We start from the raw sequence: 72,089 nt of genomic DNA on the forward strand, positions 1-72,089 counted from the left end.
CATTCGTCATCATTTTATTAGGGAACTTGTTGAAAACAAAACATTGATTTTAGAATATGTTAAGACTAACAAACAAATTGCAAATATTTTTACTAAAGCTTTAGACAAAGTCAGATTTGATTCCCTCAGGAAGTCCTTGGGGGTTTGTTTTATTTGAAATTGCCAATAAATTGATTATCTTGCCTTGCATATGTGTTTGTGTAATCTGTTGTCCTGTTTGGAAGAAATTTGATGAGCATATTTTTTGTATTTTAGAAAATGATCGTTATAAGTCTTATACTCTATTGGAATAAAAAAAACCATATTTGAAAAATTATAGACCATCCAATTTATATTTGATCAAATCATTATGTTTGTTTGAGCATTCCTTAATCCAATTTCTTTTTCAGGCTCCATTTTGGAAAAGAGCTACCTATACTGATGTGTGAAAGCCGACACTGAGTAAGTTGGTACCAGGTAATTAGCAATTATATTGGAGGATACTCTACCAGTGTAAAGGGCTACCATCAATATAAGAGTTATAGCCTCCATTATGGTTACAATTTGAAAAAGGCTAAAATCGCCAAATATGGGCAATGACCCTAGCGTTAAAAGGCCAAAAAGAAACGCCAAATTGATTACACATGCACACACACATGCCTGTTGACTAGACTGTGTAAGATGGTTGTAAGACTCATACATATAATGAATTGATTCAAATATGTTTTGTTTTTGGTATATTTTTCGAATTATGGTCTCTTAGTATGTGAATTATAACTCATTTATCTAATTTGCGAAAAATATGGTTATCTTGTTTCTTTTGAACAGGACTTGGCATTTACATGGACACATATGGTATGGCAATTTACATTCTATTTTCGGCAATTTTGTAATAAAATAAAATAAAAAATTTGTAAAATAAAATCTGTTTTGTACCGTGTATTTAAAAAAAAGGGTTTGAAAATTAATTGATGCAATTTATTTGTTTTATCTCAATATATTCTAAAACATTAAAAAAGTTTCCAATTTTAAGGTGTGAATGAATTTGTTTTAAAAAGGAGATATTTTGGCATTTATCACATAAAATCCGGTTACCCATTTTCGGTTACGCATTTTTGAACTTGCCTCATTAGTGCACCGAATACTCCATATATTCGGTTTCACTTTGGTTGTTTCATATTCAGTGTTTTCTTGTTGAATCTCTCACTTATAACTTAAGTGTTTTAGGTTTTTTTCTCTGTGTGTTTCACTTGCTTCATTCTTAGCAGCCATGAAGACTCGAGGCCATGGTTCATCTTCTAAATCTGTGAAGTCTCAGCAGGATACAGTTCCTGAGTCAGTTCCCACTGCCACTCCTTCAGTCCCAGCATTAATCCCTGCTGTCTCTCCTACACCAGGCCGTCGACCTAAAACCACAGTAAGAAAGAAGGTTCTTGCTCTTTCGGGTCCTATGGGATCTACTGTTCATGGAGCTTCAAGTAAAGGAGTTACGTTCCCCAACTTGGATCCTGAGCCAATCCTAGCCTCGGCTGTTCCACTCGCCTCTTCCGAAGGTCAAATCAAAGCCAAACCGGCCTTGGCCTCAAGTCATTCCCAATTAATCTCCACTGAAGTTGTGTCTGATCCATCTAATCAAGACTTTGAATCGTCATTATCTCCTGATGTGTTGACCCCTAAGGAAAAAGGCAAACGCAAGACCAAGGTTGTTGGAACGAAGAAAGGGAAGAAGGCCAAAGTGGCTCCAACAAAAGGTACCAGCTCCATCTCTGATTCATCTCCTCTATCCTGATTTAAATTAAAGGCAAAAATCAACCCACCTCCTTGCACCTCATCAGAGGATATTTCTCATGAAATGGAAGACTCTCAACCTGAGTTGGACCCTTCCTTGACCGAGCCAAATCCTGATGTTCCTCTTGATGATTTGGCGGAGGAGACTGAATCTGAAGAAGATCCATCCGAAGCCTCTCCTGTTGCATCTGACCCAAAAGGCACCACACCTTTGGCATTTCCCGAATTGTCTTCCAAACTCACTAAACAAAAAGGTGCTCCTGTCCGTTCCTTAGGTTCTTTCAAAGCCCATTCTCTCACTTTCTGTTTTAATGATAATGAAAAGAACATGCAATTTTATGAGCATCGTCATTTTATTAGTGAGCGAAATTTTCTTTTTGCTCCTCATCGTGTATTTGGGGTCTTACTCACTTTAGAGGAAAGAGGTTGGTTGCGATCTTTGTCTGGGTTTGATGGGTTTGTGCCTCGGGTTGTTAAAGAATTTTATACAAATTTGAATGATGAGTTATTAGACCAATCTTCTTTTATGTTTCATAAAGTGTATGTTAGGGGACATTGGTATAAGTTTAGTCCGTCTGAAATTGCTAAGGTCCTCAATCTATTTTTTGGTACATCGATTATGTTGACTGACCTGCTGTTGTTTCTTATTAACAGGTTTATCTTGTGCTTTGGTTATCTTTCGCAGGGGGAGTCATTTTGTGACTCTTATGATTTTAAGCACTTACTTGTGTTTTGCAGGGATCTTTTAAAAATAGATATTCTTTATCTATAAAATTGCCAAATGGGGAGATTGTAAATCCTATAATCGGCATTTTTATAGAAATATCTTTTTCTTAAAAGATAAATTGGTTGTTTCCCTTTATTATAATTTTCGGAAATCCACTTTCCCATTTTGTGAATTTTAGATAATTATGAGCTTCCCTATTTAGATTATATTGTCCCAATTTGTTTATAAAGGGAAGTTTTATATTACAAATATTCAGTACTTACCCAAAGTCATTTCTGGATTATTTGTTTATATATTTTCGTGCAGCTCAAGAAATAATAAACAGGAAATTGGATCCTTAATATCATTAATTGTTGTTTCCTTTTTTAGCTTGTTTTTTATCCGACACAGGTCTAAGCTGTCCCCACCAAAATCGTATTTGTCGAATCAGCATCTTCTAAAAAAGGCAACTCTTCATCAATCAAGAATATCTTCAATTATTCTTGCCTTTATTAGAAGAATTATTTCTCAGCCTTTGTGAGCACGAAAAATGACTCTATAAATAGGGCTCTAAAGGCAGTGAGAAATGTGAACTCTTTTGTGCATTTTTGTGAGCATTATTGTAATATTTGTGAGAGTTCCTCTTTGTATTCAAGATCATAAGTATTCACGTGATCTTGTAGAAATATGTGTGTTTAGTTTTTAGTGGTGAGTTTATACCATGTTCATGAGTGAATACACATTGTAATTTGAACACAACTTTTATAAGTCTTCGGGAGAGGATTTTTACAAGCCTTGCGTCGGGAGGATGCAAGCACTCGCTGGCCATTGAAGGGAGTTCAAGTGGTTGAGCGTTTCAATCAAAATCAGATTAGTGAAGAGAAGTACAACAAAGTTGCGGCAAATCTCAAGAGGGAGTCTTATTTTGTTTAAGTCAATATTTTGTACTTGTGATTCTTTATTAATTGATTTTATTCTCTGGGCGTGGCCCCAAGGAGTAGGTTATCCGAAAGGGTTTCTGAACCTTGTAAAAATTCGTTGTGCTCTTTATTGTTTTGCATTGTCTTTTTATTGTGTTCAGTTTTTGTTGTGACAAGTTCGGATTCTACCCCGATAGAACTGCAATCTGTTTAAACAGTTAATTACCATTCCGCACTTTAATTAATTCACATTGTTTAATTAATTTGGTAATTACTAAAAACGAAATTTCAAAATTTGTGGTATATAAATTTATTATTAATTCTTTAATTAGTTTTTAATGGATTTTAATCATTTGAAACATCTTTGCATATTAGTGGAGCATAATATGTAAAATGTGAAATGTAGATTGATTAGGAAAAAAAAATTGAAATGATTTGTAAGAATATTACAATATGTTTCTTATTTATATAAAAAAAAACAAATATTTATATAGGTAGCAATTACAACGCATCCATTTTTTTGATAATATCAATGTATTATTTTTCTATTTTTGGCACCTGAATAAATATAATCCAAATTTTTTTATATGACAGTGTACATTGTAGCTATTTAGAACATCCTACAAATTTTCAAGAAATTTCGAATAAATTATGATATCGAAAACATGATATAAACAACTTGTTGCACGCGTGCTTATTTTTTTTATACACTTGTAAAAGTCAATTATTTGAAGCTTGTTTTCAGCACTGTAAATTATTCGAATTTTTTTTAAAATTTGTAAGGTGTCTTAAATGATTACAATGTACACTGTCATATAAAAAAAATTAGAAAAAAAAAATTATTGAGGTGTAGAAAACACCAACTGGCTGTATCAGTATTGTCAAAAAGTAAATACAAGTGTAGTCACTATATATATCTTACCTATTATATAAATGACTATCTAACAGAGTTTAGTATTTAACGGATTTTGGTATGATTTAACAGATTTTAACACTACTTAACAGATTTTAGCACTACTTAACAGTTGGTTATTAAACCTCATCAAACCATAAGACACAACCAATGGCATTTACAGCCATATTTAAAATTTATCTCATCAAACCTCCTCTTTTAATGATATACAGACATTGCGATGGAAAATTGGTTCTCAAGGTCACTGATAATCGAGAGGTACTAAATCATCTTTCTTGGAATATTGTATATATCGATTGAATCTTTTAATGGAACCCATTTGAATTTGTGATTGTTTGTTTTGGAATTAGTGAAGTCGAGCAATGTACATTTAGATTTTTACTCCAATGTCCTACTTTTTAAGGAATTTTTTCAATTTGATAATATATAGACTTTACTGTTTCTTTTGTGCTTTTAGTTGTTTGTGAATTTTTTTTATATGATTGCTTGGGCATCATCCTGCAATTTATTTGTACTTATATATGTGTTTGGTAATAGGTATTTATTAAGAAATTTTCGACCCCAAGAAATACAGTTCTGGAATTAAGTCTCTTGCAAAGTTTCAATTCGATCGAAGCCTTGCCACAGATATCCCCTCGGCTTTGCAGCAAACCTCTCAACCTTTTTTGGTGAAGAAGTCAGAGCACGAAGAAAGCTTCCTGCGTGTGAAAAGGGATTAGATTAAAAAGGTTAGTGAGATTTGTTTTCATATAGTAATAGCATAGTAAAATTAGATGAGTACATATGCAAGTTTCAAATTAGTAATCCTGCAAAAACTGGAAAAAAAAACTACATTAGTTTAAACAAACCGAGAGAAGAAATGTAAGAGTTAACAAGATAAATGTTCCAATAACCAGACCCATTTAAAATCAACTATAAAAAATACGTACCAAGTTTCTAATTTACTGACTCCATAAAACTTCAAGGGTCAATGTGTCAGTTTAGCTTTTAGACATTTTTTCATGCATATTTAAAATAGTAAGGTGCATATTTGACTCCTGGGATATATCATATATAATTGGATCATAACACCGAAATCTCATACCAAAAAGAAAAAATATTTAACCAAATAATTCTGCCACATGTGAAGAATGTGGCACCCATATATCTACTCTCCATAACACAGCGGTCAACAAACTGATAACTCAGTCTTAAGTCCCAATTATTATACAAGGAAGAGTATTTGCAAGCCTAGACATTAATGAGTTCAAACTTGCAACAAGTCTATATAGTAGTACAAACATATCAATTGTTATCTAGAGAATAATGCTCAAAAAACAGTGACAATACCTCATCATTGGTGACATGCTCACTGAGAACAGCATCAAAACAAAACTCATGCTTCTCCACATAAGCAGTCAAGTCGACCTATAATATCATGGCAGAAGTTTATATAGTACAACAGTAAATCAAACAGGATGTAGGATGTAGATAAAGCCAGAAACACTTCAACATTAAATCAAAAAACCATACCTTAACCTTGGGTTCATAGACGGTCAAATAAGCATTATCATACACATTTACAATACAGAATTAAACTGGTACAAATTTAAGATGGCATTAAGTATTAAAAACTTGGTCAAAAACCAAGTATTTAGACGATTCAAAGGAATAGATCTTACCAGGGCTTAGAGATAGGGGCCAGCAGAGGAGATCGGAGACGCCGGCGGAGGCAAGGGTGAGATGCAGAGAGAGACAAAAATGAGATGATATCTCTGTGTAAGGTTCTGTGTAAGGTGCCGCAGTAAGATCTTCATCCCTCAATCTCTAATTTTACTTGTTGAACCATGCCTAAGCCCATGCATTCGACAAGCACTTTGCATTCTTCCCACCATCCACAACATCATGCATTTCAGTTTTGTCATCTACAAGAAAATCCTCGACCTCCATTACTTCATCATCTGTTGCAGGAACAAATCTCCCATCACCTTCAACCTGAATCGCAGAATATTAAATATGGTGGAGGGGAGAGGGGAAAATTAGAAGAAGAAGAAAAAAAAGCAACTCATAGAGCTTCCGCAACAAAAAAAAACAAATCATATACAGCAATTCTTATCCCTAGCCCTGTAAAAAACATTACACATAAATAATGGCTGCCAGTCACATTGTTCAGGTCATTAATATCAACAAAATAAAACCATTATACAAGATAATAGAAATCTGTTTCAAAATATCTAACATCCTATCCTGTCTACACTTCTATTACTCATCTACTGGGTTTGTGCCACATGCAACTCTTTAGAAAAGAAAGGGGGTAAGGTTTCAATACATTTTCATGCCTTCTCAAGAATAGGAAAAACACACTTTGTACATAAGTGAAATGAACAAGATTAATAAGAATATTAAGGAGAAATGTACCCGAACAAGCTTGTATACAACTGGATCGGCAATATACTTGGGCGAAGACAGAGAAGAGGTACTGTTCTAAAAAAACCCACTTTCTTCAAACTTCCATTCATCACTATTCTCAACTCCAACCACTATTTCCATGATAAATCCACCACATGCAACTCAGACACACCAATTGTAGTATCATAAGGATAAACAAAACAAAAACAAAATGACAAACTTTTAAAATACACGCTACTATAATTAATGCAATATATATAATTCACAATAAAGCATATAATAGATTATAGGTTTTTTAAAAAAATCTTATCTTATACAAAGTTTACAAACTAAAACAATAATAATACATGAATCTTTGGCTCATAGTACTAAAATACAAAAAAGTAAACAATAAAAAATCATCAAATTCATATTCCATTAAGAAGAAAAAGGATAAAAGATTTCATATTTAAGGCCAAATATTAAACTTAGGTAAAATCAGCAAGAAAATTAAAGAATCTTAATCGTTCAAAATAAAAAAATTCTAAAAGTTGGAAATAATGACCCGTGACCTATGTACAAATTGGTCATAAACAATTAGAAAGTAAAGGAAGCTATACCAAACCCAGTCTCAAAATGCTGTAATTCACATGCATAAGCGAAAAAAAGCTCAAAATTCTACCCAAAAGAGAAATTAAAGAGATGGGTGGGGGACCTCACCGTAGAAGTGGTGGAGAAGGTGTAGAAGGGACTCGGTCCTTGCGAATAGGAATTCGAAGGAGAAGAAGCGGCTGATTAGAGATGAGTCGGTTTGGTGAAGGAGAAGATCTCTCCATGTGGCTGTGGAGAGATAAGGAATTAGGTTGAGGGAAATGATTTTGGTGAAGGAGAAGAAGCGGCTGATTAGAGATGAGTCGGTTTGGTGAAGAGATAAGGAATTAGGTTTCCTTCTCTTGGGCTCTTGGGCTTGTGCTGGGAACTATATTTAAAAAAATAAAATTGAAAGTAAATTGGTCTCTTGTTAGCTAATTTAAAGTTAGCTAATTAAAGAGATAGAAAAATAATAAGAAAGATAGGTAGAATATTTTTAGGAATTTAAGAAAAATTTAGAAAAAATTTACATAACATAAATTAAAATCTTCATTGGTTGATCAAATTTTTTAATATTATTAAAATTTACTTTATTTTTTTAATAATTAAAATTGTACTACTTAATTAAATTATATTTAGTCAAAATTAGATATTCATAAAATTTAATTGAGCTCAATTAAAAAGTATACACAGTCTCAATTCTACAGTGACTTTTTGGTCTGAGTAGTGAATTAGGAGTAAGAATTTTAAACCAGTTAAGAAACTTTTCAATGCTGGTAAAGAATATGATGTGGCTAAACATTCATATAGTATTAGAGGGGACCACTCTTTATTTTTACCAAACAACCAATTTAAATTAAATAATTGTTAGTTGTGCTTTTTAAAGTTTGTTACTTATAACTATTTTAAAAAAAAAATTATAAATTACTATTATCATTATTATCGAACACAATCTAACTTTTATGCTTTGGCTATTAACCAGAGTCTCGTGACTATTTAAAAAAGAATTTTTAAAGATAGATAGAACTTTGAGACTGTGAGACATACATGGCAATTGAGGATTGGTTTCCATATTGGAGTAATATGGAGATTGTGGATTTGATTCTTATTACTTTCATAGTTGAAGAAGGTAATAAACAGATAGGGCAGACATATCCTGTGTGTTTGGAGGAATTTGAAGTGGGAACGACCTATGCACATATGCCACAATGCTTACATTTGTTTCATGTCGACTGTATTGTTAATTGGATTCGTCGAAATCCTTCTTGCCCAATTTGTCGAGCTCAATTATTTCATTTAAGTTGGTTTTAACCAGTTATAGGTTTAATATATTATATGTTATTGAAGTAATTACTGTTTGAAAATGTGTCTCAAAATAATTCTTCATGTAGACAATAACTTTCTACTTAAATAATATTGTACATTTTAATAATCATGTTATTTATTATCCAATTAATTTTTTGAATATTATATCTTTGTTTATGTATTCGTTTTATAAATATTAATTTTTATCCACCTTTCTTATACCAGTTTAAGTGAAACCAAAATAACAGTGGGCAAATTTATAATCCTCTATAAAAGGTTAGGTTATTACTTTCATAGACTTTATTTTACTATATAGTGAGTGGAATTTCCCAACAACTATTGCATATCATGTTATCATTTCATTATTTTTGTAAATAAATTTAAGTTATATCTGTTATTTATTCATTTTTACTTCCTTATGTACAGATTTCCACATCAAATAAAGCAAATATCACCTCTGTTAACATAATGAGAATTGGTAAAGGTTAGTTTATATAATAATATAATAATAACAATCTATACCAACAACTACATTGATAATAAATTTTAGAATATATTATTAATTATGTATTTGTTTTTCTACAAACCTACATTAACAACTAAAAAAAATTATAATATATCTTTATTTATGTATTCGTTTTATAAAGATTAATTTTTATCAACCCTTTTTTATACCAGTTTAATTCCTACCAAATCGAGAGTGAAACCAAAGTAACAGTAGTAATAATAATAATAATAATAATAATAACATAACTAGAAAATTTTAAAATTTGACGTTATTTTATGTAGACACCGATGAACAAACTCAAAAAAGAAAGCTATATAGAGATTTATCAGAAGAAAAGAAGGAGTCAATTTGCAAAAGATGAAGAGCAAAATATGCGCAACAAAAAGCATCAAGAAACAATGTAATTCATATAAATGAATCCACATCAATTAGCCATGATGATTCTCAAAGATTAGCAGGTGCTTCAAAACAAAAAGCTTCAAGAAACAATCTGATTAGTAATGAAAGAAGAAAACTTTATAAAGATTTATGTCAAGAAAAGAAGGACGAGCTCTGCAAAAGACGGAGAGAAATATATGCCAAAAAAAAAGCTTCAAGAAATAATCTAATTCATATAAATAAATTGACATCAATTGACGATGATTCTCAACGATTTGTGGGTAGTAGTGTTAATATCTTACAGACCAACACATCTATCAACAATGATTCTGAATCTTCAAATCAACTATCAACAATGCTTAGAGGTAACAAATCAATACAGAAATTGTTTAAAATTTATACCATTAACTCAATATGAGGTCTTTTTGTTTGTAACTACCTTTTAACTTTCCAATGAATTAGGTGGGATGCAACAAAATGCTATTGTACAATCTAGAAAACTATTGAAGGTCGTACCATCAAAACCTTATTTGTTAAAATTAATGCCTAGATGTACACATTGCAAAGCAAAGCGATTCCCACATGAGACAACTGGCTTTTGTTGTGGTAATGGAAAGATTTCTTTAACCACAAATGATGTACCTAAACAACTTCTTGATTTGTTTACCAGGAACACAAATCAATCCATACATTTTAGGACATACATTCGCACTTACAACAACAAGTTCGCATTTACCTCATTCGGAGTAAATTTTGATAAAGATCTCTGTCGAAGGAATAAAGGGATTTATACTTTCAGAACTCAGGGACAGATATATCATTACATCAATGATTTGCTACCCTCGAATGGTCGTCCTTCTTATTTGCAGTTGTACTTCTATGATACAGATAATGAACTACAAAATCAAATTTTAGATTCAGATAGAATGGTTCCATCAATTGTCGCTCAACTAATTGATATTCTTCAAATTAATCCATATTCAATTTTTTTCCGTTCGTTGGGTGATTTAGAAGATTTGGAAAACCAAACAATTCTTATAAGGACAGATCCAGGACTCGATCAACGGGTTTTCAATGCACCGACATCGTCACAAGTTGCAGCAATATTGGTTGAAAATAATGAAGGAGAACAACTAAAACCTCGTGACATTTTTGTCCATAACCATTTAGGTGGAAACCATAAAGTTCAATACTATTTTGGTTGTTATGATCCACTACAATATCCGCTATTATTCCCTTTCGGAGATATTGGATGGCATCAAGGAATTAAAAGGGTTAATCGAGGAGACAAATCTATATATAACGAAACAAATCATTCAATACTACCTCAACAATCGATAAATGCTGACGAATTGATAGTAAGGGAAGAACAAGGTTAGATTAAAACTTTAATGTTTACAAAACGCTAATAATATTAATGTTATAAAAATTACTTAAGTATGCACATCCAACTTATAATCACTTAACTTACATTAAAAAATTTCAGGATTAAACAATGTAGACAAGGGTCCGATAGTTTCATGCCGTGAATACTATTGCTACAAATTACAAATTTGAGAAAATGACAACTCAATCTTATTAATTTCTGGAAGACTGTTACAACAATTTGTGGTTGATATGTATGTAAAGATTGAGACGTCAAGATTGGATTATTTTAGAAGCAACCAAAATCATTTTCGCACAGAGATATATCAAGGTATTGTTGATACCATTACTCTTGGAGAAAGGAATGCATCTAATGTTGGGAAGCGAATGATCTTGCCCTCTTCATTTATTGGTGGTCCAAGAGACATGCGAAAAAGATATATGGAAGCAATGACTTTAGTACAACGTTATGGAAAACCAGATATTTTCTTAACAATGACTTGCAATCCAAATTGGCCGGAAATTTCAAACGAACTACTCCAACATGAAGAACCTCAAAATAGACCTGATTTGGTTGCCCGAGTTTTGCATTCGAAATTAGAACAACTGAAAGACGAATTGTTTAAGAAGAAGATATTTGGTCAAGTCTCAGCGTATGTCTATGTCATAGAACACCAAAAAAGAGGTCTTCCACATGCACACTTTTTAATTATCTTGCAAAGGGATTGGAAATTATATACACCGGAATCTTTCGATGAAATTGTTTCAGCAGAAATACCATATCAAAATACAAACATACATTTACATAATGCGGTAGTGAAGCATATGATGCATGGACCCTGTGGAGTCTTAAACCCATCCAATGTTTGCATGAAAAGAAATGGTTGTTGCAAAAGTAATTATCCAAAGAAATATGCACCAAATACAAACGTAGGAAGTGATTGTTTCCCCATTTATAAGCGTTCAGATAATGGGGTAAACGTGAAAGTAAGAGGAAAGAATTTAGACAATCGTTGGGTTGTTCCATATAATCCATATCTACTTGCAACATTTGATTGTCATATTAATGTTGAGATTTGCTCAACAATAAAAGCCGTCAAATATCTTTACAAGTACACTTACAAAGGCCATGATCGTGTTGCTTTCAACTTGATTTCTGAAGAAAATAATCATCAAGTTGATGAAATCCAACAATTTCAATCAGCTCGATGGATCGCTCCCCCAGAAGCTATGTGGAGAATATATGGGCTTGTTATTAATGAAATGTACCCAACAGTGTATAGCTTACATTTACATCTTGAAGATCAACAGTCAATCACTTTCCAGGCAAAAGACGATCTAACCAACATTGTAAATTCAGATCAATCTCGAAAAACTATGTTAACAGAATTCTTTGCCATGAATCAAATAGATGCCAATGCAAGAAGACTACTATACAAAGAATTTCCAGAAAATTATGTATGGAACCATCAACACAAACAATGGACCCCTCGAAAAAAGAAAACAGTTATAGGTCGTATTGTTACAGCAAATCCACTTGAAGGCGAGAGATATTATCTACGACTACTATTAACTCATTTAAAAGGACCAATATCCTTCCAAGATATTAGGTCTATTGATGGAATTGTAGTCCCAACATTTCGCGATGCAGCAACACTGCATGGTTTACTACAAAGAGACAACAACTTAGAAGAATGTTTACAAGAAGCATCGTTATTCCAAATGCCAGCCAGTTTGAGACGGTTATTTGCAACCATATTGGTTTATTGTAATCCAACCAATCCAAGATACCTTTGGGAGCGTTTTGAAAATGAAATGTCAGTTGATTTCAAACCAGCAGACTATCCTACTTCAAATGTAAGAATCCAGGTATTGAGATCAATTGCTTTAGCAATTGACTCATTGGGGAAAGACATCAACTCTTACAATCTCACAAACAATGACATCTCATTTGATGACAAAGAAATTCAATCCAGAGAAATTAATGATGAAATGGGTGTTGAAGTTCCAGAGGAAGATATTACGGCCTCAAAATGTCTAAACAGTGAACAACAACATGTATATGATGCAGTCCTAGAAAAAGTACTCGAGAATAAAAGCGGTTCATTTTTTATAGACGGTCCAGGCGGGACGGGAAAAACATTCTTATACTAGGCAATTTTGGCAACATTACGATCAAGAAATTTAGTAGCACTTGAAACTGCTTCATCAGGGGTTGCTGCATCTATTCTTCCTGGAGGGCGAACAGCACACTCACGTTTTAAACTCCCACTTGGTACTAGCGAAATGAACACATGTTCTGTCAGCAAACAAAGTGGTCTTGCAAGCCTACTTCGTACAACCCGATTAATAATATGGGATGAAGCTCCAATGACACGAAAACAACATATAGAAGCATTGGACAAAATGTTACGTGACATCACTGATGTAGATGTAACATTCGGTGGAAAAGTAGTCATTTTGGGTGGAGATTTTAGACAGGTTTTACCCGTGGTTCGTAAAGGAACGAGAGAAGAACAAGTTCGTTCCAGTTTGGTTTATTCATATTTGTGGCCTTCCTTGACCAAGTTCCACTTAATTGAAAACATGCGAGCACGATTGGATCCTGCATTCTCAGATTATGTTTTAAAAGTTGGCAATGGAATGCCACCAAACACAGTCAATGAAATGATAAAAATACCAACTTGCATGCTTATTCCTTATGTTGATGATAAGTTTTCTTTAGATCGTTTGATTGAAGATGTTTTCCACAACATTCACAATTTTTCACAAAATATTTCCAGTATGATGAAACGAGCCATACTAACACCAAAAAATGATTTTGTTGATGAAATAAACACTTTGTTAATTCATAGATTCCCTGGTGAAGAACAACGATATTATAGTTTTGATGAAACAACAGATTCATCTGAACAATCAGTGATGGAAGATTTCTTAAATAATCTAACCCCAAATGGACTCCCTCCACATGAATTGTTACTTAAGAAAAATTTCCCAATCATGCTTCTCAGAAACATTAATCCTTCAGAAGGCCTATGCAATGGAACACGCTTAATTTGTCGAGCTTTTGATAAAAATATCATAGATGCAGAAATTGCAGTGGGACATTACAATGGGAAAAGAGTGTTCATTCCTAGGATCCCATTTTTACCAAATCTTGATAAAAACAGTGGCTTCCCATTCAAACGAACACAATTCCCTATAAGATTGAGTTTTGCAATGACTATAAATAAGTCACAAGGACAAACATTGGATTATGTTGGAATTTATTTGCCTCAACCAGTTTTTTCACATGGTCAATTATATATGGCTTTATCAAGGGCGAAAACATCATCTACAGTAAGAATTCTAATACGACCAGTGTCCACTGAACAACGAGGAAAAAACTACACAAAAAACATTGTATTTACATAATTACTAACACTAGCAAGATTAAATTAATTTACTGCATGTATCTATATTCTATTACAATCATTTAATTAAATTTAATTCTTCAATGTCCTTAAATTTCTTCAATTTAAATTAATTCTTCAATATCCAATTATCTTAAAAAGTTAAAAAAAAATTACTATATGAAACTATTCTCAAATTATTTTTCAATATATTATATCCTCCATACAAAATAAAAATACAAAATAAAAAAAAATAACGTGCATATTAGTTTCCAAAATATTATATATTCCAGTGTGTTTAACATCCAAGTACCTTAAAAAATTAAAAAAAGAATACTATATGAAAATATTATCAAATTAGTTTCCAAATATTATGTTGTCCATACAAATTTTTTTTACAAAATATAACATGCAAAATAGTTTTCAAAATATTATATATTTCAATTGGTTTATTCATATCTGTAGTATTTATATATTTAAAAATTACATAATTTGTATAAACTATATTAAATGATGTGAAATAACTAAAATATATAACATGGTTTTAAAAGAAATTACTATGAAACAATATTTTTTATGGTTTAATAGAATTTTGTATGCTTTAACAAAATTTAGTATGCTATAACAATAAATACAACAAGATGCTTTCGAATTTAGTAATATTTTCGTCTTTGTTCAAACTTCAAAGTCAAGCTATAGCTTAATAGTAGCTTCCAGAAAACTTATGGAAAAATGCATGTGGTAAGTAGTGAAGGCTCTTACCTCACATTTGACTACTCAAAATATTTATGTTGAACATTTAATTAAAGTTAATAAAACAATCTATACACATACTATTGATATTATGGAATTCAACACGATAAAAAGTACACAAGTATAATTGAGTAAGAGATGTGCAATGTTGACTCCCTTGACCGTAAGCCAAAGACTCATATATACATCACAAATTACAACTACATAATACATATAGAACTGTTATCATACATTTATAATTTGTCTAATTTATCTAATTATGTATATTTATAAAAACCAACTATTTAGCCGAAAAATTCAGACTTACTTCTCAATATTTGTATTTCATTTATTAAGTTAATTCTATTATATATATATATATTTGGTGAGTTTGAAGCATTATACTTGTTGCAGCACTGTGTTCTTCGGAGAGTACAAGAACACCAGACCAGGCGCGAGCAACGGTAGACGAGCTAAATTCACCAAGTTACTAACGTATGACCAAGTGAAGCCTTATATTAGTCTTGGTTTTATTAAGGGTTCAACCTGGTTGCTAGAAAAACAGGAAGAATATAATGATGAGGATAAAAATGAAATAAATTTTAGGGAACTTTGAAATAATATGAGTATTAAGAAATGTTACCTACCAAAATAATTTCATTTATATTTTTTTTGTAAAGTTTTAATTTTCCAAAAAAATATAATATCTGTAATAATTCAGATAAATATATATAAAGACATAACCATTAATATTCAATGAAGCAATGCAACATTTGAGAAAAGATACATCCATTGCCATAGGACACAACTATTAGTATTCACAATGCAACATTTGAGAAAAGATGCATCCATTGCCATAAATCTTATATTAAGACAATCGTAATTGTTCTTAATTTGATCTTTACATAGTGCGGATACTTTTCTTTCATTTTACTTTCAGTCTATAATATAGTATATGTACTTATCATGCAACTTTCTGATAAAGTCTTTGGAATCTTACTGCTGAATATTATTTTGGTCAATCTTAACTGTTGGAAATTGTATACATGCATATTTCATTTATCTTTTCTGAGTGAGACTATCATTATTACTTTTCGACATTTAAGATTAAACTGTGTTTTCTGCTCTGTTTTTATTACATGACATTTTTATCATAACTTTAGTTAAGTATCAAGTTCTTGATGTCACCTTGTCAACCGAAACATTTTAGGAAAAGATCATTTTCCTACAAATTTATCATTCATGTTCAACAATTAAGCAAACTAAATACACATCTATTGAAGTTTTTTTCTCTTTTCAGGGATATTGAAGTAATACATTGTGATTTTTTCTTTAAAGCTTTGATGGAACGTTTAAAAGGTCAGTAAAATTCCTTTCCATATAGTTAAAGCATAATAATAATAGTAGTTCAGTAGACAAATCTCAACCAATAAGTATTTATGCCAAAACTAATTTAAATTTTGCAAATACTTTTCTTAAACCAATTATGTTTATGTGATTTTTTTTTTTTTATTTCTCCTTCATTATATAGTATATACTCCATCTTTAATTTTATTCACTATTGTATATTGTTGTTAAATAATTTTTATGTTTTGATATTTATGTGTATTTCATAAAAGTTGAAGAAATAAACAGCATGATGCACACATCAATAAAGGATATTGATCCAACTACAAAAAATTGGACAATTAAGATGATAGTTTCTGAAAAGTCAGTTGTACGAACAAGCCCACAAAAACAATTAAAATATCAAAATCTGACGCTTATTGATAAAGAGGTAAACTAATTATTTTCTTCACTAATTTTAAATAATATATTTATCATTTTAATTATTCATTTGCAAATAAAAAAAACAGATTATACCTTAATAATCTCAATGTATTCTTATTTTTGACACAGGGAAATAAAGTACAAGCTACAATTTTTGAGTCTGATATCCACACTTGGGAGGATTCTTTAAATGTTTACCAATCATATTACATCACAAATGCACGTGTTATACAAGCAAATCCACGTTACAAAATTGGAGACCATCCATATTAATGGACGATTAACTCAAAGACCAAAATAGAAGAATTATCAGAAAATGACGACCATGTACAACAACCAAAATATGACATAGTCAATTTCAAAGATTTGGAGCCTTACAAAATGACACCTAAAAACATAGGTAATTTAATTTAAGTTTTGTTATAACAATTAAACTAATTTTTATTGCAGATTCGTTATCGAATCCCTAATATTTGAAATCCAAAAATACAGATCTATTAGCAGTTGTAATAAAAATTAGCCCAGCTAAAGATGTAACGACAATGCATGGAATAAAAACAATCCAAGAAATTTATCTCATTGATAAGAGGTAAGAAGACAACCTAAAATAATTCAATTTTTTAAATACATAAGAAATATATATTTTTATTTAAATATTAACTATTTCAAATTTTCTTAAACTTTAGTTTCAATCCAATTTGTTTAACCATGTGGGGTCAATTTGTCAAATATGATGCCCAAAAAATATCTGAAATTGTCGATGAAAAACCAATCATATTAGCAACAAACATATCTGTCAAATCATACAGAGGTAAGTATTATAAGTCACAATCTTATAAATTATAAAAATATATATATATATACTTTTTCATTAACATTATTTCATTTTGAAAAAGGTTTAACTTTGTCAACAACTTCATCAAATAACTTTACCATAAATCCTGCACTTCCACAAGCAACAACAATGCGAAAATGGTAATTCTTAAATACATATCAATTAGCTTTTAATTAATTAAACCTAATTACATAATAAGATTTTCTAACATTTATCTTTATTTTATTATTATTCAGGGCAGATAAAAATAAATTAAAAATAAGAAGTATCATTGCAAGATCTTGTACATATCCATCTGTCTCCCTATCGTCTGTTGGGATTCGTGAAATTGTTAAGGTTGGAAATATTGCAGATTTGATGAAAAGTTTACAACCAATGGAGGTAAAGTGATTTTTATTATTTTCCAGTAAATTATATTTATACCAACATTTTTACTGACTATTCCAAATAAATTGATGTAGATAGCAAAATTCTGGATTCAAGGAAAAATAATTCTAACAAACTTAGCACAAATATTCTACTACATGTCATGCCCTGCATGTAACTCGGGAACTACAAAAACATACAATGAAAACTTTGTGTGTAAATGTGGAAGTAGATCAATTGCAACACCACGGTGTGTATTAAATAATTTAAACGTTCTAAAAAATGTATCTTCTTAAAATAAACTAATGCTCAAATGAAAATCATATCAATTTCAGTGCCAGGGCATATGCGAAAATCAATGAGAACACTGGAAGTATATCTGTAATTATGTTCGGCCATGTAGCAGAAGAGATGTTGGGTTGCTCTGCAGTACAATTAATGGAACATTCTGAAGAGGTTTGTTGTATTTTAAAAAAAAAAAATTGTATATACTAAACAAATTTCAGTAATATCATTTTTCAACACTAACTTAAACCTATAAAAATAATTTCTCAGGAGAAGAAATAATATATTGAAAGACTAAGCAAAAAATTGTCAACAAAGAGCTGGACAATACAAATTTATGCTGATCCAGAAAAGTTAAAGCAACAACAATATAAGAATTTTAATGTCTACTCTATTCAAGAATTGCAACTAGAGGAAGTAGTTGAATCTTCGTCTTAGTTTATAAATTACCTAACTAAATCTTTTAAATATTAACACAACGTTTTTCTTTTAATACCATGTAATATATTTTCATTATTTCACATATTTAATATTTATTATGGAAATTATATAATTTTTAAATATTTCTGTTTTAAATTGTTTTAAATTCAAACATATATAGTGCAAAACATAACGTGTGCATTGCACGTACATTCTAACTAGTATATATATATATATATATATATATATTTATACCAAGCCTAGTCTCTTCTCAAGCAAGTCTCACAAGTGGATTATTGGAGCCATAGCAAGGCAACATAATAAAATTTGAAATAAACTAAACCTACCAAAAAGATAAGTTTGCATTCCTATTTTTAAGTAAGGGTAATTGTGTAATTTTATTATTATGTTAATTTATTGTACTTGCCATTTTCTTAATTTTTTTAAAATAAGGTCGTTTATTTACGTTAGTATATTTGGGGCTAGAGTAATGATATGTGCACATATAAATTAGACACAACCCCTACACATACAAACGTGTAGGGCTGAGCATCGGTCGGTTTGGACGGATTTTTCATATAATTAAATTTAGGATTCGGTTTTCGGTCCGGATTGGTGCGATAAAAAAACCGACCGACCAAACCAATTAAAGAAAAAAACTGACCGTTTTAGACCGCGGTTTGATCAATTAAACCGACCAAACCGAAGTTCATTTTAAAAATAAAAAAAAATTATATAATTTTTTAGAAAGTTTTAGTTAAAAAAAAACTAAAAATTTTGGATTGTTAGAATTTATTTTTATGTTTTTTTTTTAAAACATAAATACATAGAACATACTTACATTCACAAATTTGAAAGTTTGAAAATATAATTAAAAATCCATAAGCATAACATAACCTCTATATATTTATAAGTTCGGTCGGTTTCGGTTCAAATCGGTCGGTCCATACGGATTTTTCAAACTGATCGAATAGTGGCAGTTTACACCGTTAACGATTTTTTTAGTATTCGGTTTAATTGGTTTAAATTTGTTCGGTATTCAAAAAGTCGGTGTACTCAATTTTATGGCTTTTTTGAATTTTATGCTCAGCACTAGAGCTGTAAATGTGGGCCGCCCGGCCCACATTTTTCGTGCCTCCGGTAAATTCGGGCCGGGCCGAGCCCGGCCCATATTCAATTCGTGCCGTGCTCGTGCCGGCCCATTTTTGAAAGAGTAGGCCCAGCACGGCCCATGGGCCCGGCCCATGGGCCCGGCCCATGTCGTGCCGTGCTCGTGCCGTGTCGGGCCCAAGTCGGGCCGGCCCACTTTCCTTATTTGGGCCGGCCCACTTTTTTTTTGCCAAAAAATGTGAGGATGGAGAATTGAACCCTCCACCTTCTCTTTCACCATCAATGGACTTACTACCAAACCAAATACATTTCTTTGTTTAAATTATAATTTTAGATATTTTTATATACTTTTTAACAATATTTTACACAAAATTATATCAAAGATAATTATTAGAATTTTAATACCTACTAATAAATGCTAAAAATTTATCTAACAAATCTTAAAATAAATTAATATAATTATAAAAATATAAACATTGAAAAAAATAAGACATATATTATCATTTTAATTTATTAATTATTGACAAATAAAAATTTATTATGATTATTAATGTCAAAATATCGGGTTTTTTATCGTGTCGTGCTTTCGGGCTAGTTTGTTCGTGCTTTCGTGTCGTGCCTTCGGGCTTGTCGTGCCGTGCCGTGCTAAGCCCGTGTCGGGCCGTGCCTGGCCCGAGCCCATATTTTTTCATGCCGTGCCTGGCCCAAGCCCATATTTTTTCGTGTCGTGTCGTGCTCGTGCCTCCCGAGCTCGTGCCGGTTTCGTGCCGTGCTCAAAAGCCCGGCCCGTATTTACAGCTCTACTTAGCACTACATCCGTTTGACAAATCACTTATACTAATAGATTATCTTAAATAAATATAATGGTTGAAGTGATTCGCCAGGTAAACGTGCGTAACATCTGTGTGTTCACATTTCAATAGTCTCTGGGGCTATTATTAATTATTACTGTTTACTGTTTAATATTTATAGAACTTATAGTCAATGAAGAAAAAAAAAAAAAAGCAATAAAAAAAAACGGATAACGGTAATGGCTCCTTCCTGGTAAGGAGCGAAACAGAGTAACCATTGGAGTGGATAAGATGTGAAGATTCAAAACAAACCGATTCAAATGCTCCACTCACTGATTCAACTAGTTCCTCCGATGCAACTCCTCAATCTCAGACCTCCGTTTCATCTCTTCCCCAGAGCCCTCAAACCCGCCGCCACCGCCACTGTTTCACTCTCAGACTCGCCTGAGTCGCGTGCCAACCACCACCAACTCGGCCTCTCTCAGACCCTCCAATCCGAAACCCTAGAGCTTCTCGAATGGGGCTCGCTCTGCAAGCAGCTCTCGGTATTCACGTCGACCTCCATGGGCTTCTCAACCGCCCAGAGCGCTGCCATTCCCTTCGGCTGTTCTCGGGAGGAGAGCCAGAAGCTTCTGGACCAAACGGTGGCCGCCACTGCCGTCGTGGAGGCGATGGGTTCTCGACCGTCTGATTTCTCGGCGATCGAGGACGTGTCTGAGGTTTTGAATTCCGCAGCTTCCGGTGAATTGCTTACGATTAAGGAGCTTTGTGCGGTTAGTAGGACGCTTATGGCAGCCAGGGCTTTGTATGAGAAATTGAACGAATTGGCTTCAAGCGATGACTGCAAGGATAGGTATTGGATTAAGATGACCTCTCTCTCTTGATTTTTTTTTAGTATTGTGAAATATGATACCATGTTAAGCTAATGAAAGCTTAAAAAATGATGGATTTGGTGAGATATTTAAAAAATTGGAATGACCTTTTTCTCAATTCTAAAATACATTCTTCCTCAATTCTCCACCTTTTCACCTTTGACCTGCGAATTAGATTCTTTCACTTATTTCAAACTTATTAGGATGATGTGCAATTGTACATATCTATAAAAAATTTCAATTTAATCTTGTGGAGTTAAAATACATACTCACAAATTTCCTGATTCGGCTGATTATTTTAAATTTTACTTTCGATCATGTTGTGTCTAAGCTCATTCATTATATTCATACCAGTTATTTTTAAAGTTGAAACTTCGATCCTAAACTAAAATGCTTTCCCTTCCAATTATTGATATAGTTCAACTTCAATATGATGAGAACTTAATTTTCTTTCAACTTAGTGTCTCAGCCTTTGAAGTTTGAGGGCCTTATTTAAATTTTTCTTTCAAGCATGAGCATTGATGTCTTATGTATCTCTTGATAAGTTTACAGGCATAAATGGTATGATATAGGAGTTTAGTGTGGGTCCTTCGGAATAAATTCTTTTAGAACGTGCTGTAAGTTGTGACGAACAGAGATTTTTGAAATTTTGATTAGAATTGAATTCTAAATTTTTATCTAATTTTATCAAAAACAGGTACTTGCCTCTTCTTGAACTACTCCAGAATTGCAATTTACATGTAGAGCTGGTGCGAAAGTTAGGATTTTGTATAGACAGCAATCTTTCAATCATCATCGATAGAGCTAGTGATGATTTGGAGATTATTAGATCAGAAAGAAAGAGAAACATGGAAAAGCTAGAAGCTTTGTTAAAGAAAGTGTCATCTAAGATTTTTCAGGCTGGTGGCATTGACCGACCTTTGGTTACCAAACGACGGAGTAGGATGTGTGTTGGTGTTAGGGCTTCCCATAGGAATTTGGTTCCAGATGCTGTAGTTCTAGATGCTAGTAGTTCTGGTGCAACATATTTTGTGGAACCCGGGGAGATAGTAGACTTGAATAACATGGAGGTGAGGCTTTCAAGTGCCGAGAAAGCTGAGGAGATAGCCATCTTGAGCATGCTAACATCCGAAATATCAAACTCTAAAAGAGCGATAGAGTATCTTTTAGATAAAGTTTTAGAAGTTGATCTTGCTTTTGCTAGAGCCGGTCATGCTCTGTGGATGAACGGGGTATGCCCAACTTTTTCAGAATTTAGTAAGGACATAGATTCTGGCAGTATAGATGATTCTGTTTCTGTGGATATTGATAAAATACAACATCCATTGCTCCTTGAGTCCTCTCTTAGGAGTTTGTCTGATATTTTTGCATCCAATTCCAATGATGCAGCTTGGTTTAGTGAGGGAAATACTACGAGGACTCAAAGTTCTTTAGATATTGTATCTGAGTATCCTGTGCCAATAGACATCAAAGTCGGATGTGGCACTAGAGTGGTTGTGATCTCAGGACCAAATACTGGAGGTAAAACTGCTTCAATGAAGACTTTGGGTTTGGCATCTCTTATGTCAAAAGCTGGAATGTTTCTTCCAGCTAAAAACCATCCGAAGCTTCCGTGGTTTAATCTTGTTCTAGCAGATATTGGAGATCACCAGGTAGGAGTTTACCTTAATTATGGCAGATAAGTTATTGGTAGTTTAAGTTTTCCATTATAGTCTGACTTTAGTTTTCCACTTGAAGTCTCTGGAACAAAATCTCTCAACTTTTAGTGGACACATATCACAAATCCGTAATATCTTGGATGTGACCTCTGAAGAATCACTTGTTCTCATGGATGAAATTGGAGGTGGAACTGATCCTTCAGAAGGTTTGGCTCTTTCTGCCAGCATCTTGCGGTATCTCATAGATCGTGTTAAATTAGCTGTGGTGACTACCCATTTTGCGGATTTAAGCCGTCTAAAAGAAAAGGATCACAGGTTTGAGAATGCAGCCATGGAATTTTCCCTAGAAACATTACGACCAACTTATCAGATCCTCTGGGGAAGTAGTGGTGATTCAAATTCATTAAATATTGCTAAAACTATTGGTTTTGATCAAAATATCATTGAAAATGCTCATAAATGGATGGAGAAGTTAGTTCCGGAGCAGCAGCAGAAGCGGAAAGGATTGCTGTATCAATCATTGATTGAAGAAAGGGACAGACTGGAAGCTCAGGCTAAAAGAGCTGCATCTCTACATTCGAAAGTCATGCAAATTTATAGTGAGGTACTACTGGTCAAAGGGGTTTTTTCTTGTTCTGGTTCATGAATTTTTTTGCTTCTACATTATTTTCGGTTTATAAAATAATTAAATATTTAAAAGGGCCTAATTTTGTATAGTGTACGAATTTCATTTACAAGACTATGATTCTCATCAAATTGTAGAGCTGATTAGTTGATATAATTAATTACTTTCGAACAATAATCATGCATGCATCTTATAAAAGGAAAATTAGATCCTATGGACCACTTTCTTGCCTAAAGTCATGGCATGGATTTTTATTATGTTGTTTTTTCTTGTTTATTTATGCACTTTTTTTTATTATTTATTTGAAGATCCAAGATGAGACTGAGGATCTTGATAGGCGGGAAACAGCTTTGATGGTAAAGGAAACCTTACAGGTTCAGAAAGAGGTTGAAACTGCAAAATCTCAAATGGAAACTGTACTGCAGGAGTTTGAAGATCAACTCAGAACAGCCAGCCCTGACCAATTCAATCATCTGATCAAGAAATCAGAATCTGCCATTTCATCTATCCTTCAAGTTCGCTGTCCTAGTTATGGCTCTGCCGAGGATAAAGAAAATACCAATTTATATACACCAGAAGTTGGAGAGCAAGTTTATTTGACGGGACTCAGGGATAACATAGGCACTGTAGTGGAAGCTCCAGCTGATGATGAAACAATCCTAGTACAATATGGTAAAATTAAGGTTCGGGTAAAGAAAAGGGACATTAGAGCTATATCTATTCATAACAAGAAAGCCACTACCTGTTCCACCCCACGAGTAAAGAAGCAGGTATGGGCTGCAGAAGTTCTCTCTTTGTTGTTGTTGTTGTATTACTGACTTCTTTTGCATGAGAGGGAATTGGTCCTGGTATGATTTTGCAGTTCCATTTAGCTTTAGGAATTTCCCTACTCTGCTAGAATTTGGGAGTGATAATACCATGACCGAGCCATGCACATATTTTTGCCATTCGTACAATCTGTCAATTCATGCTCATTGTTTTAACTTTGCATTGTTTTGAAACATGGGGGAGATGCTGATGCATGTGACAGTTCAACAAACATGATTTAGTAAATGGAGGTCACAAAGCTAGTGAAGATGCATACTTTGATCATAAGAATGAATAATAGTAGTTTTTTTATTTAACCTTATGGGGTTGCAACTACTGTTTTGCGGCCATTAAATGTCTCGAAACAGATCCAAACTGATTCCTGAATACATCGGTCTAATATTATTGTAGCTTCAACAGAGCAGAGAATTCCAGAGTCCAAGTGGGAACAGCAAAGAAGGAGAGGTTTCTTACAGTCCAGCAGTGCAGACGTCAAAGAACACAGTGGATCTACGTGGCATGCGGGTAGAGGAAGCTTCTTTCCATTTGGATATGGAAATTTCAGCTAGAGAGCCAGGTTCTGTTCTCTTTATCATACACGGTATGGGCACTGGAGCTGTTAAGGACCTTGCCATTGAGACGTTAAGAAACCATCCCCGAGTTGTCGATTATGAACAGGAAAGCTCAATGAACTATGGCTGTACAATTGCATACATCAATTAAAAAGTTGTTTCTGTGAGTTTTGTCTTCATACAAATGAAATCAATACCCTTTCTCCAGGTCATGGTTTTCTCTATATTATGAAAAATAGTTTGATTTTTACTGATTTGTTAGTTATAATGGTAAATAACTTCAGTCTTTTTGTGAAGTATTTAAAGAAAAATTGATTTTTTTTTTCCTGTTTATTATTTTAAATTTATTTTGACTGCTTTGTGATAGACCCTGGTGAGGCAATTTTCCACATAGGCATTAAGGGTAATCATGGTATTTTCTTAGAGAGACTGTAGTGGTATTGGAATTGCTGAGTTGGTTAGTGAAAGGGTTGTATGGGGTATATAGGAAGTGGGAGGGCCAATGAGGGGGTGATGGAAAACTTGTATTGAGTGGAGCATTTGTTGTCTGGGAGAGTTGGCGGTCTCTCGAATACCGGCCATTTTATTATTGTAATATTCTTGCTGTTTCTTTAGTAAAACTCAGACAATTTTATCATCTTCTTCTATTTTTCTTAAAGTTTGTTCTTGTGTATTCTGTATAAATGTAGTGGTCAGGTCACTATCAAAGTCATCTCTTATTTCAATGACTCATTCAGAAGATTTCTTGTAACCGATATTCATCATGGTAGTTTAACTTTAGTCATAGCCTACATACACAGTCTCTCTCTCTCTCTCTCTATATATATATATATATTAATAAATATTTATCTTTCTCGAAAAGCATAATTTGACTGAAAAAGACTAATGGGCAATTGAACTAGAAGCCAAAATTGGTTTTTGCTTCTTGGCATTATACCTGCATCTTACCTTCTTTCTACCATGGTACACGTTTCTCTCCCAAGCAAAACCATAAAGATGCCACATCCATATTCCCAGAGTAATTCTCTTGTAAGCTAGGCTAGCAAATTTCTTTACTTCTTACTTCTTCATATAAAATTCATCTTGTCTTGAGGTCATCTGGGGTTGTTCCTGAAGGCATTTCTGAAAAAAAAAAATGTTAGCTGTTTTTGAAAAATCAATCTCAAACCCACCTGAAGAGCTGAGCCTGCCTTCAGTGGGTTTGGAGAACTCCATGACCAGAGAAAAAATCTTGCAGACTTTTCGGTCATCTTCGACAGATGCCACAGTTTACAATCTTACAAATGGGAATTTCATGGCTTTGTCTCATGATGGCACTACCTATTCTCACCCAAGGTACTGAGTTGTAGTATATATTTATTATTTTTCATTCTTATAAAATTATATAAATAGCGGATACCTTGTTTTTTGCATGTATATGCATATCAGGTCTATTGTTGTGTTGGATGATGTATTTTGCATTTTTATTGGAACTTTGGTGAACACTTCAGATCTCAGACGCCATTATGGGCTCCCAAGACAATCAACAGAAGCCATAGTTGTGGTTGAAGCTTATAAGGCCCTGAGAGACAGAGCTCCCTACCCAATTGATCAAATCATTAAAGATCTCCAAGGAAAGTTTGCTTTCATTCTCTTTGATGCAACCTCTGGTACCCTTTTTGCATCCAGGGCCAGTTCAACTTCAACAATATAAGCTTTCATAATTTTTACTTTTCTCCAAAAATGTTTAACCTTAAAGCAAACAAGTATGAGAATACATTTGTGAAAATAGACATTTTTTTAATATTATTTTGCAAAATGGCTTTCTTTTGATTATTTTCTGCAAAGTGGTCTTCCAAACAGGATGTAAGATATCTAGTGTATCAGGAATGTTACTTTGCAAAGAACTATGAAAATAATGCTATTTCGCCGAACACCCTTTGTTAATTAACTACAAACTAATTAATGTGATTAGGACCGTAATGGAAGCGTTGAACTTCATTGGGGGTTGGCAGGTGATGGGTCCTTAGTCTGCTCCAACCATGCCAATATCGTCAAAGAAGCTTGTGGCAAATCTTAAATTTCAACTAATTTAATAATGCAGGGTGTAATGTACCAGGGATGGAGCCACTCTTGACTATGTGTAGGCTCAAGCCTATACTGAAATATTAAAAAAATAGGCATAACCATAAATATATGTATATAATATTTAATTATTGAGTCTATATTTACTTGCCTCCTCACTTTCTAAATTGCCAAACTCATAACTCATCTTAAGAGCATATTAGTACGTAGTACATTAATTAGATTAAGGTAAATGTATATATAAATTATTGTGTTTTAAAATTATAATTAAATTTATATATATTGTCATATTATTAAAATTTGAAAAATATGATAAAAAGATATTGCAAAAATATAAAAGATTAATCAATTTCTAGTTATAATAGGGATGAATTATAAAGTTAACCTATGTGGATTTAACGTAAATTCTCAATATTTTGAAAATAACAAGAATTAAGAACATTAATTTCAAATTATTTTGAAAAATTGTGATGAAGTTCAACAAGCATACATACTAAAAGTTCTTTATAAACCTTATCTCAAGACATTTCCATTGATAAAATGTAGAATTCAATCAAGAGCATTAAATAATGTTTGGTTAGAGGAATTTTAAAATTGATACTATTATAGTAGAGAAAATATTATTTTCTATGATTATTTTGAAGAATCAATTGTAAAATAAAATAGAAGTTTAATATATTGTTTACTTGTGTACATTGAAATATACATTTTTTTTTATTTCTTGACAATAAAGTAATCATCCAATGATTTCAAAAAATAAATATTCGTAAATGTAAATTTTAGTTTATTTTTATGACAATGTTTTTTTTTTCTTTAAATGAACATATATATGAATATTTGAAAAGATAAATTTAGTACTAAAATATATTAATTGTGAATTAATTTTTTGTTCAAGCCATCACTGAGTATAATTTCTAGCTTCGTGACTATACAATATATTTAGTTTGAATTGGTGGTCACAGTGTAGTTAATTAGTAATGTATATGAAAGCAATGCAGGGTATTCAGAAATGGAAGTGGGCTGTTAAGCTTTGATCATCCACTGAATAAGGTGAGAGCAATTGCACTTCAAGATGACCGTGGAAACATCTGTGGAGTGAGTTTTCTGATGGACTTGTACACTCGCATCCACAGCATTCCACGCACTGGCAGTGCTTCTAATTGGGCCGATCAGGATCACAACGATCACGATCACAATGATCCTGATCACAATCACGATCATGATGGTCAGATCAAATTAGACCTCACTTCTTAGTCCCCTTTCTATAATATATCTAGACTTATGTACTAGTATTTGAAATAACACAAACATTATTGGCCTAAAGCTTTTGAAGGTTAATAATATTTATAGGAACTGAATGATGTCGAGTAATAAAATTTGCAATACAAAATTATTAATTGAAAACTATGTTGTTAACTACTAAATTTTAGTTTTATGTACACATTGTTTTCTTATAATTTTTATTTTATTTTATGAATGAACGAGACAATCTTCTGATGTGACATCATTGGGATTCAATATCATATAGATGTGTGTGTATATAAAGTATGAAAGGCATGTGACACTTGTTTTAAAGAAAGTAAAATAATAACGAGTAAAATCTTATTACATGTAAAGCAACAACTGAATATAAAGAGTTTTATTAATTGAGCCATATAATACAAACCACACCCAGTTCACAGGCTTATTAATTATTCTTCATTTATAGCTTCTTCTTCATCTTCTCCTTCTCAACTAGTTGAACTTAATTCCCCTACTTCTCCACTTGATCACCACCCTTCTTATCCTTTCTTCCATCTTCATTCTTATTCTTATCTTCATCAAACGACTTGTCGTTGGATGAACTAGTACTACCACTAGTTGGCTTCTTAGTCTTTAGCTGACCAAAGGAATAATAAAGAACCTTCCCAAAATCACAGTTTTCTATATTAGCTTGGCATTCAGCTGGCAATGGAGCACATATCAGAGGAGGAGCATTGTCATCGCTGCCCTCTATGGTGGCACCACCGAAACCAACCCTATTCCCAATAACAACTCCCGGATCAGTCTGTCCAATGATCACTGGTTGAGGCCACGACACCACTGGAGGCAATGGCAATGGCAATGGCAACACAGGCATTGGCGGCAGTGTGGCTGAGATTTCTCCTTCGAAGCTTACATCATTCGGCTTCATCAGCACCGGCATTTGCTCATCATAACCACCACCATGTTGATGCTGATGAGGAGTGGCAGTAGTAGTTGTGGGGATTACACGAGCAGAGCAAAGTAGTAGTGATTGGAAGGCTATGATTGTGATGAGTAATAAGGCTAGAAAAGTAGTACCACATTTTGGTGCTGCCATATTGTAATATTACTATAATTTTACGTACTAAGTTTTATAGTGTATGAAATGTATATGTTATGATTGATAAAATTTATAGTAATAAGGGGTTTATATATATAGATGAGTGATTATGATCATGGATATGATGAGGAGTTTGTTTTGGAAGGTTGAAACAAGAAAAGGGTTTCATGCATTTTCTCGTATCATCTTGTTTATGTGATCAAAGACTTGCGTGTGTGCATGCCCTTCTCTTAAAAAATAAATACCAATTACTTTGAAAGAAAGCAATTATTTATTTAGTTTCTTTCGAAATATAATCTCATTTAAGTAATTTTATACGCCACACACACATATATATATACTAGATACAAATAACGTGCGATGCACGTTTCTGTAGTTTTATTTATAGAATTTATTAATTATTTTTTATTAAATTTATATTAATGTTGTTTACCTAAAAATGGCTCCTGATGACGTGACAAAAATTCATTACACGTGTTTGGCACGTGGCAGCGTCAAAATGAAGGAATGTTGTTCGATAATCGACTAGGTGTTCCTTGCATCATCAGATCTCGTGATTAGATGCGACCAATCTGGTTGCATGCTTCGGTTTATTTCTTTTAAAGATATGTAATCTTATAATAACTACATTTATTATTTTCTCTTTATTGTCTTGATACGCTGATATTAAGGATAATTAAGGCCCATTGGCCCATGTAACTTTCTTGAGCCTATAAATATGAATGAGAAGGCTCAAGGAATGGATTTTTGAACCTTGAATCTGAATACTCATAGAAATAATATAGTGTGATTATCCACCGAAAAGTTGTAATTCTCCTAAGGTTGGTGAAACTCAAGAACCCTAGTTCTTTGATCACGGCATTAGGATTCAACATTAATAATAACACTAAGTGGACATAGGTTATTACTACACCGTTGGGGCCAAACCACTATAAACCATTTGTGTCACCTCTTTACCATTTGATTCTACTCTTGATTTTTGTTTATTTCATTGTTGTTATTTTGACTCCGTGTCGTTGGCCAAATCAAGAGTCAACAAATGTTATATAAATTTCAAATAAATATCCTATTTTAATTAAATAATTTTTTTTAAGCTTATGTTTGTTATAGTTTATGAATTTGGGAATGACAACAAGAGATTATATATTATATGTTTAATGTAATATTAAATATTATACGTGAGTTTTAAATTTAAGTTTCTTGCTAGTTTTAAAAAAAAAACAATTTGTTGATAATTGATAGTAGATTATATTATATGTTTAATATGATATTATTCTAATAAGTGAGTTTAAGTTTAATTCATTTTTATTTAAGTTATAAAACGTATGATTTTATTATTTTTAAATAATTAAAATATCTAAAAAATATCATATTTTAATTTGTTTAATTATTTATTATTTTTAAATAATTATCATTGTAAAATATCTCAAAAATATCATTTTTTAATTTGTTTAATTATTTATTATTTTTAAATAATTATCATTGTAAAATATCTCAAAAAATCTTATTTTAATTTTTTTAATTATTTATTTTATTTTATTTAAGTTCAAGTGATGTTTACAAACTACCGTTAAATATAAGAATATTCTATTAAATATAATAATATTCTGTTAAAGTTAACATTAAAAAATAAATAAAAAACTGTTAAAACCAAGAATTTCCGTTATCTACACACTTATTATATATAAGAGATACTAGATACAAGTAATGTGCAATATGCACGTTTGTTTAGTTTTATTTATAGAATTTATTAATTATTTTTATTAAATTTATATTAATGTCATATAAATTTTGAAATAAATATCCTATTTTAATTAAATAATTTATTTATTTTTGTTTAAGTTTATTCTAGTTTTTGAATTTGAGAGTGACAAAAAGAGATTATATATTATATATTTAATGTAATATTAAATATAATACGTGTATTTTAAATTTAAGTTTTTTGTTATTTTTTTTAAAAGCAATTTGTTGCTAATTTACAGTAGATTATATTATATGTTTAATATGATATTATTTTAATAAGTGAGTTTTAGTTTAATTAAATTTTATTTAAGTTATAAAAATTATGATTTTATTATTTTTAAATAATTATCATTGTAAAATATCTCAAAATATCATATTTTAATTTGTTTAATTATTTATTATTTGAAAATAATTATCATTGTAAAATATCTTATTTTAATTTGTTTAATTATCTATTATTTTTAAATAATTATCATTGTAAAAAATCTTAAAAATATCCTATTTTAATTTTTTAATTATTTATTTTATTTTTGTGGATGCTCAAAATTTCATGCTTGTGAAAGACCCAAAGTGCATACTCAAGTCCCTTAAACGCCTAAGTATAGGCCCTACAGGGGGCATCTCACGAGGGCCTCGCGCCCAGCCACCAGCCTCGCGCGAGGCACCTCGCGTGGGCCTCATGCCCAGCCGCCCCGCCCCACCCCGCCCCGCTGGAGGCGTCTCGCGAAGGCCACGCCTCGCTGAGAGCGTCTCGCGTGCCACGACTCCAGCGTGCCCAGCAGCCAACAGCCTTGCGAGGGCCTCACGCGCCTAGCCGCGCCTCGCTGAGAGCGTCTTGCGTGCCACGGCTCCAGCGTGCCTAGCAGCAAGCAGCCTCGCGAGGGCCTAGCGCGCCTATCCGCGCCTCGCTGAGAGGCGTCTCGCGTGCCACGTCTCGGCGTGCCCAGCAACCTCGCGAGGGGCATCTCGCGAGGGCCTCGCGCCCTAGGCCACGCCTCGCTGAGGGCGTCTTGCGTGCCACATCTTGGCGTGCCCAGCAGCCTCGCGAGGGCCTCGCGCCCCAGGCCACGCCTCGCTGAGGGAGTCTCGCGTGCCATGTCTCGGCGTGCCCAGCAGCCTCGCGAGGGGCGTCTTGCGAGGGCCTTGCGCCCCAGGCCACGCCTCGCTGAGGGCGTCTCGCGTGCCATGTCTTGGCGTGCCCAGCAGCCAGCAACCTCGCGAGGGGAATCTCGCGAGGGACTTGCGTCCCTAGCCGCGCCTCGCGTGAGGGTGTGCCACCTAGATGCTTTGCCTCACGAGAGGCATCTCGCGAAGGGCCTCGCGCCCTTCTAGCCACTCCTCGATGGAGGCGTCTCGCGGAGGCTTGCATCACGCCTCCTCTTAGTACACTCAATCCTACGAGGCCTCATCCGCACCACTAGGGGTCACCTCCCCAAAATTGGCCTCACAAGAGGGGTTCTATCTTGCCCCTTAAGATTAGCGCCACTTACTGGACACCGCTCTTACCGTGAGTCCAACAAGAGGTAACATCATGGATCTCTCCAACGCACCAATAAGGGTGCGTTGGAGGTGCCTCGCAGCGATTCACACCAAGTTAGAAGAAGTACGGACACTAAGCCCATGTCAGACAAGTAGTGGCCGTACAAGCAAAGTACTTGTTACGGTCCACACCAGACAACCTCTGACACTCGTATTCAGTAAGTAGTGGAGACATCCCCACGGATTCTGACCATGTACTGGAGCCGACACCACTACCCCTAAAACCACTCTCCTGCTAGTGTACCAATGTACTATCTGGTCCCCTGGACCACCATGTATCAAGGGCCATTAGAGCCCACTATAAAAGTAATCCCACTTCCACTTGGAGGGGGGTTGGAAAAAACACTATAGCACTACACCATAAGAAATATAAATTCAGTTCACCATTTTCCTTCTGCAAGTGTTCTTGGAGTTTCCAATTAGATCTTTGAAGTTTTTCTTTTGATAATCTCTACATTCCTATTTTTCTAACTTAACTTGGTTGACGAGTTCTCACCGTCAACAGTTTGGCGCCGTCTGTGGGAAGGATAGATTGCAAGTCACTGTTCTTCCGTCGATTCCAATAAGAAAAAATGTCGCGACGTTCGAAACGGTTGAGAGAGCCGCGCGAGGTGGAAGTCCACCTTGACGGAGATCAGCTAAAAGCCTCCATGAGGGATCCTCCTCCACCTGCAAACATGGAGGCCCCAAGGGAGCCTGAGGCGCCCAGAGATGAAAGGGAGGCCTCGTCCCCGGCAGTCCCACCTAAGGAGGATCGCCCAAGGTCGGCGGCTGCCCCAGCAAGGGGCGCCGATGAGTTCCTGCCTCCAAAGCCGCCGCAGGTGCCAAACCCCGGTCGGCAGGATCCAGGCCCATCAAAGCGCCGGGCTGACAGCACCCTCGGGTCCACTCCATCAGCTCGAGCTCGAAGTCTCAATTCTACGAAGATGAGATACGAGAACTATTATATTTTAATATAATGTTTGATTGATTAAATAAGTGTTACAAAAAGTGATTATTTAATCTAGTGGGGGAATGTTATATTATTTCATATAATATAATATTAGATTAAATAATGTGACAAAATGTGATTTGTCACACCTTGTAACATATTATTGAGAGTCACAAAATTGGACTAATGTGTGTGCCCAAATGTGACATATTTTGGAGTTACAAAATCAGTTACAAATTTGTAACTCCCAAATATTACCCAATAATGTGTATATTTTATGTTACACATTTGAGATTGGATTTCATAAAGTCATGATGATATATGACTGTTGGAGACATGTTTTTAACTCCCAATAGGTGTTTGGAGGTTACAAAATCATGTGGGAAAGGATTTGGGACGTTTTGGAAAAATGAATTTTTTGTGCTGAAAATGGCCTGTGGCCGCGGCCTGGGGGACAGAAGCCAGTGGCCGCGGCCACTGAAAAGTCCTGGCCGCGGCCAGTGAGGCTGACAGCCTATGTGAATTTTCAGTTTTTTCCAAATTGAACGGTTCTAACATCCCAAATAACTCCCAAATCTCCATTTTAATTCCATAAACATCCAATTAAACATTGGTAACAGCCATGAGGGTTGGTGGAATTTGAAATTCAAAGGGGTATCTCAAACTCTATAAATAGGAGCCTAATGCTCACTTGTAAGACAACACCATTTTCCATCCACAAAGCACTTGGCTGGAAAATACACCAAAAGGCTTAATAATTCCAGAGAGCTATTTCCTAGAGAGATCCCTTAGTGCTTAGAGAATAGGGGGAAATAAGCTTTTGGAAAAAGGTCTTGAACCTTGTTCAAGTTGGTGATCCCCACTACTCTACACTTTGGTTGTGTGAGAGTTTGTTTGTGTTTTCATTCTTTTGTTCTTCTTATCTACTTGTATTATTATAGCATTGAGTTTGTAATATTCTTCTTCTACATCTTTCTATTTACTTGTATTTTGAGCAATTGAGTTGTAATATTTATTTAATCAATATTATCTTGTCCATTGTATTTTTGCATAGAGTTGTATTTGGTTTTTCCATAATTCCATTGAGCAATAATATATATTCTCTAACAAGAACTTCATCGCAAGAATTAGAGGCTAAAAACCACCCTGGAAAACATGCAAGAGGTGCTAAATGGGTTGTTGCAAGGGAGATCAAACGTGACACTCCCTAAGTGGAAAGAGAGAGACTAGAGGGGGGTCGAAACCACCGTCCCAGTAGATGATGGAAATACCCGACTCTCCACTAGTAACACCCCCCGAATGAAGCAGCGCAAATGTCCCGGACGACCGAAATAGCCCCAGAAGCCAGAGCCGAAGACCAATGCTGCCCCTCATAAAGATGACGAGGTCACCTCAAGGAGAACGCCCTCAGATTTACGAGAGGAACTCAACAAAAAGAGGGTGGGTAAAAGGACCACACCCCCTATGGCACCCCGAGAAGGCAAAGGAAAGGGGGATCCTAACCCGTCCGCTTTGAGAGACTCCCTAAGCCAGAGGAGGCAGGACCTGGACACAGAAATGAGGAGCATGCGAAGCAAAATCGTCACCGCTTCCGGAGGTCAAGCCTTTGAGGAAGAGTTCGATCATGAGTCACCCTTCATCAAGGAGATCCAAGCCATCCAGCTCCCAGCCAACTTTAAGGAGCCCCATATGACCCCCTACGAAGGAAGCACAGATCCAAAATTGTTGGAAAAACTTATACAGGATCTTTATTTATTTTCATGTATATCTAATATTAAACAAATTAATACGAGATAGCCTAAAACATGTTTCTAAAATTGAATTCAAGAGAAACAAAGAATAGAATACTTACAGTATACGCAGCGGAATTAAAGAGTCCTTCCTTCAGTTTCTCTAACTCTTGTATCCTCTCTGTCGCAGAGTATTATCAAGAAACTGAACCGATCTTCTATTTTCTTCACAATCTTCCAATGTATCCTTAGAACCACTTAGACTAGTGTGGGAAATTCTCAACACATGAGATAAATATAGAGAGAAGAAGAGAAAATAACAAAGAGGTTTAGAAAAGGACTTGTGTTTAGAGAGAATCTAAAACTATCAGAAAATCTGACTTGTGACTTATCAAACTTCTGTTTTGACTTCTCAGAAATCTTAACTGATGACTTCTCTCTAAGCACTCCTTTTATAGACTCAATTAGGTCATTTAATTTAATTAAAAAATCAATAAAATAATAGCTATTTTGAAGCCCTAGGTCGAAATTATCATGGGCTATAGGCCGTGAAATTTCCCATTTGATTATAAGCCCATTGGACTTGAAATCAAGGCCTGTATTATTTTCTATTGATTTAATTAATTAAATAATTATTTAAATCCTTTATCAAATTAATTATTTATAATTTGAACCTTGATTTAAACTTATTTATTAATTTAGATACAAATTTATCTTAATTAAAAAATCTGCCATAATTTCTCTTTTCTTCTCAAAATTACACAACTCTGTGAAACTATCCAAAATTGACCTGGTCAACTTTAATAATTCTAATTGATGATTAAATCAATTAATTGAGACTATCTAGATGATTTTATCCAAGGTACAATGGGGACCATGGGCCTATGAAATCAAGCTCCAATAAGTTATCATAAATCTAACAAATAAATTTACTAACTTATTAATTCCTCGTGACTCCACTATAGACTCGGAATTGCACTCTTGAATTCATAGAACGCTCTATAACAAATATAGATACGCTATTAATTATCCATTGTTACAACCATAATTGTCACTCAATCCTCTATAGACGGTCTACAATGAGATAGGACTAAAATACCGTTTTACCCCTTATTGTATTTTATCCTTAAAACACTTAGTTCCTTGTAAATGATATTTCAGTAAACTAATTTAATTACTGAAATGAGATCTCTATCATTTAACACCTTGAACCAAACTAAAAGGAAACCATCGTTTCACTTCTTCATCAGAAGCTATAGAAGTTCATATCTATGATTAACACTCCCACTCAATTATACTACCGAGTTCCCAAGATGTAAGTATGGGCTAGTCCGTAGGGTAAGCTGGTAACGAACAAGTCAAAGAACTCAAATAATACAATCAGTTAGAATACTAACCACTCAGAATTGAGATTGAATTGACCTATGGTCAACTATATGATATGAATAGAATATATAATAACAGTATGTTTACTTATCTTATCAACTGTCAATATCGGTCCTGTCCGATGTAACAAATACATCCGATCTTATCTACTTTGCTAATGTTCTGGAAAGAACATAACACTATAATGTGAAAGTAGATCATATCGTAGATTGGCAAGTCAGTGTAAATCCAATGCACTGACTAATCTTAGGACTAACTTATTTTGAACATATAATCATATTTATATTCCACTGTGATTACGTCACTATAAATAAGATTAGCTATATGCTCGGGATTTAATAGAAGTTTATATTAAACAAATAATCATGAAAATAAAACATCTGAGCAAAGTGATTGACCAAGTCAAAAAATGATTTCTATTCTTTTATTGATAATAAAATGAGATTACAAAGAATTTGGGTTTTAATTAGGGCATAAAACCCCAACTTTAAGGAGCCCCATATGACCCCCTACGAAGGAAGCACAGATCCAAAATACCATTTGGATGCATTTAACAATCTGATGAAACTGAGGGGAATTAGTAGCGGGGCCAAATATCACTGCTTCGCTGTCAGATTGAAAGGACCTGCGTACAAATGGTTCAAAAGACTTAGACCGGGGTCCATCAGATCCTGGCAACAGTTTTCCGATGAATTCCTCCAGCAGCACCATGCCGTGCGGGACTACACAATGCCAGGCACCATCCTCGCCAATGTGAAGCAAGGAGAAAATGAGAGTCTAAAGAGCTACATTCACAGGTTCAATATGGAGGCAGCTAAAGTAGGGAGCTTGACCTGCCGAGAGCTAAAAATGGCCATCACAGCTGTGTCCTGCAACACAATCATATAGGGCCCTGCCCTGCATACAAGCTCTACAGGAACAATAGTTTTCTTACCTGTGTCCCGAGCTTTCCAAGCACCGATGTCCCGAGCACAGTCCCCTAATTTGAGCCTCATCGAAACCCTAGTCACAACACATTAACAATATTCATCCATCAAGTTCTAATCCATTAAATAACTTCGAGCCATAATTCTAATCTCCGGGACCTTGAATTCTATCAATCCGGGTGATAAAATCCATCCCGAGCATTAACCTTTGAGTTCCCAAGCCAAACACACTTTAAAGCTCAAAATTGCACTAAGAGACGCGGCCCCATAAAGCCATCCCGCGGCCCGCCCCCAAAATAGAGAGCAACCCCAACTCAGGGCAGGCGCGCCGCGGCCCTAGCTAGGGCATGTCGCGACCCGCCCTCCTTCCTGGCCACCAATGTGCTTTAGAGGGCTGCGGCTTAGCAAGAACAATGCCACAGCCCGACCCTTCGAACCCAGAAAAATCCTCCATTTTTGTCACGAAAACCCATCCAATTAACCCCAAAATCAACCCAACAACTCAAGCTAACCATCACAGAAGTTATATCATGAACTCAGCAACAAAACCTAACAATAATTCTAGCTCAAAACCTCATCAAACTCAAGAATGATCCATCACCAACACACATGCAAAACTCTAACATCTCAGCAGAAAACCAGCCGCAATTCAACACAACTCAACATATTAAAAAGCTTACCTTGAGCAGAAGTGATTCCCTAAATCAGTTCCCTAAGCTCCAAGCCTCTAGCTCCCAAAATCCTAGCTGAAATTCCTTAGTCTTTGATTAAATTTCACCAAGAGTTCTCCAAGCTTCCAAAGGAGAGAAAACTTCAAGAGGGGTAAGTTTCTACAAGTTTCTGAGTGTTTCTTGAATTATGTTTTATTTAACTTAAGCTTCTAAGGTTACCTCAAAGCTCGGGGTGCCAAAAACGTCCCCGAGGGCAAAATGGTAAATTTCCCCAATATTCCCTCCTAAACATTCTAATCTCAAATATATCTCCAAATATTTATTTCCGTAACCCGATAACCCCATAAAACATCTAATACCCGAAATACCCATTGACTCGTCCCGAGTCAGATTCTCAACCCCGTTGTGACTTTCTAGCTAACAGCTCACAAGGACTGTCTCGGATCGTGCTACACAGATATATCACAAGTATATCGCATTTATCTCATTTATCACATTTATGCCCTCAACAAGCTAAAATTACAAACATGCCCCTAATATCAAAACGGGGCCCACATGCATATTTAATTCAACTAAACATGCATCTCTAATCACATATTCACATAAATTCACATATTATAGCAATAATTCACTTATTGCCCTCCAGGCACGCTAATCAAGGCCCTAGGTCTTATTAGCAAATTTGGGTCATTACAGAATCTGAAGCCGAAGGATTGAATCTGAAGTTGAAGGATTGAATTTGAAGCCTTTGTCGACGGTGATGGGGAAGAAGAAAACCAGAGCATTAAGAAAAAAGAAAGGACACCCAAAAGAGTGTAGGGATGAGAACGAGATTCCCTTTTACGGTGAGTATTTAATGTTTACTTTTTATTCTTTTTGATTTTGTATTGGGTCAGTTTTTGGGAAGGAGAAGATGGAGAGGAAAGAATGAATCTTGCAGAGCTTTGTCCTCACAAAATGTGGTTTTTTTGTTGTTGTATAAAATGGGTTTGGTCAAAGGAATCTTAGATAGTGTTTTTTTGGAGTTTTCTGTAGTGGTTTGTTAGGTCGATTGGGGTGTGTGGGGTGCGTGGGGTCTGTTGTGTATTGGTGCGTGTGTGTGTTTGACTTTGCTTGATAACAAGTACTAAAAGCAGGTTTGAAAGCATATTTTGGGACCACCCAAACTTTAGTTATTCAGTAATTGTCACATTAAATGTTTTTTTGATCTAAAATTGTCACATTAAATGTTGTTGTATTTTGCAGACCCAAATTCAGGAATCTTCACTCTAAAAGTGTGTCACAGTGGACAACTCAAGCATGTAGCTAACATTCCAACCTACCTTGGTGGGTGTTATACCCAAAAAATAGGAAGGTGCATTCTAGGAGAGTTAAGGGGAATGGTCCTAGGAGACCCCAAGGAGGATGTGGTCCTAGGAGATCCCAAGGGTGTGTAGGAGGTAAGCCTCCCAAGGTTTTCTAAGTGTTGGCTCGAACGTGTCCAAGGTAAATAGCTAAGGAGGAGGAGTCTCATGCAAGAGAATGGAGACTTAGATTTTGATAAGGAGAGCCTATACAATGTTCGATCGGACATGTTTGGGAGATGCTAAAGGAGGTTGCCTCAATGTTGTCCAAGGTGAGGTGCCAAGGAGGTTGCCTCGGACCACCTTGGTCCGAGGAGAAGCCAAGGAGATTGGTTCAAGGAGGAACATGGCATGCTAGAGGAGAGTGCATGTTAGAGGAGAGAAGTGCATCTCCTACCACCATGCACGTTCAACCCACCAAAAACATGTCCTACCACCATGCATATCCTACCACCATGCATGTTCAACCAGCACTTGCATGGGTAGTGAGTAGGAGGTGGACCAACTAGCTAGAGGAGACTAAGTCAGACACAACTCCAACAACGTACGCGGGAATCTCTCATTCTTCCCACAAATGAGGAGTTTGTTACATTTCGAATTTTGAATGTTTATTTGTAATATAAATGTAATAAATATAATAAAATATCCCTATTATAAGGGGATATCAGTTGAGGATCCCAGGCCTATAAATAGAGAGCTTATGGGATGAGAGAAGGGCTTCTTCTGCTTCTTCTTTCTAGAGAGAGAAAATTGGGTCTGTCTATTCTAGAGAGAGAAAGTGCTGAAATTAGAGAGAATACTTGTATTTTCACAATCTGTACTGAAGAAACTCAGTTGGCTCAGTCCATCTGATCTTGAGTATAGATTTATAAATCACAACTCTAAGTGGATTAGGCTATTACCGACAATCGGGGCTGAACCACTATAAAAATCTCGTGTGTTCTTTATTTTCTTTATTGTACCGTCTGTGTCGTTTTTATTTCTCTTGAAGGCTTGTCGCTATTGACGTTCTCACGTCGTTGGCTAAAAACGCAATCAACAGTGGGGTTACTAATTAATACATTTCCAAGATGTGGATAGCATGAGCATGTTTGAGCTATATCAGATTGCTAGAGATTTAGGTTTCACAAATCCATAGGAGATTGCTTTTTATTTTAAGTGTGTTAATGGAATGTGTAACTACTGATGTAGTTTTACTTGAGAAGATTGAGGATTGTGTGAAGAGATGCAATGTTGTGGAATGTTTTTTTTTGTCAACTAGAAGTGACTGAAACTCAAGCTTCAGTAGTAACTGGTGTGAATGAGGATGTTGAAATTGATTTAGGTGCTCAAAATGATGCTAGAAATGGGGTGAATGATGATGTTGAAACTGTTTTAGGTGCTGAAAATGATACTCGGGTTAATGTGAATGGAGATGTTGAAACAGATTTAGGTGAGGAAATAGCAACACAATCTGATGGGGCTATATTGAATGAAGATGCATGTGGGAGTAAGCTTGGTTTTGATGGGCTTGGTTTGGGAGATGTAAGTAGGCCTGGTTTGGATGAGGATGTCACTGAATCTGGGCCTGTTTTAAATGAGGATAAGACTGAACATGGGCCTGTTTTGGATGAGGATGTGACCAAATCTAGGCCTGTTTTGGATGAGCAAAATGCTACTGAAAATGAACAGTCAAGTGAAGACAACGATTATGGTGTAGATCCAGAGTATGCACAAAGTGAAGATGACTTAGATGTGGGGGAGGCAGCTGAAAACCACTTGAAATGATTAGGGAAAAAGCCTATAGACATTGACATAGGAGATGTGGGTATACAATATTCTGACAGTGACTTTGTTCCACAAGATAGTTCAAGTGAGGATGAAGATGAGAATGATGAGGAGATTGAGGGGATCCACAAACCAAACAAAATGTACAGAAAAACCAAGCTGCTAGAGCTTCCTCAGTTTAGGGCTTCAATTAACATGGAAAAACCAGTGTTGAAGCTCGGGTTATCATTTCCAAATGGGGCAGTTTTTAAGCAAGCAATTAGGGAGTATGCAATCCAAAATGGAAAGGACATTTTTTTAAAGAAGAATGACCCTCATAGGATTAGGGCTCAATGTAAAGGTGTTGGCTGTTCATGGGTTTGTTTTGCATCGAAGATTGATGACACCACTACATTTGTCATCAAAACCTATAATGATGAACACAAATGTGCTAGAAAGAATACAAATAGATTTGCAACTTCTAGATGGTTCAGTCGGAAGTACATGAATGAGTTCAAGATGAATGACAAGTGGGGAATCTCTTCTTTCATGCACAAGGTTAGTAAGGACAATGTCATTGAGATTACATGGGACAAAGCTTATAGAGCTTGGCTGATGGCAACTAGAGCAATTGAAGGGAGCTATGAAGAGCAGTATGCTTCTCTTTGGAATTATGCAGAGGAGATTAAGTGAACCAATAGGGGTTCAACTGTTGAGTTTTTGATAGAAGTTGGTGAGAATGGTAAGCCACATTTCAAGAGGATGTATATTTGCTATGCTGGATTAAAAGCAGGTTTCAATGAGGGTTGTAGACCTTTAATTGGGTTGGATGGCTGCCACATTAAAGGTGTACATCCAGGACAACTTTTAACAACAGTTGGAATAGATGGGAATAACCAAATGTATCCTATAGCATTTGTTGTTGTTGAGATAGAAAATAAGGATTCATGGAGCTTGTTTCTGGACCTATTGAAGGTGAACTTAAAAATTGAAAACTCAAACCATTGGAGCTTTATTACAGACAACCAAACAGGTTTAGAGCAAGCCTTGAAGGGTTTGTGGGATGAGGGTGTACCTAAGGCCAAGCACAGGCATTGTGCAAGGCATCTAGAGAAGAATTTCAACAAAGTTTTCAGGGATAAAACATTGAAAGACCTTTTATGGAAAGCTGCAAGAGAGGTAACTATTAGGAGATTCGAAGCTGTGATGTTGGAGATCAAATCAATTATTGATGAGGAAGCATACAACTGGTTATTGGCTACATGTCCACATCACTGGAGTATATCACACTTTAGGACTCAACCTAAGTGTGATATACTTGTAAATAACATGTGTGAGGGATTCAATGGTACAAAGTCAATATTGGCAACCAGAGATAGACCAATATTGTTGATGTTGGAGCGTATTAGGATGTACATGATGCAAAGGCTCACTAAAAATAGGCATTCAGTTATAATGTGGGAGTCTAACATTGCACCAAGGGTCGCAACTGTTCTTGAAAAGAACAAGTTAGAAGCTGGAAGTCACATTCCCACCAAAGGGAGTGAATTCATGTACCAGGTGATGAACATGTACGGGGGCATGTACTCTGTCGATTTGGAAAATTGGGTCTGCTATTGTAGAAGATAGGAACTCACTGGTATTCCATGTAGCCATGTTATTGCTGCTATTTGGCATAAAAGGGAGGATCCAATGACATATGTCTCCAAATGGTATACCAAGGAATACTACATGAAGGCATACGCTCAGCAAATTTTTCCAATTAGGAATCAAGATGAGTGGCCTAGAAGTGGCAAGGTTGGAATGATTAAGCCAATTGGGAAGACTCAACTTGGTAGGCCTAAGAAAAGCATAAGAGTTGAACTTGATGAGTTGGCTCCACCAACATCCAAGAAATTGAAACGAAGATATGTGAGAATGAGATGTTCTGGCTGTGGTGCAGTGGGCCACAACTTCAGAACTTGTGCTAGAAATAACTTCAATTCGGTAAGTTACTATTGTATTATTTGCATTTTGTTTGAAGGATAATGTTTGCTTGTTTTTGGATTGATAAAAAAGATTTGTTTTGGTAGGGAAAAGATAACCCCCCAGCTGATCCTGGTACTTACGATAGAAATAGCAGTCAGCCAGAAAATGCTTCAGTGAGTTCAGCAACAAATCTGAGTGCTCTACAAGGAATAATGCCACCACCTCAGGTATCTCCTAACAACTTCAAATAATGCTCACTGATTTATGTTATCTGGTTTTTATCATTTAAGCTACCTGATTTGTCTATCTTATTTTGTAGCAAGTTTCATTCAACCCACCCCGGCAAGGTAGCAACACAATTGCAACGAGGACCAAACATATTTAGTCAAGGCGGTATCTGATTTTTTGATTGACAAGCAGTGTATTGGATAAGTTTAGAGTTGAAAGTCAATTGCTATGTCTGCTTATGTCTTTGCTATGTCTGCTTTTGTCTCTGTTTTTTGATTAGTCCCATGCTCACTGAATATTATTTCAATGTATTTGAGCAAGGTTGTAAATTTGTTTTAGGATCACTAATGTACTTGAGCAAGGTTGTAAATCACCAATGTACTTGAGCAAGGTTGTATATCTGATTTAGGATCACATTTTGTACACCAGATACTAGTTTACTGAATGAAAATGTTGGCTCAATTTTTACATTATTTTTCTGGTTGTATTATGCTATTGGAAACCTTTTTTTAATCAAATTTCATTACAATTAAGCAACTATATAACTACTAGATATCTCATAATCAATAAAAACACATCACAAATATATATGCTGCCAAATATATAAGATCCAATCAAATACATATACCATAAATGATGTTTTTCTTGATTTCTTCAACACAGTTACATTTTTTTCAGTTAAAACAACAACACAACAATTACATTTCACCATAATGCCAAGTACAAAACAAAAGATAAAAGTACAACAAAAATACAGAGACCAGTTTTGACATCCTCCATCAACATCAAATTTTTTCCAATTTGTTCATCTCTTTTCTCAACAAAAATATGTTGTTGCAAAAGATTGCCTTCGATCTCCTTTACTTTTTTAAACAACCCATTATCACAATTATGTCTTTCACCACTAGGAGGGTCTGTCCAATGAATAAAGCCACAACCATCTCTCTCATTTCTCTGTAAATAAAATACAGAGTTAGATGAGTTTTGATGGCTGTCGTATACCACACAAATTTAACAATAATTTTTCTTTCAATACTTTCAATTATTTCAGTATAATAGCAAATACAGGTCGAACCCACGAGGACTATCGTTCACTTTATTGTTCAAGAATTAAGACTAAAACTTAAAAGGGGATTTTGATTTTTTTTTATGCAAAATTAAATAACATAAATTAGAAAGCAAAATAAAGATTTGGATTACGATATTAAAAAGCAGTTAAAGGTTAATCTCCACCCTCGACAATCATTCCTAATCACTAATAATAAATATTATTCCAATTTCTCAATTAAACTATTAACCCCGCAGATAACGCTAAAGCAGACAATTATCCCAGTCTCCCTATTATAAGTAATCAAGGCGAAGCGCTCAATAATTAACTCTTTTATCTAAGCAATAAATCTATGAAGCATACAATCTATTTAACTTAGATAAAGCATGAAGTTCTATGGAAACAAGTTAATCTAGGCAATAAATTAATGAAGCATATAATTCATTTAACCTAGGTTCTATTTTTCATCACAATCAACAATTCTTTTGACTTAACTATCAATTGCAATTTATCACACACACTTAGAATCCTAAACTATTAGGTGAGTAGTAATTCTAAGATGACAATTGAACAATGTAAAACTTTAATTAGTTGGCCACCTAACAAGAAATTACAAGATTCATAACATTCAATTGGAAAAATGGAAACAATCTAATATTGAGAGAAATTGAAGAACAATATTCATTATTAATAATCAAGAATTCATGTCTTGGGTTTTGAATTAACCCTTAACCTAAAAAGAATCTACTCCATAATTGTAATCATAATCACAAACATAATTATAATTAAAATTAAAGAGATAAAGGGAAGAAAAGAAACTAGATGGATGAACAAGATTGTTGTCGCGTTGTAGTCTTCTCTCCAGCCCCTTCTGAGTCTCTTTTTCTCTCTAAACCGTAATCAAAACTTAATCTAAAATTAACCCTAATAATTATTTATAGTCTCAATTAAATTCTAATTAAAAAGAAATAAAAAATCTGAAAACGACGTCGCGAGCCGCGGCCTAGAACAAAACTGTGCCTAAATCTGTCCCTCAGGCAGCGGCCTGAAATTTTCGCGCAGCGGCCTGAGTTTTACGCGCAGCGGCCTGTCTGGAAGAAAAATCCTGAAAGTGCAATTTCCACTTAAAGTGCCGCGGCTTGAGTTTTATGAGCCGCGGCCTACCTCGAAATTCTTCAATTCTTGATCTTACAAAGCTTCCACGTCGCCACCACTTCCACAATTCAATCCCAAAAGCTTTGAATACTCCTAAAACTTTATTTTAACTACACTTGCCATCAAAATGTTAGATTTATCATCATAAAACGCAACGTAGAAAATATGTTGTAGAATCACGAAACTTAGTGAAAAATATTAAAAATGCTATCATAACACCATCCAAGCATAGAAAAACTTAACAAATATTAATACAAAAATGACCTTATCAAGTTTAAGCCAATCATAATCAAGAAAAATAATTGAAACAACAAACCTTGTGTCTTGGGCAGCCATAGAACCTTCTCCCAGAATTGTATACAGTCCACGTTATGCCTAGTACGGCCTCACATCCACAACGACAAATAGGGGGACTCCCTTGAACTTCTCCATACCTTTTCCCCCTAGAATATGCCATTTATGATGCTTGATGAACACAAGTGCAGAATGGATAATTAAACCTAGAGTTTGAAGAGAAGAAAATCATGAAGAAGAGGGAAGAGGAAAGAAAATAATGGTAGGCTTAGGTGTATTAATTTTACTTTCAATTTTTCAACCACTATACACACGTATTATGCCACATCACCGAGTAAACGACATAACTGAACGGAATGCTCATAAATTACTAACGTTAAAAGTTCAGGGGGAATTTAAAACATCGCGAATCATTCGGGGGCACTTTCATACAGATGTTATAGTTCGGAGGGAAAAATGCTATTTATTCTTAAAAAAATAAAAAATCGTTAAAACCAATAATTTCCGTCATCTACACACTTATTATATAGAATTAGAAGATATATATGAGGATGAAACAAAACGAAAATTTAAATGATTGTAATGATCATATAAAATGTGTATTGCAAAGATTGTTCCAACTATTTTTTTTGTTTTGTTTTTTTTTTTTATTAGAAGTTTTTAGATATGATGTTTTAGGTTTGGTTATCGGTGTTTGTTTTGGTTTTCCTATTTACTTTCTTGGATTTTCCTTGTGTGAGATTTGACAGTATTTATCTTTGGTTTTTTCCTTCGCTTTTAATCTTGAATAGTTAACGATTATTATGACTTTGGTTTGTATGCCGTGTTACGCTGAGTCTACTGATATTTGTCACCACTTATTTGTTCTTTGGATATCGTTGTGACTTATTAGATAGAGAGTTGTTGTACATGATTTGTCTGCTGCTTGTTAGGAGAATTCCTCTAATAAAAAAAAGAAAAATTTACTCTTTATTACATGTTCCTATTATTTTTTTGGGGGACAAATGATCAAATACTCATTGATAAAATTATTAAAATACAATGGTCATAATACAAGGTAGATATTCTTCCAAACAGACAACTTGGTTTTCTATCTCACACGCTCCTATTATCATCATTAGATAAATATATATTTTTAAAATTGACATAAAAAAGAGAAAACTTGTGTAATATTTTGGTGAACAATTTAATATTACTCCAATGAATATAAATCACACTTGCGAAGAGAGACAACTTTTCATTCATGTGGCACATAACTTAAACAAAGAGTTATACTTTTTGGTCCACAACCCTTGGTACTAGTTATAACTTATGGCACAAACCTAATATAAGATAATATATATTTTCAAATCTGATTTAATAACTGAAATTAAAACATTAATTATACATGATAATGTATATATAATTATCATAAATATAAAATGAAGACATTGTAACTCATCTTAAGCACATGATAATGAAAAATTTATAAATATAAGAGTGGTTATATGGACACTTTCACGCATTTCTTCATAAAAATTGAAAAATAATATATCGTTACTTTCTCTATATTCTCTTTATTTTATATAATAAAACAGCTAACTAATCAGAATTTAAAATATATATAATTTTTAGTTTCCAAACATCATTTTAAAATTATTATGTTTGAATAAAAACCAATCACCCCTAAGGTTGTATTCTTTTTGTTTAAAAAGAAAATAGAAGTGGGAGAAATATTTACAAAAATATTAAAAATGGTAGTTTTGGAAACATCTAAAAAAATTACGATAAATCTAACAAATAAAGCGGTCGGCCCAAAATATAAATTACTTGGCCCATTAAAAACTTGCTTCGGAAGGGAAAAGGCGCGTGGGGTCAGACAAAAGAATCAGAGATTTAAAACTCTTTCTCACTCTCTCCTTCTTCCTCCTTTCCTTTCCACCATTACTACTCCTTCAAACACCATTCCTTTCATCCAAATTCATACACTTTATCCAATACCCATTTCCCTCTCCCTCACGGTACTCTCACTCTTTCCCTCATTCAATCCAGATTCTTTTTCAGGTAACTCAACTCTCCATTTGAAGTTGTTTTGTTTTCTCTGATTTCGTTGCAACTTTGTTAGAGACAATGCTCGTAATGCCTTTTTCTTAATTCTATTGTTACTTTGTTGGATTTGAGATTTGGGTTTGGTTTGTTTGTTCAAGATTCTCTTTATCTTCCCTTGTAGTTTCAGTATCGGTTTCATTAAGTAAAGAAAAGAAGAAGAAATTTTGTTTGGGCGGCGGGATTGTATTAGTTTCTGTTTGATTGTGCTAGTGAACGTTGAATGTTGGTATCAATTGTTTGGTCTTCATTTCTGAGATTATTGCTTGACATGTAGCAATTGTTAAATTTGTTAAAATTCTAACGGGTTTTTTCTTTCTTTTCTTTGATTTCCTCTGTTTTTGTCAACTTGGGTATTCATTCTTTGCATATTTTGCATCTTGCAGGTTGAAGCAGAAGAGCGGCCTGAGATTTTAGAGGCTTATTTGATTTCGGCTGTGCCATTCTTTGTCTTCTCAGAGGTATGGTTCTTGGTACTCTTAAGTCAGATTTTGTTATGGGAATTTAGTAATGTGAGTTATGGCTAAATAATAATATGTGTAGATCGTATTGTGTGTGTCTGATAAAGTATAACACTTTCTTACTTAAGCTGCATACTTAAATTATTGCTCTGTCAGTCAAATAACTTGTCAAAAAAGAAACTTTTTGGTTCTGTCTGACAGTTTTGGTTTTATCATGCAGTGGCTGAAAAGGGTCTTAATTTCTTCTCCTTCTGCTTTTGGTGGGGGGTATGTGATAGTGATAACTGATAATTTCTGTTCAAATGGGGAAGAGTCGGGGGGATATGAAGACCATATGATCCTTAAAAAATGGCATGAGCTTTATATCTTTCTGAAATAACATTCTTGTGTCACTTTCATTTTTACCCTCTATGATCATTTGTTTTAGCAGATTTTATTACATGGAGTATGCCTAATTGAGTCATAGAACTAAGCTAAGATATTACTGTAATGGACTCAAGTCATAATGAATCTACAAAAAGTGTTTTTTTTTTTTAAATGTAGAATTATAATTTGAATTGGATAAATTTTTGCTTGAGAACTATAGTTTATTTAGGGATAGTTTCTTCCTTCTACATACTTGTTTGTCTTCCTTTTTCTTTTCTTTTGTTCAGCATTAACCCTTTGCTCCATTGTAGAGGAGGGGGAGGGTGTAGAATATCATGTGTGGCTTGCTTTGTTCTCATGTAAAACAAATGTTCTTTTTTGTTAGGCTGGTAAAGCTGTTGATGCACCAGAGGGAGCAGATCCATCTAGTTTGGCAAATAAAGTAGCCAAAGTTGCTGGTCCATAAATCCCGGAAACCTGCTGCTACAGTTAAGTCTTGGGATGGCTGCAGGACCCACTGTCATTGAAGCTGTAAAAGAGTTTGCAAAGGAAAATGGATCTTTCCATATGAAGAACCAAGGAAAATCTGATGTTAATGGGAAAGCGAGAGGGAAGGCAGATTTGGCCTATGGGTTTTTCAGCAAAGAGCAGGGTAGCTCGTCTTCTTCTTGTTCAGTTGCAGTCGATGGGGAAGAGAGAGGGAGTGAATATTCTTTAGAATCATTATTTGTTAATGTCTCAGATCGTTCAAAGAATCGTTCTGCTTCTGTTGGTACTGTCTCGAGCATTATTGGCAAGGATTACTTAAAGACTACACAATCCAAACAAGGATATGGCAACACAAACAAATCAATGAAACTAAACTCAAAGGTGTTGCCAGTATCTGAACCTTTGGTAAAAGAAGTTAAGTTAAATTCTGGAAAGGATGATAGAGTGCATAACGAAATGGAGGAGTTTCTGTTCCACATGCTTGGAGATGGATTTCAGTTAGATAGGGATGTGATTCGACAAGTTCTTGGTAATTATTTTGTTTGGGCTGGTTGATCTGTCTTCCTCCTTTTTTTTTATTGCAGTTAATAATTAGGTCAAATGTTTAAAATTACACATTTCTTTTTTAATATTTTATTTCTTTCTACAAATTAGTTCAACAAACAAGGTTGATGCTAAGTGCCTATACTTCACCTTAGATGGAGATTAAATTTAGTTTAGTTTAAATCTAGTAAGAGAAAATAAATTAATTTTAAAACCATTTATATATAATTTGGAGACTGAAATGCCTTTTGAAAACTTTGATACCAAGCAACCATTTACTTTCTACCAAGTTCGGGTATATAACCTTAAACAATTTTGGTGTACTTAATTATTGTCTAGTTTTCTGATTTGATTTGGGATTTTAGTTTGAATAATGTTGATCTATACTTTTACAAAGTTAATCGGGTTTTATGTTGAACTTGCAGATGCTTGTGGGTATGATATGCCAAAGGTACACAAAAATTATTGCTAACTTAAGTTTTTGTGTATTTCCCTTTATTTATATTTTTAATTTCATTAAGAAGCTTTTTTTTCTTAATTTTTTTTATTCAGAGTATGGAGAAACTACTTGATATGTCCATGGTAGCCTTGGACAAAAAGAGCGAATCTCTTAGTGGCTCTACCGACAAGGTTGGTATGATTCTCACATAGGGGAACAAAGTGGCATACAAGATTGTACATGGATTCTTTTCTTCATTACAAAAGATAACACTTCAATGATGTTATTAAAATATACAAACGAGGCTGTGTTTATGTATGTACAAATCTGTATCTTTATGATTGCAGGCATGGTTATACGTACGCACACACAAAATTACATATTTATATATTATTCTCAGTCTCATTTGAGTTGGTTCCTCAGTATACAGGCTTGCATTCAAAAGCTGAATTTCCTTCACATCAGCGGGAGTGCACAAGATATTCCAGGGGGTATGTCTTTTCATCTTTTGTTTAGCTTTCAATCATCTTTCTCATAGTTTCCTAATTTGAGGTGTGATAGGGGGATGCCGATTAATTAGCTGTGTTTGTACAGTACTGAGGATACAGCATCAAACTCAAGTGAAGATTTATCTGCCGTAGAAAAGCAGAAAAATAATCTGGAAAGGGATATTCTGACTTCTTTATTTTGTGCTTCTGATGCTAAGAATGATTCTGTGCTACCTAAAGTAAGAGTTAAGGCAGCAGCGAAGTCGCGGGGCATATTTGGAGATGCTGTGAAGGAACCTCTACGGGACTCTGTAGTAGAACAAAATATAACTGAAGTTCACCCAAAAAAACAGGACGAGTATGGTATGCTTAACATTATTTATTTATAATAAGAGATTTTGCCTTTTTAATCTCTATGGAGTGCAGAGGCTTTTAAGTCAAGGGGGTTAGGTGCAGTGTTTGTTCAGCAATGTATGAATCACTTCTACGAGTATATGTTAAGTATGTCTGTGGCTGGTATTTATGTAATGGGTTTGTTTTGGTTTGATTTTTATATGTTTTGCAGATCAAGATGAGGAAAGGTTCCAGGCTCTTCGCCAAGGTGTGAAGGAGAATAACGAAATGATGAAGCACTATTATAAATCTGTATGTGGCTTTTCATGGCCTCTCTTACATATGTAACATGCTATCGTCTATCTAACCACGTCAGAAAACATACAATGTAGATTTTTTTTAATAGCTTTATAAGTTTGAACTGATGTAATTTTTTGGTTAGGCTGTGGAAGCATGGACAAAGGGAGATCATGTTCTATTTGAGAAACTGAAAGAGCAGGTATGTTGTTATTTGCTATCAAACTTGATTGGATTAAGACTTGTGGTAAGTGTGGTAACAGAGTTATGACTTATGTTCTCATTTGGCAGGGTCAATTTTACCACGAAAAGGCTTTTGAAGCATATGAGGAGTCCAGTCAAATGATTCTTGAAACCAAGTCAGTATCTACTCATATGATCCTTTTCTTCTCTGTCCACTTTTTTTTTTTAATTTCATTTTTTTCCTTTATGTGGAGAGAAGTGTGGAGGCAGAAGATGACATGCTGCAGGACTTGAGTGATTATGATGCCAAGGGGGCAATACGGCTTTTGAAGGATCTTCTTTCGTCACTTTCAGGCATTTCATGTTAGTCTTTGGTTTTCTGCTCATTTCATTTGTTGGGTTATTGTTTGTTAACTGGAGTAATAATATTCGTAAAGAAATATCTTGTTCTTCAGCTATCCAATATCTCAAGCTGATCATAGATGCGAACGGGAAAGAAGACAGCTCCAAAGGACTTCGTAGAAGACGGGTAAGGATAGTTCTTTATGGACTAAATTTCGATGCACCAAATGAGACATTCTGAAGTGATACAGGAAATTATTTGATTAAAAAGGTTAAAGCAATGAGTTTATAATGTGTTGGGTTTGTGTTTTCATCAACAACGGAACAGGTTTTGAAGCTATTAGAGAAAGAATCCATCGAGTGGGTGGAGGGAGAGAGTGCTGGAACAATTCGTATCCGGTTGGATAGCATCAACCCTAAGCGTTTGAGCTTTGTCAAAAAGTAATTACCCTTGTTCTTGATCTTGGAATCAATTAGAGTGAGTGGTTTCTCAAACTTGTTTTGATGATTGGAGTTTGGAGCTGAGATAATTAAGAGTGTCTTATTAACTATGTGTTAAATTGCACGGTGGGAAAACTGCTATCTCGTGTAAAAAAGTGTCTAGCCTAGCGTTGAGATAATTATTACTCTATTTTGGACACTCCAAATCTTATATCCCACTACTGACTGATTAAAATATTTTTTATGCAAGTTTATTGATGTAAAAACACAATATATTATTATTACATTGCCTTGGAGCGAGTGAAATGTGAATTTAATTTTAGACTTGTGATGGAAAATGGTTTTTCTCTCCACAATTACTTTTATATTATTGTAGAATTATAGAAAAACGGAAAAAAGGTAGAATAAGAATCCATTTTGGAAATTAATTTAAATTTTTGACGCTTGATATAATTTAGAATTCCCTCCTACAGCTTTTTTTCACTGGATTTTGCTCTTAGGCCAAACTCTTCCTAAAGGTACATTAGAACTGGTAATTGCATCATCAGTAAATATGTAATGAGGCTATTCTTTTCTTTTTCATTATTCTAGCTATTACATTGAAATATATATATATATATATATTATTATGCGGTACAAAAAATCAAAATTATTGTTATACATGCCTAAATTAGTTTTCTTTTTTACAGTAGACATTTTAATAAATTGATATATTTTAATAAATAATTTTTTTTAATAATTAAAAAGGGGATTGCTTGTCTTATTAAGACACTCAATGGGTGACTTTGTCATGGAACTAGTATGTGTCATGATTTCTTGGTGATGGTGAATGACCTTATCGTCACCCCCTTAATACCATAAAAATACAAAATAAGAAATCAAACTATGGTTCTTTTCTAAAAATAATTAAATAAATTATATATATCTCGGAGTTTTTTTTTTCTTTCATTTATTACTTATAATTATTATATGGAGTATTGTTATGGGGCATATGTAGTGCTAACACCATGTAACATTTATTATATTTCTATAAGTAATTAAGTTTAATATGAATTTAACATTTTAAATTAGAATTTTTTTCCCTCCAATATTACATTTTGCCACCCCAATTAAAATGCCAAGTACAGATTGCAGATTGTGGACACTTTGACACCAAAAGAAGAGGCTTCATCTGGGTTTTGTGATTGATTATGAATTTGATAAAAAAAAATACAAATCAAAGAAAAAGAATGGGCGAAGTGAAATATATATTGAAGAGCCCAAGGTTTTGAACTATATATGTATTAAACCACATTTATACAAATGTGATTATATATGGCTGTTATGGGTGATAGCAATATTCTATTATATATATGGGTCCCAAGCATGGCAACTAGCAGCTAAAGAATATATTGTATGTACTAATTACAAACTCAATAGAATCATAATAATAAAAAGGTTGCAAGCTTAAGCATATTTGGTAATGATAAAGTAGTCATTCTTGAATACATCCCAATCAGATTGGCACATAAATTTCAAAACCACGTTACACCAAACCATGTTCCATTCCAATTCCATGCATATACATATATCTCTCTTTCAAACCCTAACCCTAATATTGTTTTCATTCTATTCTAGCAACAATGACAGTAATATTAGAGAACGGACTCATTCGATTCTTCTTTAAAGAGAAATGAAGAGAGTATTCGTGTAACGTCCAAAATTACCTAATAAGACTTAGGACCTTGATTAGGGGGCCAGGATGACAAATTATAGAAATTATGTGATATATATTTGTATCAATACGTGATTATGTGAGTTATATTATAATATGACTTGATATGCATGATTATGTGTGTTAAATATGCATGTGGGCCAATTTCTGATTAAAATGACAATTTTCGTAATTTGGCCTGTTATGGGTATATTTGGCATATATGGATATATGTGTGTGACCACATTAATATGTGGATATATTTGGGTTACTCTGCACGAGACGGGGAGCAAGCTAGTGGGAAAGTCACAATGGGACCCATACTTGGCTCAGTGTGAGTCAAGGGATATATTGGGTATTTAGTACAATACTGGGTAATGAGAATGAGTATTTGATGATATATTGGGAGTTAGTGAGATCAGGAGGGAAGTTTGACTATTTTTACCCTCAGAGACATTTTTGGGACCCTGAGCATTGGGATTTGTTTGAGGTTAATTAAGCTCGAAGTAACCTATCAGAAACATAAAAAGAATGTTTAGTACGTTCTCTCTCTCTCTCTCGGTATCCCTTTTAACCATTCGTTGCATTTTCGAAGGAAACTCGAGTTTTAGGACTCGGATTCAAGCAAGGATCGAGTCATAACGATTATAGGAAAGCTTATAAGCTTATTAGCTGGAGGATTTAGCGAGAAACGAAATATCAGAGGTAATTTAAGCTTTGAATTTTCGAGTTCCCATTTCCTGAAATTTCTTAAGTTTTTGTACGCCCTGATATTCAGCCCGGGTCTTTTATGCAGCTCGAGTACAGATGGCTAGCTAAGAACAGTACTAAAGGATCTACAAGTTGACATCTCCTCTGCGAAGGCAGTGCGATTCCCCAGGTGATAACACGAGCTGAGGAATATGAACCATTAAGGCACGATCTGGAGATAGATATAAAGCATAGCCTCCTGGGCGCGAGCTGGCATTATGTTCAGGTCGTGGTACTCTGACAATCTTCCATATCCAGGAGTCTTTATAAACCTGAATACGTTATTTATAAATGTGCGTGGTCAGACAGTACATGTCTGTTATCCCTGAATTCTCGGACACGTAACATAAACGTGCCCGATCAAACATCACATGTCCGATTATGCCAGACGACCCTGTTAGATTAGCTTATATAGGATCTTTATTTATTTTCATGTATATCTAATATTAAACAAATTAATGCGAGATAGCCTAAAACATGTTTCTAAAATTGAATTCAAAGAGAAACAAAGAATAGAATACTTACAGTATACACAGTGGAATTAAAGAGTGTTGGGGTTTTATGCCCTAATTAAAACTCAAATTCTTTGTAATCTCATTTTATTATCAATAAAAGAATAGAAATCATTTTTTTGACTTGGTTAATCACTTTGCTCACATGTTTTATTTTCATGATTATTTGTTTAATATAAACTTCTATTAAATCCTGAGCATATAGCTAATCTCATTTATAGTGACGTCATCACAGTAGAATATAAATATGATTATATGTTCAAAATAAGTTAGTCCTAAGATTAGTCAGTGCACAGGATTTACACTGACTTGCCAATCTACGATATGATCTACTTACACATTACAGTGTTATGTTCTTTCCAGGACATTAGCAAAGTAGATAAGATTGGATGTATTTGTTACATCGGACTGGACCGATATTGACAGTTGATAAGATAAGTAAACATACTGTTATTATCTATTCTAGTCATATCACATAGTTGATCATAGGTCAATTCAATCTCAATTCTGAGTGGTTAGTATTCTAACTGATTGTATTATTTGAGTTCTTTGACTTGTTTGTTACCAACTTACCCTACGGACTAGCCCATACTTACATCTTGGGAACTCGGTAGTATAATTGAGTGGGAGTGTTAATCATAGATATGAACATCTATAGCTTCTGATGAAGAAGTGAAACGATGGTTTCCTTTTAGTTTAGTTCAAGGTGTTAAATGATAGAGATCTCATTTCAGTAATTAAATTAGTTTACTGAAATATCATTTACAAGGAACTAAGTGTTTTAAGGATAAAATACAATGAGGGGTAAAACAGTATTTTAGTCCTATCTCATTGTAGACCGTCCATAGAGGATTGAGTGACAATTATGGTTGTAACAATGGATAATTAATAGCGTATCTATATTTGTTATAGAGCGTTCTATGAATTCAAGAGTGCAATTCCGAGTCTATAGTGGAGTCACGAGGAATTAATAAGTTAGTAAATTTATTTGTTAGATTTATGATAAGTTATTGGAGCTTGATTTCATAGGCCCATGGTCCCCATTGTACATTGGATAAAATTATCTAGATAGTCTCAATTAATTGATTTAATCATCAATTATAATTATCAAAGTTGACCAGGTCAATTTTGGATAGTTTCACAGAGTTGTGTAATTTTGAGAAGAAAAGAGAAATTATGGCATATTTATTAATTAAGAGAAATTGGTATCTAAATTAATAAATAAGTTTAAATCAAGGTTCAAATTATAAATAATTAATTTGATAAAGGATTTAAATAATTATTTAATTAATTAAATCAATAGAAAATAATACAGGCCTTGATTTTAAGTCCAATGTGCTTATAATCAAATGAGAAATTTCACGGGCCAATAGCCCATGATAATTTCGACCTAGGGCTTCAAAATGGCTATTATTTTATTGATTTTTTAATTAAATTAAATGACCTAATTGAGTCTATAAAATGAGTACTTAGAGAGAAGATTTCAGAGACGACAGATAAGTCACAAGTCAGATTTTGTGATAGTTTTAGATTCTCTCTAAACACAAGTCATTTTCTAAGCCACTTTGTTATTTTCTCTTCTTCTCTCTATATCTATCTCATGTGTTGAGAATTGCCCACACTAGTCTAGGTGGTTCTAAGGATACATTGGAAGATTGTGAAGAAAATAGAAGATTGGTTCAGTTTCTTGATAATACTCTGCGACAGAGAGGATACAAGAGTTAGAGAAACTGAAGGAAAGACTCTTTAATTCCGCTGCGTATACTGTAAGTATTCTATTCTTTGTTTCTCTTTAAATTCAATTTTAGAAACATGTTTTAGGCTATCTCGTATTAATTTGTTTAATATTAGATATACATGAAAATAAATAAAGATCCTGTATAAGCTAATCCAACAAATAGTCCTTCCTTCAGTTTCTCTAACTCTTGTATCCTCTCTGTCGCAGAGTATTATCAAGAAATTGAACCGATCTTCTATTTTCTTCACAATCTTCCAATGTATCCTTAGAACCACCTAGACTAGTGTGGGAAATTCTCAAGATATGAGATAGATATAGAGAGAAGAAGAGAAAATAACAAAGAGGCTTAGAAAAAGACTTGTGTTTAGAGAGAATCTAAAACTATCAGAAAATCTGACTTGTGACTTATGTTTTGACTTCTCTCTAAGCACTCATTTTATAGACTCAATTAGGCCATTTAATTTAATTAAAAATAAATAAAATAATAGCCATTTTGAAGCCCTAGGTCGAAATTATCATGGGCTATAGGCTCGTAAAATTTCCCATTTGATTATAAGCCCATTGGACTTAAAATCAAGGCCTGTATTATTTTCTATTGATTTAATTAATTAAATAATTATTTAAATCCTTTATCAAATTAATTATTTATAATTTGAACCTTGATTTAAACTTATTTATTAATTTAGATACCAATTTATCTTAATTAAAAAATCTGCCATAATTTCTCTTTTCTTCTCAAAATTACACAACTCTGTGAAATTATCCAAAATTGACCTGATCAACTTTGATAATTCTAATTGATAATTAAATCAATTAATTGAGACTATCTAGATGATTTTATCCAAGGTACAATGTGGACCATGGGCCTATGAAATCAAGCTCTAATAAGTTATCATAAATCTAACAAATAAATTTACTAACTTATTAATTCCTCGTGACTCCACTATAGACTCGGAATTGCACTCTTGAATTCATAGAACGCTCTATAACAAATATAGATACGCTATTAATTATCCATTGTTACAACCATAATTGTCACTCAATCCTCTATGGACGGTCTACAATGAGATAGGACTAAAATACCGTTTTACCCCTCATTGTATTTTATCCTTAAAACACTTAGTTCCTTGTAAATGATATTTCAGTAAACTAATTTAATTATTGAAATGAGATCTCTATCATTTAACACCTTGAACCAAACTAAAAGGAAACCATCGTTTCACTTCTTCATCAGAAGCTATAGATGTTCATATCTATGATTAACACTCCCACTCAATTATACTACCGAGTTCCCAAGATGTAAGTATGGGCTAGTCCGTAGGGTAAGCTGGTAACAAACAAGTCAAAGAACTCAAATAATACAATCAGTTAGAATACTAACCACTCAAAATTGAGATTGAATTGACCTATGGTCAACTATGTGATATGACTAGAATAGATAATAACAATATGTTTACTTATCTTATCAACTGTCAATATCGGTCCAGTCCGATGTAACAAATACATCCAATCTTATCTACTTTGCTAATGTCCTGGAAAGAACATAACACTGTAATGTGTAAGTAGATCATATCGTAGATTGGCAAGTCAGTGTAAATCCTGTGCACTGACTAATCTTATGACTAACTTATTTTGAACATATAATCATATTTATATTCCACTGTGATGACGTAACTATAAATAAGATTAGCTATATGCTCGGGATTTAATAGAAGTTTATATTAAACAAATAATCATGAAAATAAAACATGTGAGCAAAGTGATTAACCAAGTCAAAAAAATGATTTCTATTCTTTTATTGATAATAAAATGAGATTACAAAGAATTTGGGTTTTAATTAGGGCATAAAACCCTAACAGACCCACGATCAATTTTACCTAATGATTAGAGCATACCTTAATATATATTGTAATATTCATCATTTGTGCAAGACAGGTCACAAATAGGATGGGTATTCACGTGATGACCCCTACACCTTTCCTGGGATGCTTCTTCTATAAATACCAAGACCTTGGATAGAAAAAAGGGTTGGGTTTTCTCTGTGTAATGCAAATACTCTGTCAAAATATAGAGAGATATACAGTAATAATATCGACTCGTGGACTAGGGGAATGAACCACGTAAAAAGGAACGAGTGTTCTTAAAATTTCCTTAACATCCTTAGCTGTTATTATTCTTATTACGGTTTATCCTTAAGCACTAGTTTATTCAGCTAATTTCTTAATACACTGTTGGCGAAAAACCGCGTCAACAGTTTTGAATTTGGATTTTATGTTTTGAGGAGTTTTTGAATGGTTTGAAACTTGAGTTTTGATGGTTTTGGGCCATTGAGATGATTGAGAAATTTGTTTTTGAGATTTGGGTATGTTTGGATAGGTTTTTGGAAGGATTTGAAATGAGAAAGTGGAGGTTTTTGGGCTGTGTTCGTGGTTGGGCCGCGACCCTTTTCTTGTGCGCTGCGACCTAGTCTTGAAAAAAAAGGAAGAATTGGCTGGTGGGAGCACCTTGGGTCGCGACACCTTTTAGGCAGACCGCGGCTCGTGACACAAGCAGAGAGGGGTTTAGCCCTTGTTCTTGAGCATGCCGCGGCTCGGGTTTTTGGGGCCGCGGCCTAAAAGGGCAGTTTTGGCCAAAATGGGTTTTTAGTTATGGGAACTTAAACCTAAGGGCTCGGGATCAATCTTACTACCCGGTTTGGTAGGATTCGACGTCCCGGAGGCTATGACTCGGTTTGAAAGCCTGTGTTTACTCGTTTTGATGAGGTTCTATATTATGGTTGTGACTAGGTTATCGCTAGGGGCTCAGAATCAAGATCGTGCTCGAGGGTCGTTTATTGGTAACTTGTGCTTGGACCAAAGGTAAGAAAATTGCATCTAGTATGTGATACATGTGATTATGGCATGGCCTAAATGTTGAATAAAGAATTGATCAGAGCTTGAGTCTCTGTAAATGTGCATGATTATTATTATGCTTGTGATTCCGAATTGTTGAAGAGGAACATGAATAGGGCATGAACACCTGAGTATGTGTATGATTATGATTATGCTTATGATGGTTGATTAAGCATGCTGAATGCTTTGTATCTGGATATTTGACATATGATATATGCCTGTTTGCATTATCTTATTGAGAAAGGCTTGAATTATTAGTCAAGGACGGAAATAGCGCGCTGAGCGCTGATCGTTATGGTTATACTTAACCAGGAGCGCATCATACACTTGACCAACCTATTGGTCGGGGAAAACTCAACGTCAGGTACGCTGGATCAGCTCCAAAGTTGGTTATACAGAGGATAGGGCTAAGGGACCCGAGGTGACTTATTAGTCCCATATTCTAGCATTGAATTATCAGTCAAGGACGACATTAGCACAGTGAGTGTTGGTTGTAAAGCATTGGCTTATTAGCCAAGGACGACATTAGCACAGGGAGTGCTGCTCGTAAAGCATTGACTTATTAGTCAAGGATGACATTAGCACGCTAAGTGCTGGTCGTAAGGCATTGACTAATTAGTCAAGCATGGAAATAGCGCAGGGCGCTGGTTCATATGGTTTAGCCTAACTAGGAGCGCATCATATGCTTGACTGATCTATTGGTCGGAGAAAACTTAGTGCCGAGTACACTAAATCAGATCCAAAGCTGGTTATACAGAGGACAGGGCAAAGGACCCCAGGTTGACTCTATGGTCATCTATTCAAGGAAAAGGATCCTAGGTTGACTCTATGGTCATCTATTCAAGGAAAAGAACCTTGGGTTGACTCTATGGTCATCTGATTAGGGCTGCAAGCCCCAGAATGATTCCATAATAATTTATTTGTACCTGTACGCATGCATGAGTAGGGTTATTGTAACGCCCTGTTAATTAGGGTCCGTTACCATGTGTGTTTAAAATTTGTGTTTGGACTCGCTAAACGAGTCATTTGGACTAAACATGTGATTAAACCACCAAGGGCTTAGGTATTTAAAATTTTGGTCAAGTCATAAACATTTTCTGTTAAAAAAAAACTTTGGTCTTTACATGGGATCCCAAAATACAAGTTTAAAAGTCAGTTACAAATTCCAAGGTTACAAAATAAGTCGACCTAGGCGGAAAAACCGGATCCAACCCTAGCTTCCTTGAAATCTCTCGGCCGTGGCGGTCGAGCGAACTGCATATGTACACGTCACTGCCATCGCTCTCCAACTCATGGCTGGCTAAGCTTCTCCTTACCCTTACCTGCACCACAAAACACCCGTGAGACAAAAGACTCAGTAAGAAAACATATTCAAACAATTCACGGAATAATACAACAGGCTTAGCAGTAATAGCTGGAACTAATCATGAACACTATACAGATTACCAACCATGGGGTTGTACAAGTGCGTGTTGTACTCCCTTTTTTATTTTTATGGCATCCGAGTCAGTCAAGTGCTTAGTGCACTCCCAAGGTGGCCCAGCTAGAGCGGCCGACACTCAACGCGTGTAATGCTGGTCTCAGCTCATAAATCGAGTCTTGCAGATCCTCGACCCATAAGTCAAGCCTCAATGACCCTCGACATATAAATCGAGCCTCGCAGACCCTCAACTTATAAGTCGAGCCTCTTCAATCAAGTATGCCCTCGACTAGTAAGTCGATCATTAACCAAATACAACAATAGGTCCTCGGCTTATAAACCAAGCTTTCTTGCCACCGTAAACAATCACATAATATGTTTATCACACATACGGCTACAATGCATTGCAATACGTTTAAACAGATATACACAGGCATAATCATAATCATGCGCATTTACAGGACCAACACCCAAATCAAGATTATGTTCAGCATTTGGGCCAAGCCCTAATCATGTACATCATATTCTGGGTGCAATTTTCTTACCTTTGGTCCAAGTGCAAGCTACCAACAAACGACCCTTGAGTACGATCCCTGATTCGAGCCCTTAGCGATGACCTAGTCACAATCATGATAAAGAATCCCGACAAAACGAGTGAATAAAGGCTTCCAGACTGAGTCCTAGCCTCCGGGACATTGAATTCCACTAAATTGGGTAGAAGGATCGATCATGAGCCCTTAGGGTTGAGTTCCAGCACTCAAAAACCCTCTCGGGGTTCAAAACCCCTTAAGCGCCGCGACCCCATGCCCTCGTGCCACGGCCTGCCCCAAGTCAGAGGCTCAACCTCCCTATTTTACTAAACACGCACTTCGGCGCTACCTAAGAGGCGTCGCGGTGCGCCCTCGCGACAGAGCCTTCCCTGGCTCCTTGGGTTCAAGAGGGTCGCGACACCCCAAGAACAGGGCTGCGGTCCGACCCCTTTGAACCTAGAATTCTTGGGTTTTTCCTTTAGCCGAACCCAATTAAAATCAACCCAATCACACTTAAAACTTCAATTCAATCTCCGTAACCAATTTAACACTCTTCCAGCAACAAAACCTAGCTAAATACTTGATTGAAAACCCATCAAAATCCAAAATTCAATCTTCAACCCATTCACATGCACACTCTAAACTTCCTACAGTTTTTAACAGAATTGGCATGGAAATACTAAGTTTAAACCCTTACCTCTGAGATATGCTTAACCCTGAATCGAATCCCCAGCTCAGCCAGTCCAATCCTTCACTTTCCTAAGCTTTGTTCCTCCAATTTCTCAAAGTTCTCAATTCACCAAGGAGAGAGAGAGCTACGAGAGAGAGAGAGAGAGAGCTTTTTCCTTCTTTCTTTCTTTCTGAATGGTTCTAAGGTTCCAGCTGCCTAGACCAACATATCTCTTTTTGCCAAAAATCCAAAATGCCCTTATAACTAATTTAGATCCTTTAGTGACCTCAAGGGCAATTCCCTCAATTGCCACTTCCCGTAAATCCTCGAGTATTCCTATAAATCCAAATCTACCTCAAAATAATAAAAATTTAATCTCCCATTACCCGATAAATCCCGGTAATGTACTAAATTACCAAAATACCCCTAGGCTCACCCCGAGGGAGGTATTTAATCCCCGTTGTGACTTTTTTGCTAACTTGCTCACCAGGATTGCCTCGCGTTGAGTAACCCAAATATATAGACATAATAATGTGGTCTCAATCACACACACGCATATTTACAATTATACCCTCAATAGATCAAATTACTAAAATGACCTTCTTATAAGAAACGGTCCCACACGCATATTTAATATTTCTAAACATGCAAGCATAGTTATATTATAATATAATTCACATAATGACACACTCATACTATATTAGCACATAATTAAAACAATTATTGCCTCCCGACCCCCCTAATCTAGGCACTAAGCCGTATTAGGGAATTTGGGATGTTGCAACTATCCCCTCCTTATAGGAATTTCTTCCTCGAAATTTTACTTGAACAACTGGGGATACTGGTCCCGCATGGTTGATTCTAACTCCCAGGTTGCTTCCTTGACCTTGCTGTTCCTCCATAATATCTTAACTAAAGTTATGGTTTTATTCCTCAGGACCTTGTCCTTTCTATCTAATATCTAGACTGGCTGCTCCTCAAAGGACAAGTCTGTCTGCAACTCCAGATTTTCATAACTCAGTACATGAGTCTCATCAGATACATACTTCTACAACATCGAAATATGAAACACATTGTGCACGCCCGACAATGCCGGAGGTAACACCAACCTATAGGCTACATGTCCGATCCTTTCCAAGATCTAAAAAGGTCCTACAAACCTAGGCTTAGCTTGCCCTTCTTCCCAAACCTTCTCACCCCCTTGAGTGGTGAAACTCTAAGGAGGACATAGTCTCTCACCTGAAACTCCACGTTCCTGCTCTTCAGATTCGCATAACTTCTCTGTCTACTCTGTGATGCAAGCATTCGAGCTCTGTTCTTTTCAATGGCTTCATTGGTCCTCTAAACTACCTCAAGACCCAAGTATCTGCGCTCACCCATCTCATCCCAGTGAATAGGTGATTTGCACTTCCTACCATACAACATCTCATAAGGAGCCACTCTTATGGTCGCCTGGTAGCTGTTGTTGTAGGAAAACTCTATCAGGGGTAAATATTTACTCCAGGACCCCTCAAAGTCCAGTACACATGCCCTCAGCATGTCCTCCAATATCTGGATAGTTCTCTCAGACTGACCATCGGTCTGAGGATGATAGGTTGTACTAAACTTCAGCTGCGTGCCCATTGCCTTCTGCAAACTTCCCCAAAACTTGGAAGTGAATGTGGGGTCCCGATCCGACACGATCGACCTCGGAGCTCCATGAAGACGTACTATCTCTTTGACATAGAGATCTGCATACTAGTCAACGATATACGTCATCTTTACTAGTAGAAAGTGAGCCAATTTGGTATATTTGTCTACAATCACCCACATCGAATCGAGCTGACCTATCGTCTTGGGAAATCCCACCACAAAGTCCATTGTGATGTCTTCCCACTTCCACTCTGGAATGTCTAAGAGCTGTAATAGCCCTGCTAGTCTCTGATGTTCATCTTTGATCTACTGACACGTTAGACACTTGGCTACATACTCAATTACATCCCCGGCCACCAATAAAAAATTCTCAGATCCTGGTACATCTTCGTGGTGCGTGATGCAAAGAATACGGAGTGGTAAGATTCATTCAGAATCTCCCATCTAATAACAACACCCATTAGAACACAGATCCAACCTTTATATCTTAGCAAACCTATATCTGATATTGTATAGTCTCTAGCCACTCTAGTGAGGACATCCTCCCTAACCTTCACCAGCTGTGCTCTTGTAACTGATTCTCCTTTATCCTTTCTAGAAGAGTAGACTGTAGGGTAATGTGGCTAACTTGCCCACTACTAACTGATGGACCCAAAACGGGTATGTTTTAAATATTTATACTCGCAAGCGCACGAATCGTATTTATAGAATAGTTTTCGTGTAAGCACGAGGTCGAACCCAAAGGAGTTGACTTAAATCAAAAAGTGAAAACTATTTTTACCAAAGTGAAATAAATTTCTAACCTAGTTCCAAAGATTTATGTGTTTTGTTTTAAAATAAAGAAAAAAAATACTAAAAAAAATTAAAAGAAATAAATTAAAAAGATTTGTTTTTAATAGTTATTTATAAAATTATTAAGATTTTAGAATCCACAAAATATAAATAATAATATTTATTAATATGTTGACTTCCCAATTTTTAGTGATAATTGAAATCAATTTAATTACCTTTTCCAAAACATTATACTTCCTTTAAGCTCTCTTTAATTCAAAAATATAGATTTTCCTTCACTTCAATAGTATAACTTCAAAGCATTAGTTGTGAATCAATTTAATGAAACTACAAAAAAATCAAATAATGTTATTTCTAAAGCAAAATATAGTATTTTTGTTCTAAGCATTGGATGTGAACAATTTAATGACACATCTTAATCAAAGAATACTATGCTTTTGCACAATTAAGAACCAAGTAAAATATGTTCTAACAATCTAAAATACATGATATTATAGATGAAAGAAACATTTAGAAGAAGAAAAATCATAAACTTTATTGCTCATTTTGGGAGGTCAACATAAAATAAACACTATATAGTTATATCTTGGTTCATCCTCCACCTTAATAATTTTAAGTGGATTAGAAACCCATAACTATAAAAAAAAACAAAATAAAAATTACAACATAAATAGGAAAATTTGGAGGATGAACCTCCAAATTATTCCTCTAAAAATACATAAAAACTAATCTAAGAAAAGAAAAAGATGGAGAGAATAGAGAGATGGAAGAAGTGGTGTAAGAGAAGGTGTGCTTGAAATGGTGAAATGAGACTCCTATTTATAGATAAATTCTTTGGTAAAGGATAACACTCCTATTGGTCTAAAAAAAAGCACATGGATTCATGCTCAAAATTGTCATCTTTTCCTATAGTTACAAATCCAATGGTGGAGAAAGAAGCACATGGATTGATGACATGGCATTGTCAAGAATTGGATTGGGCCTTTCATTTTGGGCTTGATTTCTTCATTTCTTTATACCAACATTTTATCAACATTTCATTTGCTCCCAACAAATACACCTACATAAAGAAATTAAACACACATAAATTAGTAACAACATAATTAAACAAAATAAATACAAAAAAACAAATAAAAATACATAAAATCAAAATAAAACTAATAAATTCAAAATTACTTAAAAAATTGATAAATTAATTAAAAACTCAAGAACTAAGCAACAATTGGCTTATAAAATGTGGTAAAATAACTCTATTTTGTAGAGTTATCACTAACTCAGTCCCTGCTCTGGTCATTTCCTCTGCTAACTTCTTGGATATCTACCTCACACTGTACAACTACCCCAGAAATCTCTGACTTAGGACATCTGCCACCACGTTAGCTTTCCCTGGATGATAAAGGATATCACAATCATAATTCTTCACCAGTTCCAACCAACGCCTCTGCCTCATATTCAAATCCTTCTGCGTAAAGAAGTACTTGAGGCTCTTGTGGTCTCTATATATCTCACACTTCTCTCCATAAAGGTAATGTCTCCATACCTTTAATGCAAAGACCACCACTGCTAACTCCAGATCATGGGTTGGATATCTCTGCTCATAATATTTCAACTGGCGTGATGCATAAGCAATTACCTTCTCTGCCTACATGAGGACATAACCTAACCCTTGTCTCGAAGCATCACAATAAACCATGAAATTCTCCTAATTTTTCGGAAGACTCAGGACTGGGGCGGTAATCAAACGCCGCTTTAACTCCTGAAAGCTATTCTCGCATCTATCTGATCACGTAAACTTCTGATTCTTACGTGTCAGTTCTGTCAGTGGGGTAGCTATCCTTGAGAACCCTTCTACAAACTTCCTATAATAGCCTGCCAATTCAAGGAAGCTTCTAATCTCAAAGGCATTCCTTGGCATTGGCCAATATTTGACAGCCTCAATCTTAGTTGGGTCTACCTTAATCCCATCTCTACTAACAATATAACCCAAGAAAGTCACTTGAGGTAACCAAAAATCACACTTTTTGAACTTCGCAAATAACCTGTGCTCTCTCAGTCTCTACAAGACCAATCCGAGGTGTTGCTCATGCTCTTCCTCTGACTATGAATCAACTAAGATATCTTCGATGAAGATGATCACAAATCAGTCCAGATAGTCTTTGAACACTCTATTCATTAAGTCCATGAAAGCTGCCGGGGCGTTAGTCAAACCAAATGACATAACTAAAAATTCATAGTGCCCATATCTGGTACGAAATGCCGTCTTTGGTATGTCTTCCTATTTGATCCTCAACTGGTGATAACCAAACCGAAGATCTATCTTCGAGAACACCATTTCACCTTGTAATTGATCAAATAAGTCATCTATCCTTAGTAAAGGATACCTGTTCTTAATAGTCAACTTATTCAGTTCTCTGTAGTCTATGCACATCCTCAGAGAATCGTCCTTCTTCTTCACAAATAAAATTAGCACACCCCAAGTCGAGAAACTGGGTCTAATAAAACCCAGATCCAACAACTCCTGTAACTGTACTTTGAGTTCCCTCAACTCTGTTGGAGCCATTCTATAAGGTGCTCTTGACACTAGTGCCAACTCAATAACAAACTCGATCTCCCTGTGTGGCGGCAACCCTGGTAACTCCTCTGGAAACACATCTAGGAATTCACAGACCAACCTAGTCTCTCCTGGTCCCACTGGCACGACCTGGGTGGTATCCACCACACTGGCTAGAAACCCTATGCAACCTCCTTGCAGTAGATCTCTAGCCCTCAATGCTGAAATCATAGGCACTCGGGGTCCATGCACAGTTCCAACGAATACGAAGGGTTCCTCACCCTCAGGTTCAAAGGTTACCATATTCTTCTTACAATCAATGGTTGCCCCATATCTGGTCAACCAGTCCATCCCCCAAATCATATCAAAGTCAGTCATAACCAACTCTATTAAGTCAACTGACAACTCCCTGCCGGCCACCATCACTGGCAAGGATCTGACCCATCTCCTAGAAACCACTAACTCCCCAGTGGGTAGTAACGTCCCAAATCCCACGACATAGTAATCACATGTCCTACACATTCTATCAATAATCCTACTAGAAAAATAAGATTGTGTAGCACCAGAATCAATAAGCACAGTATAAGATACGTTAGCACTAGAAAGCTGACCTGTGACCACTGAGGGCCTAGCCTCAACCTCAGCCTCAGCCTCAGCCTGTGTCAATGCAAATACTTGAGCTGGAGTCGAGCTATTTTTCTTCTTTGGTTTCTCTTTCTTCATTCTTGGGAAGTCCTTCTTGAAATGCCCCACAATCCCACAAAAGAAGCAGGCCTTCGCTCGACACTCCCCCAGATGCCATCTTTTGCATTTGGCACACTCTGGATATGTCTTTCAGTTTTCATTGCAACCCTGGTAACCAATCTATACACCCCGTGGCCTCCTATCAGGTCTAGGAGCCAAAACAATATTCGGGATCTTCTTTTTCTGGTCACTGGGACCTTCGCCCCTTCCTGATCTTGTGAAGGGAGGTCTCGTCCTCCTCATATCCCTCCTGGCCACATTCTCACGCCAGATCTTATTCTCAGCACCCTCTGCAGTAAGGGCTCTCTCTACTACTTGAGCATATGTCGTCACACCAGGTACTGTGTTAATTCTGACATCCCGGGCTATCATAGGTTGTAGCCCCTGAAGGAATATTTCCTTCCTTGTCCCATCAGTGGGCACCAAGTCTGCATCGAACTTGGCTTACTTGTCGAATTTCAAGGCATATTCGGTCACCGACATATTCCCTTGTAACAGTCTACTGAATTCCTCGGCCTTTGCAGCTTTAATGGCCTCATTATAATACTTCTCATTGAAGAGGGTTCTAAACTCTTCCCAGTTCATTGTGGTTACATCCCTAGTCGGGGACACCACCTCCCACCAGATTTGGGCATCCTCCCGAAACATGTACGTGGCACAAGCCACTCTCTCATTGCCCACCACCCTCATAAAATCTAGGATGGATGTAATCATAGCCATCAACCATTCTACCGTAAGTGGATTTGCACTACCCTCGAAAACCAGAGGGTGTTGTTTCCTGAACCATTCATACACTAACTCCCATCGGTTCTCTAATTTTGCCTGCTGCTGTATAGCCGGTACTGGGGCACCAGATGGGGCCTTTGATGCAGTGTTCCCTGCCGAAACCTGCTGTTGCCTTAACTGACGAATCTCCTCATCTTGTCTCTACAGCCTAGCTTGCATATCAGCAAGCATCTGTTGCCAGTTCTCAGGGACTGGCGGAGGGTTCTGACCTTGGCATTACTTCCGACCTGATTCTCAACGCTGGCTAGCTCATTAGATTGCCTTGGAAACATACTTCTAATTCTATCTAGAATCAATGATTCGACTTATCAGGCGGTAATAGCAATATCTCACACCAACCCACGGTTCAAAACCGATCGAATAAGCATCCACATGCATTGACAATGCTATTAAGCATCCAAGTAATTCACACATAACAATCATGCTAATAAGCAGAGAAATTCATGATCATACTCACACAAGTTGCTGATAAGCACATTCTTAGCATGCTTACACATAACGTTATGCTATTAAATATTTCCAATACTCAAGGGTAAGAAGAATGCTAATAAGCATTTTCTAGCATGCATAGACATTTAATGATGCTAATAAGCATTCTTTTTGGACATGTAACGGCGCTAATAAGCATCCCCTAATATACGTGCACGTACAGTAGTGCTAATAAGAATTTCTGACATTCTAAACCAATAATGATGCTTATAAGTGATCCGCAACATTTACAAGCATCTATCGTGCTAATAAGCACATCCTCAACCTACATACAGCAGTCAAGGGCCAGGCCCTATCAGAATAACTCATGCTTCTTATCTAATCTAGCAGGTAAGGCATATATAGTTAATTTTAGAAAATATACACATAACTACATTAATAGTTACCCGACCCTGAGTCGAGCTTGCCTCTAGCAGTGAGTGTACATGCCCAATCCATCATCAGGAAATCTTAACCTTGGCGGCTCTGATACCAAATTTTAACGCCCTGTTAATTAGGGTCCGTTACCATGTGTGTTTAAAATTAGCGTTGGACTCGCTAAATGAGTCATTTGGGCTAAACACGTGATTAAACCATTGAGGGCTTAGGTATTTAAAATTTTGGTCAAGTCATAAACATTTTCCATTAAACAAAAACTTTCGTCTTTACATGGGATCCCAAAATACAAGCTTAAAAGTCGGTTACAAATTCCAAGGTTAGAAAACAAGCTGACCTAGGCAGCAAAACCGGATCCAACCCTAGCTTCCTTGAAATCTCTCGGCCGTGGCGGTCGAGCAAACTGCATATGTACACATCACTGCCATCGCTCTCCAACTTATGGTTGGCTAAGCTTTTCCTTACCCTTACCTACACCACAAAGCACCTGTGAGCCAAAAGAGTCAGCAAGAATACATATTCAAACAATTCACCGAATAATACAACAGGCTTAGCAGTAATAACTGGAACTAAGCATGAACACTGTAACACCCCAATTTGCTAATAAGGTTTAGGACCTTGATTAGCGTGCCTGGAGGGCAATAAGTGAATTAGCATGTTAATATATGAATTTAGATGAATATGTGATTATAATGCATGTTTAGGTGGAATAAATATGCATGTGGGCCCGTTTGTATGTTAGGGGTAAAATGGTAATTTTAGCCTGCTGAGGGCATAAATGTAATAATTATGTTATATGATTTGTACCACGTGTGAGTGGTGATATTATTGTGATGCACGTGCCGAGACGGTCCTAGGGAGCTAATTAGTTTGAAAGTCACAACGGGATTAGATACCCGGCTTGGGAGGAGCCTAGGGGTATTTTGGGAATTTTATAATTTGAGTTTGTGAGTTAATGGTTAATGGTAATTGAGTAACTTGAGTGACCATTGGTAACTATTGAGAGTAACAATTTTAGATGGGAAAAATGGTAGAATTGTAGGAAAGGAGAAATGGCAAAAATGCCCTTGAGGTTTAGTTAGGAAAGGAATTACATGGAGGGGTAAAGTGGTCTTTTAGCAGAATATAGAAACCTTTAGCTGAAGGAAAAGAGGATTCACGTTTTAACACTTGGTCACATGTTGCTCTTGCTGAAATTGGAGGAGAAACTAGAAGGAAAAGGAAAACCAAGGGCAAGAAGAAGAAAAGAGGGGAGCTGAAATTGGGAACTTAGGAGGAGAATCAAGAGGCTTGAGGCAACTAAAAATCAAGTATAGGCTAAGGCTTGTTCAGAGGTAAGAGTTTATCCCCTGTTTTTCTAAGTTTCAAGTTTGATTTTAGAAAGTAAGCATGAAAATTGAAAGATTGTTGTGGCTGGTTTTGTGTGGGAATTCAGCTTGGTAATCAAGAGGATTTGGTTTGAAGTTGGGTTTGGAGAGGGCTCAAAGTTGAAATCTTGATTGAGGTAAGAGTTTTAAACATCTTTAAGTTTTCGTATTTGATGTGGTTTAAGAATTTGGAAGCATGGTTTAAGTTTTTGGCCTACTGGTTTAAGTTTCTGAAGTTTGAAACCAAAGTGTGGATTTTGGGTGTGATTGTGTGATTGAGCTTGTTGTTGGTGTTTATAGGTTGTTAAATGGTTCATTTGTGGTTTTAAATCGGTTTTGGGGTTTAGGTATATGTTTGGGTTGAATTGGAAGTGTTTTGGCTCGGGGGAAATGCAGGGGAAAACCCAAAATTCTGGGTTCGCGAAGGGGTGCTGCGGCCCTGTTCTTTGGCGCCGCGGCGCAAGGCTACATCAGGAGCTGGGGGATTTTCTGGGCGCCGCGGCACTAGGAT

At 35.3% G+C, this 72,089-nt stretch overlaps 4 protein-coding genes, 1 long non-coding RNA gene and 1 pseudogene across 8 annotated transcripts; 5 read left to right on the forward strand and 1 right to left on the reverse strand.

The window, feature by feature from the left end:
- Positions 1–4,802: 4,802 nt before the first annotated feature.
- Positions 4,803–5,873, reverse strand: LOC133801789 (uncharacterized). The gene is made up of 3 exons (XR_009876978.1): positions 5,819–5,873; positions 5,636–5,713; positions 4,803–5,004 (listed from the first exon to the last, which is right to left on the reverse strand). It is a non-coding gene; the product is annotated as an uncharacterized LOC133801789 (long non-coding RNA).
- Positions 5,874–8,311: 2,438 nt separating this feature from the next.
- On the forward strand, positions 8,312–18,638 carry LOC133800034 (uncharacterized). The gene is made up of 12 exons (XM_062238013.1): positions 8,312–8,422; positions 8,996–9,053; positions 9,918–10,829; positions 10,942–10,970; positions 11,085–12,921; positions 13,033–13,945; positions 16,245–16,303; positions 17,207–17,303; positions 17,401–17,525; positions 17,611–17,689; positions 18,251–18,371; positions 18,519–18,638. Exons 1-12 carry the CDS (start codon positions 8,312–8,314, stop codon positions 18,636–18,638), a joined length of 4,461 nt encoding a protein of 1,486 aa, XP_062093997.1.
- A 2,095-nt stretch (positions 18,639–20,733) lies between these two features.
- LOC133802411 (uncharacterized) lies at positions 20,734–25,382 on the forward strand. 2 transcript variants are annotated; one of them, XM_062240712.1, is made up of 5 exons: positions 20,734–21,374; positions 22,091–23,045; positions 23,131–23,655; positions 23,985–24,446; positions 24,904–25,382. In XM_062240712.1, exons 1-5 carry the CDS (start codon positions 20,842–20,844, stop codon positions 25,204–25,206), a joined length of 2,778 nt encoding a protein of 925 aa, XP_062096696.1. In that variant the 5' UTR covers positions 20,734–20,841; the 3' UTR covers positions 25,207–25,382. The 2 variants fall into 2 exon arrangements, with proteins under 2 accessions (XP_062096696.1, XP_062096695.1); XM_062240711.1 differs by having other exon boundaries at positions 20,735–21,374; positions 24,895–25,382.
- A 202-nt stretch (positions 25,383–25,584) lies between these two features.
- LOC133802412 (stem-specific protein TSJT1-like) lies at positions 25,585–28,552 on the forward strand (annotated as a pseudogene).
- Positions 28,553–42,240: 13,688 nt separating this feature from the next.
- On the forward strand, positions 42,241–49,549 carry LOC133800035 (uncharacterized). The gene is made up of 7 exons (XM_062238014.1): positions 42,241–43,049; positions 43,131–43,464; positions 43,551–43,673; positions 48,643–48,717; positions 48,938–48,984; positions 49,371–49,422; positions 49,469–49,549. Exons 1-7 carry the CDS (start codon positions 42,241–42,243, stop codon positions 49,547–49,549), a joined length of 1,521 nt encoding a protein of 506 aa, XP_062093998.1.
- LOC133802413 (putative nuclear RNA export factor SDE5) lies at positions 48,058–52,964 on the forward strand. Of its 3 annotated transcripts, XM_062240714.1 has the most exons (14): positions 48,058–48,214; positions 48,643–48,717; positions 48,938–48,984; positions 49,469–50,101; positions 50,541–50,566; positions 50,668–50,745; positions 50,978–51,045; positions 51,149–51,405; positions 51,608–51,687; positions 51,818–51,874; positions 51,964–52,031; positions 52,115–52,218; positions 52,311–52,384; positions 52,526–52,964. In XM_062240714.1, exons 4-14 carry the CDS (start codon positions 49,585–49,587, stop codon positions 52,640–52,642), a joined length of 1,446 nt encoding a protein of 481 aa, XP_062096698.1. In that variant the 5' UTR covers positions 48,058–48,214; positions 48,643–48,717; positions 48,938–48,984; positions 49,469–49,584; the 3' UTR covers positions 52,643–52,964. The 3 variants fall into 3 exon arrangements, with proteins under 3 accessions (XP_062096698.1, XP_062096697.1, XP_062096699.1); XM_062240713.1 differs by lacking the exon at positions 48,938–48,984 and having other exon boundaries at positions 48,059–48,214; XM_062240715.1 differs by lacking the exons at positions 48,058–48,214; positions 48,643–48,717; positions 48,938–48,984 and adding an exon at positions 49,049–49,068.
- Positions 52,965–72,089: the final 19,125 nt, after the last annotated feature.

The sequence above is a fragment of the Humulus lupulus genome, chromosome 9 (assembly GCF_963169125.1).
Source record: "Humulus lupulus chromosome 9, drHumLupu1.1, whole genome shotgun sequence".
NCBI lineage: Eukaryota > Viridiplantae > Streptophyta > Magnoliopsida > Rosales > Cannabaceae > Humulus > Humulus lupulus.

Bases quoted from the DNA above. Each gene is read 5' to 3' on its own strand.
- LOC133800034 (XM_062238013.1), top strand. From the start codon at position 8,312: ATGGCAATTGAGGATTGGTTTCCATATTGGAGTAATATGGAGATTGTG. The intron at 16,304-17,206 runs GTCAGTAAAATT...CCAAAAATACAG, and splicing joins TTTGATGGAACGTTTAAAAG to ATCTATTAGCAGTTGTAATA. The intron at 17,304-17,400 runs GTAAGAAGACAA...CTTAAACTTTAG, and splicing joins ATTTATCTCATTGATAAGAG to TTTCAATCCAATTTGTTTAA.
- LOC133802411 (XM_062240711.1), top strand. From the start codon at position 20,842: ATGCTCCACTCACTGATTCAACTAGTTCCTCCGATGCAACTCCTCAAT. The intron at 21,375-22,090 runs GTATTGGATTAA...TATCAAAAACAG, and splicing joins AGCGATGACTGCAAGGATAG to GTACTTGCCTCTTCTTGAAC. The intron at 24,447-24,894 runs GTATGGGCTGCA...ATATTATTGTAG, and splicing joins CCCCACGAGTAAAGAAGCAG to CTTCAACAGAGCAGAGAATT.
- LOC133800035 (XM_062238014.1), top strand. From the start codon at position 42,241: ATGTATATTTGCTATGCTGGATTAAAAGCAGGTTTCAATGAGGGTTGT. The intron at 43,674-48,642 runs GTATCTCCTAAC...TGCATCTTGCAG, and splicing joins GAATAATGCCACCACCTCAG to GTTGAAGCAGAAGAGCGGCC. The intron at 49,423-49,468 runs GTGGCTTGCTTT...CTTTTTTGTTAG, and splicing joins GAGGGTGTAGAATATCATGT to GCTGGTAAAGCTGTTGATGC.
- LOC133802413 (XM_062240714.1), top strand. From the start codon at position 49,585: ATGGCTGCAGGACCCACTGTCATTGAAGCTGTAAAAGAGTTTGCAAAG. The intron at 50,567-50,667 runs GTACACAAAAAT...TTTTTTATTCAG, and splicing joins GTGGGTATGATATGCCAAAG to AGTATGGAGAAACTACTTGA. The intron at 51,875-51,963 runs GTATGTTGTTAT...CTCATTTGGCAG, and splicing joins TTGAGAAACTGAAAGAGCAG to GGTCAATTTTACCACGAAAA.